Source organism: Aquarana catesbeiana, linkage group LG06, assembly GCF_042186555.1.
Source record: "Aquarana catesbeiana isolate 2022-GZ linkage group LG06, ASM4218655v1, whole genome shotgun sequence".
NCBI lineage: Eukaryota > Metazoa > Chordata > Amphibia > Anura > Ranidae > Aquarana > Aquarana catesbeiana.
In genome coordinates this window covers 387,692,581-387,764,669 of record NC_133329.1, presented here as the reverse complement: position 1 = coordinate 387,764,669, position 72,089 = coordinate 387,692,581, and the positions used below count along the sequence as shown (strand labels likewise).

The window sequence follows — 72,089 nt, the reverse complement described above, 5'->3', positions numbered from 1 at the left end:
CGACCGGATTTTCCGGCATACTTGGTCCGATCGTGTGTGGGCTCCAGCTGATTTTTTTTCCTCAAAAGTTTGACGGACTTAGATTTGAAACATGTTTCAAATCTATCCGACGGACTCGAGTCTGGTCGAAAAGTCCGCTCGTCTGTATGCTAGTCCGACGGACAAAAACAGACGCTAGGGCAGCTATTGGCTACTGGCTATGAACTTCCTTGTTTTAGTCCGGTCGTACGTCATCACGTACGAATCCGTAGGACTTTGGTTGATCGTGTGTAGGCAAGTCCGTTCATTCCTAAAGTCCGTCGTAAAGTCCGTCGAAAAGTCCGCCGGGCAAAGTATGTCGTAAAGTCCGGGCGTGTGTACGCGGCATAAGAAGTTGCCGCATTTCTTCCTCCCCTTGGGTCAGCCGCATACACAAGATGGCGCTGACGGCGGACCTCCAGCCTCCACCAGCGGCTCCTCGCGCTCTGCACAGAGTTCTCCACAGACCGGAGCTTCTAAGGCTTCACAACCACAATGAAAGACATGCTGGTGTCACTGAGAGCCTCCCTTCATGCTGACTTAATGGAGTGTGTTACAAACTTCAAGTCAGAAGTACAAGAACTAGGAGGGAGAGTGGATCATATTGAAAAAAAAAAAATGGGAGAATTTGCCAACTCCCACAATACTCTCATAGATGCACACAAGGAGCAGGAAGATGCGATGGAACAGCTTAAAGCCAAAAATAAAATTGCAGATACTGAAGACCGCTCCAGGCAGAATGTAAAACTCAGAGGTGTCCCTGAATCCATTTTAAAACACTCAACTGAACCAATATGCTTCCAACTTAATCTGGGCCATGTTACCATCCATTCCTAACTCGGAAATAATTATAATCGGGATTCACCGCCTACCCAAACCCTCATACCTCCCTGACACCATACCTAGAGAGGTCATCATGAGGGTACACTTTTACCACGTAAAAGATCAGCTTATGTCCAATTTTAGTAAATCCTCCCAACTGCCTGAGCAATTCACCCACCTCCAACTATATGCAGACCTCTCCTAACACGCACTTCAAAAATGGAGAAAGTCGCTCTTGTCAATCACCAAAGCATTACGTAACTACATCACATATCGTTGGGGCTACCCTATGAAGCTTACCATCATCCACAATGATGCCACCTCAGTAGTCACAAACCTAGATGAGGGACTTGCACTACTCCTTTCATGGGACATCCCTCCCAGAGCAAGAACCAGCTCATCGCTCGTCCCCCACTGGGATGAACACTCAAAATGACTGGCACAACGTGCAAGCCAAAAAGCCTCAAGTCATGATTGCCTCTAGTTCTACATTACATGATGAACACTTTACTTCATTCCCTCCCCGGTTGGATGGAACCTACTTTCCACGTTATTCCCTCCACAAGTATTGTGCGGTATTGCTGCAATCAGATTGCTGCTGGAATCGCTCATTCTTTTTACTGAATGTTCTTGATTCTTCTTTTTAAGTTTTTTTGTTTCTACTTTATTTCCCCTCACCTCTGTTGGGAACCAGGTCTGCCAGCACTTACGAATTTCCTCGAACTACACGCCTAAGGTTTCATTTAATGACTCCTGCGTTCATCCACGTACAGTCGTCCTACCTTGGTGAGCTCTCACCAGTCTTGCACCAACCAAAGGTAATAAAGCTACAACCTATTCCAATGGTATTTAAATAACCTCTCAATGTACAGGGTCTCAACCACCCTGCTAAACGAGCATCCCTGTGGAACGAATCTCTCAATTTGGGATTTGATATGTGTCCAGGAAACACATTTTCAAGCTTCAGCCCCACCTCATTTTAGCCACAAGCAGTTTCCACATATCTTTGCTGCTTCTGCACCACAAAAAAAAAGGAAAGGGGTCCTTATTGCGGTCAAAAACACAGTGGCCTTCACTTTACATGAATTCATCTGCTACCCCGAAGGTCCTGACACTCTTGTGAGATATCAATAACGGACCTTTCACTGTAGTGAACGCCTATGCCCCTAACTCACACCAAATTCGCTTTATCCATAAATGCTTTTGCAAAATCTCAAAGATCAAAACGTGGCTCTCTGGTGGTATTCGGAAACTTTAATAATTTCACCGCGGATCCCCATATAGACCTACCCTCCAAACAAAAAAAAGACTCCCTTCGGCTCTACAACCAATATTCCACAAGTAAGAGGTATATGACACATGGAGGTGCCAACATGTTGAAGCAATGGACTACACTTCATTCTCCTTCCCATATTTCGTACTTTAGAATTGATATGATACTAGTTGACAGAGTTTTGTTGCAGGCTGTGTCCTTCTCCACTATACATGATATAACATGGTCAGACTATGCCCCTTTTACAATATCAGTGTGGTGGAGGAACACACACTGAACCATGCTTATATCTTGAGAGTCAACTCTCAGCTATTCAATTCATCTCATAATGTCCGTCTCATCAATCAACATCTCCAAGAATACTTCCAGATGAACTCTCACTCAGTTTTGGACCCTTATACTGTATGGTGTGCCCAGAAGGCCTTTATAAGAGGTATATTTATACAAATGTCTTCACATATGAAGAGGCAGAGGCAATGCAGCTTGACAAGCTACTGAACAATATCAGGACCTTAGTCTGTCAATAAAACAAACCCATCCCAATCTCTGTCCACAAACCTATCTACAAATCTAAAATTCACTCAGAGCGAAGACTTCTGCTAATTGAGCAACATGACAAATACCTTAGAGCCCTTAAATTTACACATTAGTCCTCAGGCAATAAGGTCGGGCAGACTCCTAGCGAATCGTTTTAAAGCAAAAAGAATCCAATCTAAAATGGAGTTCCTATTAGATCCACAGAACAAGACCAAAAAATAATTGACCCAAAGAAAATTGCTGATGCCATTGCCTCCTATTATGGCTCTCTCCATAACCTAAAAGAAGACCCCAACACCCCCCAACCACAGAACCACAAGATTGGCTCGTTCCTAGCTACCCTCCAGTTACCTACTCTCACCGATGCTCAACTACAAATGCTCAGCGCACCTATAACTCCACAAGAAATTATTAAGGCCACTAAATCCCTCCCAATAACGAAATCCCCCAGTCCTGATGGTTTGTCAAATGACTATTCTAAACAATTTACGGGAACCCTTATTCCATCTCTCTCTTCGGTGTTCGCTGCTGCGGTGACCTCAGACTCTTTCCCTTCTGACATGCTACAAGCCTATATTGTAACAATACCGAAACCAGTGAAAGAACCTACTTCTCTAGCCAATTATAGGCCAGTATCGTTGTTGAAAACCGATGTTAAATTGTACGCAAAAATCCTGGCTCAAAGGCTAACCCTTATCTTACCAACTCTGATCAAGCCAGATCAAACAGGCTTCATCCCTGGATGCTAGGCCTCTGACACAACCAGAAGAGTGTTGGGTATAATTCAGCATGCTGGGTCTGGTCGGGTGCCTTTCTCTGCTCCTATCTTTGGATGCGGAGAAGGCATTCGACCGTATTCACTGTCAGTACATGCATAAGACAATTAGAAAGTTTGGGTTTGTGGGACCCATCTTGTCCACTATTTCAGCACTGTACTCAGCACCTTCTGCAAGCATTTACACCTCCAACATGCTTTCCAAACTCTTCCTGATCACGAATGGTACAAGGCAAGGCTGCCCCTTATCCCTCTCCATCTTCAATTTACTAATTGAACCACTTGCTGAAGCCATCAGAACTTCCCCAAAAATCTCTGGGTTCAAATTACAGCAAAGGTCCCATACTATAAACCCATTTGCTGACGATTTCATTTTTAACCAATCCAGAAACCTCCCTTGCAGCGACTCATGACATTCTCAGAACCTTTAGTGAAATTTCCTATTACAAAGTAAATTTTACCAAATCATTGCTACTAGACCTAGTGATAGACACTGCTTTACAATCTAAACTCCAAACTTCCATCCCATACACCTGGAGCATGGAAGGTATACCCTATTTAGGTATTCGATTGGTATCCAATGTCGCACAGCTAGCTGATGTTAATTACCTTCCTCTCATCAACAAGCTAACAAAAGCTGCCCACTGTATGGCCAAGTGTGACCTATCATGGAAAATGATAATACTCCCCCAAATATATATTTTCATAACTCTCGCCATACTCGTTAAAAAGACACATATGCAGGCACTCAACACGATTCTCAGGAAGTCTGTATGGAAGGAGGACATGAGACCTAGCAGCCCACACGCTCTACTCCTCAAGCATAAATATGCAGGGGGCATGGGCATGACTGACCTCCACGATTACTGGGTAGCAACCCATCTTTCCCATATACAAAGTTGGTTCTCCCCCTCAACAGACAAACTGTGGATAGATATCGAAAAAAACTACCAGCCCTGTGCCATCACTTAATCATTTACTTATAGCTGACATCTGGAAACCTTGGCCAATTAAACACCTTCCTCTTCCCACCCAAGCCTCTCTAATAGTGTGGAGAGCCTTCTCCTCCAAGCTCACAGACAGTGCCAATACCTATCCCGCTAAAGGTACTGGAAATGATTATCCCCCAACTTTCCCGCATCAGGTGAGAAAAACAGGGAATCTCAACCCTGTCACATATGCTCAATCACCAAACCCTTTGAACAGCTCCAAGTTTCACATCTCACCCACGGACCAATACCTACAAAATATCCCACTTTTTGAAATCCCTCACCTCCCCTCAAATACTGCTGCATAAACATAGTTGGCAATACTTCCAAAAAGCATTGCCCTCTATCAAAGGTACCCCCTTATTTTATAATCTACTGCAAAAAAACCTTGTAATCCATAAATCCACCCTATACTTGAAATAGGAATCAGACCTTGGGGAGATTTTCACCACTCACCAATGGAAATCAGCCTTTAAAGCCATATATCAGGCATCAAAATGTACCGATCAGTGGGAATTATCCCAAAAAATAGCCTTAAGATGATACCTTACCCCATACAGAATTTCCAAGTTCCAACCATCACGCTGTGCTGGAGAGGATGCGGTACAGTGGATCAGCTTAAAAACATATTTTCTGGCCGTGCAAACATCTAACCAGCTTTTGGAACAAAGTATTCTGCACTATCTCAGAAATAACCAGGATTATCACCCCACCCTCTCCAGCCCTAGCAATTCTTAACCTGGGTATAGAGCTTTTTCCCCTGACTGCAGAGGAATCATTACCCACATTCTGCTGGCCGCAAAGATGTTTATCACTAGAAAATGGAGATTCAACTTATCACCAAACATTTCTGAGGTGATCGACACAACTATGCATTTGAAAGCCTACTAGCACATAAACATGGGAACAAATACCTCTTTGACCACAGCTGGAATCTCTGGAATTTATGGGTTGGAAATCACCAATGTATATGTACATTATTGATATTTTCCTTGGTACTAGCCACCAACATACAGACCTGCTCGTCAAACCTGGCCAGATCACGTTTGGGATACCGACAACCCACCCTACAGTTTTATCATCTTTGTTTATTGTTCAACCCAGTTTTGTTTTTGATTGATTACTAAATTACCAAGACAAAGTCTACTCTACTTTACCCCACCGTCAATATCTATTTTGTTTACTTCATTCTGCTCACCCAACTTTCTATAGTTTGAAAGCTACATATATAGAATGACTACTTATGTTCAGTTTACCCACATGGGTATCATTTGTTCCACAACTTGTTATATTGTATGACATTTTATTTATGCCTCTTTAATAAAAAATAATGAAACAAAACAAAAAAACAAAAAAAACAAAAAACAAAAAAAAAGCAAAAAAGGAGGTCTTCATTTTGAAATTGATGGCAGACAACGCATCTCAAAAGTTGGGACAGGGCAACAAAATTGTTAATTGGCAACAGGTCTGTAACATGACTGGGTATTAAAAGAGCATCTTAGAGAGTCAATGTGTCTCAGAACTAAATGATGGGCAGGGATTCACCTGTGAAAAGTGGCATCAATGTAAAATTGCAAAGACGTTCAATACATTATCATCTACAGTACAGATCATCAAAAGATTCAGAGAATCTGCAGAAATCTATATGCGGAAGGGACAAGGCCGAAATACAATATTGGATGCCTGTGATCTTCGGGTCCTCAGACGTGCATTAAAAACATGATTCTGTGACGGACATCACTTTATGAGCTCAGAAATTACTGTCTGTAAACAGTGTACTGTGCCATCCAAACATGCAAGGTAAAGCTCAATCATGCAAAGAAGCCATATCTGAACATGATACAGAAACACTGCCGTCTTCTCTGAGTCAAAGCTCATTTAAAATGGTCTGTTGCAAAGTGGAAAACTGATCTGTGGTCAGATGAATCGAAATGTCCCATTCTTTTTGGCAAAACATGGGTGCCGCGTCCTCCAGACTAAAGAGAAGAGGGACCTTCTGGCTAGTTAATGCTCCGTTCGAAAGCCTGCATCTCTGATGGTATGGGGGTGCATTAGTGCGTATGGAATGGGCAGCTTGTACAGTACATCTGAAAAGGCACCAATCGATTCTAAAAGATGTATCCAGGTTTTATAGCAGCAGATGCTCCCATCCAGACAATATTTTTTTCAGGGAAGGCCTAACATATTTCAGCATACTCATTATACTCTGGTACTTATTATTCTTATATATACACTATTTTCAGGCACACTCACGAGTTTTCCACAGTTTATTTTTGAGCACTTACTTTTACTTGTGTTTTAACATCAGACACCACAAAATCACACTTTTGTTCTCCCTTTTTTTCTCCCTCCTCTCACTTTGTCATCTACTGGAATCCCTCTGTTATTTTATTTTCCCTACAGTCTCCATGTCCCTACCATCTCTGGCTCAGGCCCCCTACTTATGTATAGACATTTTACGCTATCATTCACTAATTGACTTTGTTACTTTAGATGGCTGACAAACATATTTATATTTACAGCCTATATCTCTCATGGACTAGTGAGATCTCTAGGGATACATCACCATACCGATGCCGTGCCTGTCCCCCGTGTTGCCCCTGGCGGGGTCCTGTCCAACTTCGCCCCCTCAGCTCCCTGGTGAGGCACCTGCTGCCGCCTTCTGTGAGAGCCGCACACCTGTTGCCATGGTTAAGCTCAGTGGTGAGTATGGGGTCCTGTTTATTATGACCCCTCTTGCCCTGTGCCCTTATAATCAATACTATGCTAAATTGTCAAATTTATACTCTTTCATCTTAGGTACATTTTTCACATGCATCCACCCCTGAAGAGCGAGCTGGGTCTTGTGAAACTCGTCGGGTACTAAAGATGCCCGTGTATCATGACTGTTACTACATTTATGTACCAATATTTTATGTTTATGTATCCCTTTTCAGTTGGCAATTGTTGGCGTTATGGATGCATGTTAAATATTTCTACTTTAGTAAAACATATACTTTAATTACTACTGTTGTGTTCATTGGCGGAAACGTTACCCACTTCATTTAAAGTCCCAGGGCGAATGCTTTGTTGTACTATATATTACAGGGATGGAGGTGTGTCACTGGGGACACCGGACCTTTTACTTTTTCTAGCATATTTCAGCAGGACAATGCTAAACCACATACTGCATCTATGACAACAGCATGGCTTCCTAGTAGAAGAGTCTGGGTACTTGACTGGTCTGCCTACAGTCCAGACCTTTCACCAATTGAAAATATTTGGCATGTCTTGAAATGAAAAATATGACAAAGACGACCCAGGACTGTTGAGAAGTTAGAATGGGACAACATTCCTCTCCCAAAACTCCAGCAACTGGTCTCCTCAGTTCCCAGATGTTTAAAGAGTGTTGTCCAAAGTAGAGGTGATCCCACACCGTGCTAAACATGGCCCTGTCCCAACATTTTCTGAGACATGTTGCTGCCATCAAAATTTCAAATTTACCTTTTTTTTTTCTCTTAAAATAGTCCATTTCCTTAGTTTAAACATTTTTTAGGGTTTCTATTGTGAATAAAAATATGGGGTTATGAGATTTTCAAATCATTGCATTCTGTTTTTATGTAGTTTGCACAGCATCCCACCTTTTTTGGAATTGGGGTTGTATTTTTTTTAACCTTTTCATCTGGGTATAGATCTAGGATTTGTCCCGAGCATTTTTAAATTCACTTAATGTTGATCGATTCACTACCTCTGCTTGAAGTCTCTCCCCAGTAAACTATTCTTTCAATAAAAAAACAAAAAACAAAAAAAAACCCCAAAAAAAAGTTTTAAATCTGTCTCCGGTTAGTTTACGGTCATGTCCCTAGCTCACTCCGTATTGAAAATACTGCCTGCCGGACCCTTATTTACACCACCATGTCAGCACAAGGGCACAATAGTTTGCCCTTTTTTCACCACAACACTGCGTTAAGGTAGGTTGCAGTGCAGCAGACATGCTGATTTTTTTCCTGCAATGCACAGTAGCTCATCTGAAGTCACCATCGGTAGGCCAACAGAAATGAATGAAATATCACTTGAGAGATTTCAATAAAGTTAGGGGAAAAAAAAAAAAAGTAAACATTGCCTTTCATTGAAACAATGCAAGATGCTGCCTCTCACTGCCGCTGCACACCGGCCTGCATGCTAAAACAGACAGCATACAGCCGTGTACTAATTTTAGAGCATCTTGGAAGGAGTCTGGGTTTAAAGATGCTATTGAGACGCAATTAAGCCCAAGTTATTAGCAGTGCCAGTTCAGATGGCTTGTGTTTACATGGATAATACTGCATGTCCCACTACTTTAAGGAACATTAGATTTTGAGTCTCTGATGAGCACATATTATGTAACATGGAGCGTGGTCAGATTATGGAAATACCCCAGGTCAGTATTTTATGCAACAGATTTGTTACATTTCAACAGGTGGTGGTTTGCTATGCGTTTAATTTTGTTCTGGGAATTTGAAAGGATCATCTTTTTGCCAATAAAAAAAAAAATCTTGGCCTCCTTTCACATCTCCTCCTTCCTTGTATGGATTAATTTATTCTCAAACTTAAAGTGTTGCTAAACCCTCAACAGTAAAATCAGTCTGTATATGCAGTAGAGCATGCTTGTTATACTCACTGCAGAACCTAAGGGGTTGACCCTCCGCATTGTGTAAAAAGGCTATTTGAACATGTCTTCTTTGATCCTCTCCTTCCATTGTCCCCAATCCATATCCTGATAGCACAGAGCCTTAGGGGCACTCTGCACATGCCCAGTTTGGTGTGTATTGCTAGAAAGTTTTTTTTTTTTGGAAGGGAGCATGTGATCAGCACAGGGCCAATCAGCACTGTCCAGAGGGTTAGGGGTCATCCAGCCTCAAAGGACAGTCAGAGGAGAATTAAAACTCCTCCCACAAGCTTTAACCAGACACTCATTAGACTGCTATATACGGCTGATGAGAAAAGGTATTTAGCAGTTTATATTTAGTAAAATAATTGCATTTCCATGTTCTGAGTACTGTGGGAGATCAGATATAGTGAATGCAGGGTCCTGGGTTTAGTAAAACTTTACATTTAGGGTCTATCATCCTCCTGCTGCTTGGCCTCTATTCCCTCCTAGGCACAAGTAAAGGTGTCGTATAAGCTGTAGTATATAGCATGTAGCATAAGTCCATACAAGAGTCCTTTCTTCTCTAGCTCTGTGTGAGAAGACAGTCCCTGGTGTCAGGGCAGCCTTGTAGAGGGAGTTGAAGCACACGCCAAACATGTGAACAGAAAACAAGAAATAGGCGCCTCTGAGTAAAACTGTCTGTTTTTAATAGACAAAACGTATTAAAAGACTCACATTGTAGTATCTTTAAACAGGCACAGTGCATGTCCAATGAAAACGCACAATCTCCATCTTTAGTTGTCAGCAGTGAACTCTTACTGTTGATCCGTGGGCGGCCTTCAGGAGTCTCTTGGCCTTCAGGCGGTATCCAGAACGAGGTCTGGAACACAGCTGATGGATCACAGGGGGGGGGCTGGAACGAACGCAGCGTATGGCGTCACAGAAGTTACAGCAGCGCGTTTCAGGGCGTGCGCACAGGGGAGATGGCTTGGAAGTCTGGATCATAGAACAAATCCCTAAAAATCTCTCAGAGGCCAAGAGACTTCACAGGCTATGTGAGCGCAAGACTTATTGGATTTATTCGCTACATACGCTAAATCCCGGAGGAATTAGAAATATCCAGTATGTTATAAAATTATGTTTAATTAAACCTCCAATTTTCCTTAGGTGATGTTCTATATGTTGATTACATACAAAATACACATAAAACTACAGGGGTGGTGGGCTAGTCAAGCCTATAGTAAGTAATCCTTATTGCATAAAATTGCTAGTCTTTGATATGACCCATTTTTCTGACCTTCTCCTTTTCCTTTCCCTCTCCCCCCTCCTTTCCCTACCCCCTCCCCCCTTTTCCTAATTTTTTCCATTTTTCTCCTATTAAGTTTAATTCTAACACTGCATCACAATTTATTTATTTACAGAATTTTAATCTATGACCAAATATGAGAACTGTATATGTCATCAATGGATGGATATGTATGTACATATATATATATATATATGTGCATATATCTTTTTAATGATTCTTACATAACAATACATACCATTGTTCATATAATTATAACCTCTTAATATTAAGTAATTTCCATCATATTTTAGTAAAAACATTATGAATTTGTCCGATGCATGCAGGCACATTTTGCCGGCTTGTATGGATAAACACAATAATATGGATGTATAGATATATATCAACATATACTAGCTAGGTATCATTGTTCATAAAAATAACCTTCTTTTAATATTCATTTACATCTTTCCAATTTTTTATCTATGCTATGCTCGCAGACATGTCTTGTCAGCATGCATATAACAATAATTTGTTTAGCCTACTATTGAGTTATATGGTTATGAAAGTTTGTTTATTTTGTTCCTAAAGTTTTTATATATTATTTTTGTAGTGCTGATCCATTTCCAGTGTTGTATATTATTGTTCAAGTATTTAGAGAGATATGTATGTATATATCACCTCCTCTCTTACTTCATTCAATTGGATTAAAATTTGCAAGCTTCCACTTGCATGTTTGGACTGCAGTTACTTTTTTTTTTTCTCCACACTGGGTGGCAGTACCACAAAGGCACAAAAAGGCTGTTCGCAGCCTATTCTCGTTAGCTTGACAAAGGAGCGCACACTGCTAACAACTCCCTAGTGCGCACGCTCTGAAACAAGTCGCTGTAAAGTCCGTGACGCCATCCTGCCATGCGCTGCGTTCCAGCCCTCTTCCACGATCCATCAGCTGCGATCCAGACCTCGTTCTGGATACCGCCTGAAGAGACTCCTGCAGGCCGCTCATGGATCAACAGGAAGAGTTCACTGCTGACAGCTGAGATGGAGATCGTACGGTTTCACTGTTCCTGTTTAAAGATAGTACAATGTGGAGTCTTTTAATACGTTTTGTCTATTAAACAGTTTTACTCAGAGGCGCCTATTTCTTGTTTTCTCTTGCAATTTATGATATCCCTGTTTGTATGGAAACCTACTGTATTCAACTATACAGTTATATTCCTCCTACTGTAAGCTTAGGTTTGAGAAAAAAAAAACAAAAAAAACACACAAGTCGTCCATCTAGTTCAACCAAAAAAAAAAAAAAAAAAAAAAATAATATTACAATCCCATATACACAATCCTTCACCCACAGTTGATCCAGAGAAAGGCAAAAAAAACCCCAGCAAAGCATGATCCCAATTTGCTACAGCAAGGGAAACAATTCCTTTCTGATCCTGCGAGAGGCAATCGGATTTTCCCTGGATCAACTTTACCTATAAACGTCAGTACCCAGTTTTGTAATGTACATTTAAGAATGAATCTAGGCCTCTTTTTTAAAGCAATCTACTGATCTGGCCAGAACCACCTCTGGGGGGAGTCTATTCCACACTTTCACAGCTCTTACTGTGAAGAAACCTTTACGTTTTAGAGAAAAAAAGATTTTATCTCCAAATAAGTAGAGTGCCCCCTTATCCTCTGTGATGGTGAAATTAATCTTCTCAGAAAAAAAAAAAAAAAAAAAAAAAAATAAATTAATAAAAATGATGAAAAAGTAAAACACAGTACACCCTCCCACCTTGGTCCCCACATTCGTGGGTGATGAGCAATCAGTGCCCATCCAACCTGTGGAGGAGTCGGGGAATGTGAGATTACCTCTCTTCTTACCCTTCTTTTTGAAGGGCTTCCTGAACAGATTGGAGCAATTCTGACTGGTTAGCTCCAGCACACGGATCGAAGGCCTCGTTCACATGGGAGTAATCCCATGCGAGGGCCATGTTTGCTCGCACAGGGATGTGCAGGTGTTCCATGCATCCCCCATGCAGGCAGTCCTATTCATGTCAAGTGTGACGTAGCAGCTGAATGCACACAATTGTTACTTCCAATCTGCCATGTGGGTGTGCAGGCCTGGACACTCACTGTCTGCGTTCAGGGCTGCGCCTGTGTGGATTTTAGATTGGAAGCAACAACTATGTCACATGAATTGGACGGGATGCATGGAACACCTACGCAACCCCGTGCAGGCAAACATGCCCCTCACTTGGGACGCACGGGTAAAAAACAAAAACCCAAACAGGATTGCAACACCTTTTCTTTTTCTTGTATGCTAGTGTATGAGGTGTGTCTAAAAGGTTTGGTGAATGGTCTAATATCTCAACGGCAACATGAGCCAGGTGTGCATGCACGCGCATGCACATGGTTATCCAGAGACACGTCGAGAAGCGTCACCTAGCGTGAAGTATGCGTGACTGAGGGTAAACCCACAGTCAAACATAGTCCGTGTGAGAGGAAGGGTCGCAGTGCAAAGGAGAAATGAGTGGACATCAAGTTCTGCTACAAATTGGGAAAACCGGTGATGGAGACGCATGAAGTGTTGCTGCAAGTGTACGGGTTGGAAGTCATGAGCAGAAAATGTAGTAACAGTGCTTTCACAACGGGAAGGAAATGACTCCCGATGAGCCACGTTATGGTCAGCCGTTGACTAGCAGAACCCCAGACATGATCAAGCAAGTGCGGCAAATGATGGCACGAGATTGGTGACTGACTCTACGATTGATGGATAAATTAGGCATTAGCAAGGACACGGTGCGCACCATCGTCTGCAAAGATTCTGGTAAGCGGAAGATCTGTTCCACACAAGCTGACAGATGAACAGAAAACAAAACAGATGAAAACCTCTGGAGATGTCATTACCATGTGTGACCAGGATCCATCCTGTGCAATCCTGTGTGTGCCAATTTCATCCATCGTACTCCCCTGATTGCACATGCGGACTTGTTTTCCCACTTGAGTCATGAAAGGTGTATATTTTGCGGACATGGCAGCGTTCCAAGAATGTGACAGTGGTTCTGCAATCGATTCCTTAAGTGGCCTTTGCTGACAGTTTCCAGAAGCTTTATGAATGTTTCCAAAAGCGTGTTGTGAAGGATTGCGATTATTTTGAAGGCCAATAAAGAAAATTTGTTTGTATCTTCAGTTTTGTTTTCTGATACCATTCACCAAACATTTTAGACATACCTCGTATAGATGTTATAAAGGACACACTGCACATATGGCCCAACAGCAAGGGCGTTGGGAGGGGGTGGCTAGACGTGGCTGAACCCCCGAATGTGCCCCCGAAAAGCCCTGAGCCTCAGGCATGCAGCTCACAACTGAAAGCCCTGAGCGGCGAGCGGCGGGACCGGTCTGATCCCGAGTGCCGCCGAGTGCCATAGCAGGTCCCGCCTTCTGGAGCCTACAACGCCTATGATGGACGTCCCCATGGTCCAATGCTGGGACCGCGGGACGTGTGACGTCCATCGTAGGGGCTCCAGAAGGCGGGAATTACAACGCGGCCACCGCGCCACATCCCCGCTCTGCGCTCGGGCGGGCCGATCTCCTCTCCTCCTCCTCTGACTGCCTGGCTGCTGTGACACCGCACACCACAGCTGAGGTAGGTCAGACAGTGTAGGTAGGTCACTACCGTCAGTGTATGTAGGTCAGGGCCCAGCAAAAAAAAAAAAAATAAAGGCCTGCGTCACGTGTACACCCCCCCCCCCCCCGTTTCCGGCCTTGGAGCCCCTGGTCTTTTTTGCCACCTAGCAACGCCCCTGCCCAACAGAAGATAAATTTGGTTTTTGAGTCCAGGTAAAGCTAGAGAAAAGGCAGTGAAAGTATTTTTTTTTTTGCTGCAGCCATTTACCTAGTTTAAATTTAAAATCCAAATCAGTAATGATTCCTTTCTTTACATGTTCAGGTAAAGGTCCGATTGCCGCCATCCTAATCCGATGCACTTACCTGAAACAAGCGTGCCTGCCAAGGAAGTCTGAACTAATGTCCTGCATATGGGTTTGTGGTCAGAGTCAGAAGGTAAAGACTCCAGGGATCAGGACGACCATCACATGCATGCAATCTCTGAAGGAAGAATTACTTGCCATAACATCTACCATGCCTTTCCTGCCTGGGCAACATCAGAGAATAATCCCCCTTCTTTGGTCTTTTACGAAGTTAAAGGAACACAAATGAATATTACAAACATTTTATTATTAATATATATTATTTTGGCAAAAAACAAAAACAAAAAAACTCACTCGTAACAGCAGAACAGACAAACAGCCGCATTCTAGTTAGACACTCTGTGCTAAGGCTCCCTGATGCCATCTTGTGCAGATGATTAAAGTGTATCTATAGTTTTGGATAGAGTAGGTAAGGATTCGATCCCTGTTTTTTTTTTTTTTTTAGGTTGTCCATGTCACTTTGGGGAGATGTCTCCACACTTCCAGGAACACAACAGGAAGTGAAAAGACATTGCTCCAAAGTGAGAGAAGACCCTTTTTGCCAGCAAAACAGGTGTCCCCACTGGAAAATTTCCCTCCTGCTTCTGTGGCAATCATAAAAAAATTTGGATTTTCCCCATCAACCTGACTGGTCACCAGTCAAACAGAAAGCTAAAATTTTCCCAGCAGAGCCACGAACAGTAATAAACCCAGAATTCTAACCCTTTTCTGCTTCATCCAGGACAAAGAAAAAAAAATTAAAAAAAGGCTAAGGATACACTATAAGGATTCTCTGTCAGAAAGCAAAACTGCTGCAAACCTTTCTGTCACAGCCATATGCTAGGTGGTTCTGGCAAAGCTCCGACACTTATAGGGTAGGGTCTGGCCCAACATATTCCTATTGGCTCATCATTGCATTGGGCAGTCTACCTGGCCAAAGGGAGCGTGCAGTAGACCAGAAGCACCATTACAAAAGTGGCGAAGTGCTGCCTGTCAGTGCGACTTGGCATAAAGCAATGACAGAAGGGTTTGGGAGGCACATATGTCCCCTTCTAGGTGTCTATTTTATGACCGCAGTGGTCTTCCAAACCCTCTTGTCACAGCCAAATACCAAGCGTCCTGCAGGCTTAGCATTTCTGTAGACTTTCATAGGAATAAAAATCCCACTTGAAACAAACAAAAGCCCACATACCCTTAGGAAGAGACAAAGCTTTGACTGCATTTGGATGTGACAAATGGAATTTAGAATTAGGGGGCTGCTGTAGATTTCTGTACCTCTAGAAGCCTACACATCGTACTGTACCTGCAATTTTATTTATTTTACCCCATTACAGAATCTTTTGGGTCCCCGCAGATTGTGGAGTAGAACACTATGTAGGGGCGTGCGTAACTCACTTCTGAGGTACTCAGTGCAATTACACAGGAGCAGAATTATTCAGGACTCTTCCTCTACATTGAAGTTCCAGGCACTTTTAATCTAAGCATGGAACAGTGTAGAAAAATAATTGTGTAATATTGGAGGGGTGCAGCTTCCTTCTCTCAGTATTGCATTTCTGTATGGAGATACAGCAGTAAACCGGCACTTGATCTTGCTCCTCTTTCTTGAACCCATGATCCACTGAGGTAGACTGTGTAGGTCAGAGGAGACGGGGCTGATGGCAGAGACCCTCATCACATGACCAAGGTGGACTCCTGCAAATTAGACAGCGACTGGCATAACCGTGTTCTCTCTGGGAGCTCTGGCTGATGATGGTAAGATGAGGTCTTTAAAGATACTGGCCTTTCCTCTGGAGAGATGTGTAATGAACTGTAGCAAGGAAACAAGAAGTATATAAAATTAAAAAAAAAAAAAAAATGTACTCCTAAATGAAAAATTTGCCATGTAGATCTAATATATAACTAAACATTTAAAGTGTTTAAAAGGCAGAATTTTTTTTTTTCTCTTAAAGTAACAGTGCAGGCCAAATCCTCTTCTTGGGTCCCCCTGCAGGTCCCTCTCCCCTGCCGAGTGCCCTCCTATCAAGTTGCCTGCTGTGGGAGCACTTGTGCATGCTCGGTCCTGAGCCCCGCTCTGTGTGCTCCCTCCTCACTGGCTGTGATTGACAGCAATAGCTCCTGCTGTATCTTAGCCAATGAGGAGGGAGAGTTCCGGGAAAGCCACTACTCTCCTGCATATCGCTGGATTGAGTTATCGAGCTTAAGTATTAGGGGGGCTGAGCAGGGAGCTGCACAATGAAGGTAAGGTTATCTTGTAAACAAACCATGCAGGGAGAGTATGCTTATATTACAAATTTTGCAACTACATATACTATGTGGCCAACACCTGAACATCACACCCATATATGAGATTGTTGGACATCCCATTGCAAAATCCTGGGCATTCCATTCCAGAACCACACACACAATATGATTTTCTTGTCCATCGATGGATGAGGGAGAAAATAGAAGTTTTGTAATCGCCTTAAAATACTTTTCTTGGAGCCCATTGAGGGACACAGGAAGTGTATTAAAGCTTCTGGTTGTACTGCCACCTACGGGAGGATTGGACATAGGCAAACAAAAAAACTGTAGGCCATCCCAGCTTATAACACCTCCAACTGATAGCATGCCTCAGTTTTGTAGCAAAACAGTACCAAGAACATGATCATAAACACAGGGGGATGGGGCCTGTGTCCTTCAAGGAACTCCAGGAGGGGTGGGACAGGTGTCGCTCAATGGACTGCAAGAAAAGAGTTTCCTTTCCATCTTGTTTATTGAGGGAAACAAAATAACGTAAGCCTATGGGATGTCCAAAAGCAGTCCAACTAAAGGGTGGGCAAAACAGTAAACAATTGCCAACAGGCACAATGTAAACCAGAAGTGGGGGCTGCCTGCAGCTTTAAAGTGGTAGTAAACCGCTGACAATTTTTTACTTTTTTTTACCTGCAAGGCAAAGTTACAATGTGCTAGTATGCATCGCAAACTAGCACATTATGTGAAGCTTCTCTTAGCTGAGCTGTCACCGCTGATATGGCTGCCATCTTCATCTGGTCTGCCTTGCGGGTTCGCGGACTTTGGCTGTGTGAGAGGCTAGAGCCGCGATGACGTCACTCATGCGCATGTAAACCGCCGTTTACGGCACATGAGTTTAAAGGAGCGGCTCGGGTGGCCGTTCCTTCAGAGCACATGTGCCTGTGAGGTCACCAGCTGCATGTACAGTAAATATCTCCTAAATGGTTCCCGGTTAAGGTAGGCAGAGGAAAGCAAAGACAACTTCTCTATGCAGCCCTACTCTTTTGTTGTTAGCTAGAGTAAGGAATACAATGAAAAGCTTAAGCTAAAGAAACATGAGAGATATATTGAATGTGATCCAATGTGGTGCAGTTTAAAGTAAGGGGAATTCAATAAGTTGCAGAGATCTGAACTCTGGTATATGAAGGATGTGTGATACATCCATCAACTGCATGAATTATACTATTAAAATATTTCAGACACTTTGGGAGGAATGTGGTCTAATACAAACCAGATTCTTCCAACACCTACAGCTCAGACGTGCCTTGACAACTCAGGCACGCATGCACTGTTTGTTATTACCCTACATAGCACTGTTGGCATATTTTACTCTCACCTAGTCCAAAAAAGGACTTTTGCCTCAATTATATACTATGTTAAGCTGCGCAATACAGGAACGGTCCAGGCAGCCTGCTAGGAAAAGTAAGACTATATCCTCTTTCAGACGAACAATGGGAACAAGCTCTGTCTGCAAGTCCAATAGTCTCCCTTTCTCCCAAACCAAGGCAGGTCTCACATGGGTCGTACGATCAGGTCCACCTTGACCAGAGAGAAACTAGTATGTCAACACAGAGGATGCCCTCATATTCCTGAAGTTGTGTCATGGTTGAATGTTGGAAACTGCCACTGTTAAAGTGGTTCTAAAGGCTCAAGGTTTTTTTTTTTTTTTTTTTTTTTTTAACTTTGTGTATTCTATGCATGAAGGTAAAACACCTGTGTGTGGCAGCCCCCCCCCCCCCCCGCCTCTATTTACCGGAGCCCCATCTTGATTCAGCGATGTGCACGAGAGCAGCAGCTCTCCCGGGTCTCTTCCTCCTCATTGGCTGCCGCTACTGTCAATCACAGCCAGTAAAACCAATGAGGAGAGCGCAGGGCAAAAACAACCCTCTGTGTGTGTGAATGGACACACAGAGCAGCGGCTCGGGTGCCCCTATAGCAAGACGCTTTCCATTTGGGCAATCGGCAGGAGGGAGGGGCCAGATGCGCCAGAGAGGGACCCGAAAAGAGGAGGATTGGGGCTGCTCTGTGCAAAGCCACTACACAGAGCAGGTAAGTATAACATGTTTGTTATTTTAATAAAAAAAAAAAAAATCTGCCTTTAATATTACTTTAATTGCAAATCACATTTCTATACACAAGACACACTAATGTATATTTTGCATTGGATACTTGTTTTTGTTTACTTAGGCATACAGTTATTGACCGGATTTTTATACTCCTAGCAAATGAAGCATGTCCTTTCACTATACTTGCCTCCTGGCAGAGGCAAATTATCTTTATTCTGTAGAGCACTGATGGTTTTAATGTTGCACAATGTGAATGAGAAAGCACTATATTTTTTTTTTAATGTACATGAGATGTTTCTGTTCATGCTATAAATAAAAAAAAAAAAAAAATCAACCGTGTTAAACTGTTCTAATAAGGTTGTTTTTGTAACAAAAAAAACAAAAAACGAAAAATAAAAAAAATTCTCATCAGGGAAAAAAAAAATAAGTTAATTTGCTTATGCAAGGCACACAGGCATTTCACTACACAACTAGAGAAGTATAGATGGACTCACCTGGGTGCTGAAAAGTCCCCTCTGTGAAAGCCATTCAGATGGACCACGCTGTGACCAGGAGATTTCTGTAATGGCATTTAAGCAATTAGACCATAATGGAGGCAGATATACAAAGCTATATCTAAAGGTTCCTCCTCCCTATGCTTCCAACTATCCTCAATCCTAAACATTAAACCTATTGTATGTTACTGCCGGCAGGCTCAGGAATCATTTATAAAAGCACCATAAAAACTATTCCAAAGAATAGAAAGTTACGACTTTAAACTTGAAAAGTACACTTCAATAATGTCCCATAATTCCATGTGGAATCATAGGATTTGAAAAGTTTCCATCCATAAAAATTATGAAGTGCCAAGAGTAAGCGAGCCAGTGCATTTGCTAAAGGCAAAACAAAGTGTCATTAAAAACCAGACTATGAAAAAAAAAAAAAAAAAAAAAAAAAAAAAAAACGTACACGCGATATAATAGAGCGTGCCACTAAAAGCATTTGTTTTGTGTAGAGAGTGAACTATACCAGGTTGATCCTGCCTTCAGCTGTCCCTGTCATCTTCTCTGTCCCCACTACAGGCTTAGATTCTGTGTAGCGGTGGTTCCCAACCCTGTCCTCAAGTACCCCAACAGACCATGTTTTGGGAATTTCTCTTAGATAAAATAGCTGTTTAAAATACCAAGCCATTGACTCTGATTTAAAGCACCTGTGCAAGATAAAGGAAAACCTGCAAACACGGGCTGTTCGAGGTACTTGAGGACAGGGTTCTGGATAATTATTGCAACAACCTAGTGCAGTACTGCTGGAATACAGATTTGTAAACGGTCCAACCAGTAAATAATATGTACCACATGTGCAAAAACCACACTATTAAAAACAACAATCTGATGTGATATCAAAAATCATGTATGAAAAACAAAACAAAAAACACTTATAATGTCTTCTAATAAAGTAAGTGCTGATGCACTCAAAAAAGTCCATATATTATACATAAAATATAAAGTGACAGGTGCTCTTCAAAAAAACTATATTCAGTGCTTCTTAAAAAGGTGCCCTATAAGAAATGCACTCACCGGAACCATTCACCCCACAAGGAGGTATTACGCCTTCACAGTATTTGCCACCGTGTAGCACACAGGAAAAACCTTTGGTCCTATTTCAGCTGGTTGCTTCCGTGTTTGCGGTGTAAGGCATAAAATAGTCTCCGAGCAGTTGGCCCTTTATTGAGTTCTGAAGGCAGCATGAGGTACATATTAATTACTGGTTGGACTGTTTACAAATCTGTTTTCCAGCAGTACTGCACTAGGTTGTTGCAATAATTATCCAGATTACTTGTATAATAGGTTTGCACATTTATTTGGTTTGGTTTTTGTACTTGAGGACAGGGTTGAGAACCACTGCTGTAGACTAGCTGGTGTCCCCTATGGAGGATGCTCCAATTTCAGTTCCCTTCTAAGCTCTTAATTTCCTCCTTTTTCTCATCTGTGCAGCCCACATGACTAGAGTGTCAAACATATGGGCGTCTACACAGGGGTAAGTGACACTCCTCTCCCTCCATGTCCTCTCCCTCCATGTCCTCTTACTCCTAAACACTATGGGGGTGGGATATAATATGCTGATTGACTACATTCACCGAGAAACTCGCAAAAATACTTAGTTTTAATATAAGTCAGTTTTAAATATATGCAACATAATTGCTATGGCTCTATGCACCCTAGCGTTTTTTTAAGCTCCTAGAAGCCTTTAGCATTTTTTTATTCTGCTCCTAGAAGCTAAATAGTGTTATCCTTTGTGTCCATGCACAATACTTTAGGCTATTGGAGTTTTTTTAACCACTTCCCGCCCGCCCTATAGCGAATTGACGTCCGGGAAGTGGTTCTGTTATCCTGACTGGACGTCATATGACGTCCAGCAGGATAACATGCCGCAGCGCGCACCCGGGGGCGCGCATCGCGGCGATCGGTGGAGCGGTGTGTCAGTCTGACACACCGCTACACTGATCTTGGTGAAAAGCCTCCGCCGGAGGCTCTTTACCACGTGATCAGCCGTGTCCAATCACGGCTGATCACGTTGTCAATAGGAAGAGCCGTTGATCGGCTCTTCCTCACTCGCGTCTGACAGACGCGATTAGAGGAGAGCCAATCGGCGGCTCTCCTGGCAGGGGGGGTCTGCGCTGATTGTTTATCAGCGCAGCCCCCCCTCAGATCACCACACTGGACCACCAGGGATCGCCACTAGGACCACCAGGGAAGGGGCAACATGTGGATGGCCAGGTATGTACCCCATGGCCATCCACATGTGCCCAGTGTGCCAAATCTGTGCCAATCAGTGCCCACAAATGGGCACTGATTGGCACCATTATGTTGCAGTGATGCCCAGCAATGCCACCCTTAGGGGCATCACTGCAAACAAGCAGTGCCATCAGTGCCACCCATCAGTGTCCATTCATGCCACCTGTCAGTGCCCATCCGTGCCCATCTATCAGTGCCCATCCATGCCCATCTGTGCCAACTATCAGTGCCACCCATAAGTAACCATCAATGCCACCTATGAGTGCCCATCAATGCCACCTATGAGTGCCCATCAGTGCCGCCTAAAAGTGCCCATCTGTGCCGCATACCAGTGCCACCTATCAGTGCCCATCAGTGCCGCCCATCAGTGCCGCCTATCAGTGCCGCCTATCAGTGCCCGTCAGTGCCACCTCATTGGTGCCACCTCATCGGTGCCCATCAGTGCCGCCGTATCAGTGCCCGTCATTGAAGAAGAAAACTTACTTATTTACAAAAAAGTTTTAACAGAAACAAAGAAAAACTTGTTTTTTTTCAAAATTTTCGGTCTTTTTTTATTTGTTGCGCAAAAAATAAAAACCGCAGAGGTGATCAAATACCACCAAAAGAAAGCTCTATTTGTGGGAACAAAATGATAAAAAATTTGTTTGGGTACAGTGTAACATGACCGCGCAATTGTCATTCAAATTGCGACAGCGCTGAAAGCTGAAAATTGGTCTGGGCGGGAAGGTGTCTAAGTGCCTGGTATTGAAGTGGTTAAACTTCAGTGTCTAGGAGCAGAGAAAAAATAGTTTTTGTAGAGTTTCTTGGAGAGTTTTTTTTCTGCAGAAACACTCCTAAACGCTACGAATAGCTCTTGAGCTGTTTTCTCTCCTTTCACTGCAATAACGCTGACGCTCCTAAAATGCTGCTAAAATGTTATTACAAAAAGCTTTTACCAGCGTTCAAGCTTTAAAAAAAACCGTTAGTGTGCATGGAGCCTAATACCTGTAAAAGTAAAAAATAAATAAAGTGCTCTGGATGCAGATATCATCTTAACAAAATAAAAATACACATTAGATGTTCAATAAAGATTTATTGGGAGCTGTAGAACACTTATTTGATATTTATAATTTAATTTGAATTGCTCTTCTTAAAAACTTTTTTTAGTCATGTGACCGCCACAGCACCAATCAGGTCTGGCCAGACTCGCACAGTAGAGAGCATACATTAGCAGAGTAATAGAAGCCCCTCCCCTGCATGTGCCAAAGAACAGGGGAAGATCATGTGACCAGACAACAGTGCTGCAGGAAGAAGGTACATAGAAAAAAATAAATAAATAAAAAAACAGTGGCATGATATTTGCCATGAATTTATTTAGATTGTATATAACACTTTTGTTTTGTATCACTTTAAAATTCTCATTAGCTAGCTGAAAAAACCCTGCAAATTTTTACTAATGCAAACACAAAATTTCTTGCACTGTGCAACTTTAGTCAGAAAATTAAGTCCCAAAAGATGATTTCGGGCTGGCCCCTTTCACACTTGTGCGACTTGTCCCGCGACTGCAAAGTTGCATGACAAGTCGTACCCCATGATTTCCAATGATATCTGCGCGTCTTCAAGTCGCAGTGACTTCAAAAGTAGTCCCTGTACTACTTAAGTCCGACTTTGATGCGACTTGATGTCCACAGACCTCAAGATTACACAGGCATTGCTTCAAGTTGCGTCAAAAATTGCGGTAAAAATCACGCAAAATTGCACGACTTTTAAAGTCGTGCAAGCGTGAAAGGAGCCTTAGCAGGTATAGCAATATAAAACATTACAAATAAGTGCTTATACTGTACAATTCAGTAATACATTTTCTCACCCTGCTCTGCACATGCTCAGTTGCTCTTTATGCTGAATTTTAAGAGGCCTTAAAAGCAGAATTAAACCCTCCTATCCTATACAGCCATGGAAGCTGCTTCTGTTTGATCTGCAACTGCTATTGTGCTGTACATGTGATCAGTTATGACACCAGCCATTGGATGGTTTGACAGTTTGGCTGAGGACACAAGCAAAATGTGACAGCTAGCATTCTGGGCATTCCAGGAACGTAACTTTTTTTGAAAATGTTAAATCGAAGGGTTTAGTTCTACGTTATGATTTACTGTCGCTCAGGGGCTTTAGCAAAATGGCAGCCTCCGGCAAGAAGAAAACCGGAGCAATGCTGGAGGCAATTTACAGCACAAACTCATTTTTGTAGAATGATGATTAATGTGGAATCGTTCCTTGCTTTTTGTATCAAGTTGTTATGGGTAAAGTTTTGCTTTAAGGGACATTCTCAAAGTGCTAAAGATTAATTTAAAGTTCACAGTTATAACATGGTTTGTTTCCATACAATCGACTCCCATTGCCAGAACAGATCTGTGCAGGGTTGGTGTAGTTTCAGGTGGAGTCATCTCTCCAACCACCAAATTTAAACTTCGGGGCCAGTTCTGAGCCTGACTGATGTCTCTGGGGATGGAGCACCATTCTTAATATCTACAAATTCAATACATCAGGTCTAAAATGACATCCAGTAACCACAATAGAAGGACTCACCGATGGGGAGTGTGGAAGTAGAACAGAACCCGTGTGATAATTCATCATGCAAAGACTTCTCAGCAGGTCACGTCCTGAGTAAAAATAAAGTAATGTTACCAACCAGAGTAAAAGGATGAGAATATTAAAGGCCCAACAATGTCTCTCCTCAATGTCTCCCTATGGAAACATTACTCCTGATCCCATTTCCTCTACTGTTTAATACACAGAAGTGGAGCGCTGACGTGCTTACATCACGCTTCCTTTTGTGGGTAGCTACGATTGTACAGCACCCAGTTGCAATGCACCCCCAGCCACTGATAGGCAACTAAGCCTATCTCTACATAGCACAGCACTGTCCACCACATGCCCAACAGATCTGCCTTCCTATAAAATCATGGAAACAGTAGTTTGTATTCCCCCTTAGGAAACATGTTTGATGTGAAGTGTGACACCTGCCTAGAACCTACCCTGGGGCCCGGACACAGTAAACTTTACTGAACGAGCAGACGATTTCATGAAGAAAAACCTGAATTATTGAAAGGCTAGAATTGTAAAAGTGTAAAAACTTTATATTAGGCATAGGAAAAAGGGGACTAAGGGCCCAAAGCGGACAGGATCATGGAGTCCAGCTTTAACCACTTACAGACCGGAAAAGATTTACCCCCTTAATGACCAGGCCATTTTTTGGAACTGCATCGCTTTAACTGACAAATGCATGGTCGTGCGACGCTGTACCCAAACAAAATGGATGTCCTTTTTTCCCCCCAATAGAGCTTTCTTTTGGTGGTATTTGATCACCTCTGCGATTTTTATTTTTTGCGCTATAAACAAAAAAAGAGCGACAATTTTGAAATAAAAAAAAAAAAAAAAAAAACCCACACACATTTTTTTTACTTTTTGCTATAATAAATATCCCCCCCCAAAAAAAGTAAAACTAAAATTTCTTCAACAGTTTAAGCCAATATGTAATCTTCTACATTTTTTGGTAAAATAAATAAAATAATAAAAAAAAAAAAAACGCAATAAGCGTATATCGATTGGTTTGGGCAAAAGTTATAGCGTCTATAAAATAGGGGATATATTTATAGCATTTTTATTATTTATTTTTTTAACTAGTAATAGCGGTGATATGTGATTTTTAGCAGGACTGCGACATTGAGGCAGACAGATCGGACACTTTTTTTGGACCATGGACATTTATACAGCGGTCAGAGCTAAAAATAGCCACCGATTAGTGTATAAATGTCACTGTCAGAAAAGGGGTTAACGCTAGGGGGTGATCAAGGGGTTAAGTGTGTTCCCTAGGAGTTGTCTAGGGGCTGGGCTGACTGGAGGAGAGAGATCGCTAATCACCAAGAACAGCAGATCTCTCTCTAACTCCTCTGTCAGAACGGGGAACTGTCTGTTTACATTGACAGATCCCCATTCTAGCTCTCGTACCCACGATCGCGGTTGGCCACTGGACATCGCAGCCAGGTCCACCACCATACAGCAGGCGGGCGGGTGCCTGCTACAGCTCCCTGGGGAGGAGCCGACGTACACCTATGGCGATTTGCGGGAACGCACCAACCTGCCGTCGTAAAACGACAGTGGCTGGTCGGCAAGTGGTAATGAGTAACTCCAGTTTTGATGCGAAAAAAAGCATTCCCCTCTGGGTAATCTATGTACATTGCAAGGATTTTACCAAGCTTTGTGGAAGAAAACAGCTGTTTGTCTCTCTGTGTCCATGTGCTAAGTGAATGGAAGTGAGTTTATAATGATCAAATCAGCTGCTGCACCTGCAGGGCTCTAATGAGGAAAGTGGCAGGGTCTGCATCCCTTTAGATGTGATTTCCCTTTGAGAGTATCTCACCAAAAAGGATTTTTTTTTGCAGGGTATGCCCAAAATCTGACTTGTATCTTAGTGCAGACTTCTGGAAAAATCAGAGAGCCAAATCACAAAAACAGGAAAAGACATTTCTGGGGGGCGTTCAATACACCACCTGTTTACAGAACGCCTCCAGGTCGCCATATTGCATTTTACAGAAAATTTCAGCACCGCAGATTGAAAAGAAAAATGTTGTTTTAATAACAAGACGACTTGGGTAGCAATTATATCAGCCACATCTTTTTTTATTTAAAGAAAGGAAAAATCCTACGAGCCACACTGAACCTAGTGCCAAGTGTAAGCACTACTCAGCTGCATGCGTGAAACATGTCTCGTATTACGTGTAGATAGTGAAACAAGTGAAGGATAACGCTGCGCTCAAGTGTGCTAAATGTGCCCCTAATCTAACACAAAAGGTGTTGTGCGTGTACAGACACATAAAATGCAAAAACATCTTTTTTTATTTGCCATTTTTTTCCCCCAGCAAAAAAGTGAAGTTACCCTTTAACTACAGGTTTATTTAGCAAAGGTTAATTGCAATAGTGTATACATCAATTGGTTGTAAAGCGTTAGATTTAAAAAAACAAAACAAACAAAACAAAAATACACATGAAACTATACTTACCTGCTCTGTGCAATGGTTTTGCACAGAGCAGCCCCGATGCTCTTCTGGGGTCCCCCGCAGGCCCCTCTTCATCAAATGCCCCCACAGAAAGCTCTGTGGGGGCACTTGTGCGGGTGCGCTCCCAAGTCCGGCTGCTGTGTCCACTGACAAACAGCAGGACTCAGCCCCACCCCTGGATTTGATTGACAGCAGCGGGAGCCGCTATCAATCTGCCCAATGAGGAGAGCAACAGCAGCTGGAGCGGTTGCACTCATTGAGCACATTGCTGGATCGGATTGGGCTCAAGTAAGAAAAAGGGGGGTCTTGGTGGGGAGCTGTAGCACAGGAGGTTTTTTACCTTAATGCATACAATGAATAAACCTTATGGCTTTACAACCTCTTTCACTTGCACTCACAATAGAAAATTGCCTAAACCAGTCTGCTTCCTTTTAGTACAAACGTGTACACTGATGTTTGTCAGATTGCACACACCTTTATACTACAGACTGCTTGGACCAAAGTGCTGTAACAAGCTTCATCGTCTTAACATTCACAATTTATACAAGACACCCCATTGCTGCAATTAATGAACAGCCACTCACCCCTCTCTCGATCGTTGTAGAACTTTTGTTCCCACTGGTTTGTGAGAATATTGAAATAACGCTGTTGCTCGAAAAAGCGCAAATATCGAGAAGAGATGGGGGAGGGGAAGACACGTTCAAACTGGCCACAACGAGAAAGCTCATCCTCGGTCTCTACCAGAATCCGCAAATCTTCTGGGGTCAGCTGCTCCAGTACCGTGGCGTACAGATCCTACAAGATATGCACAAGCTGTTTATAACATATGGGGGTTATTTACTAAAGGCAAATCCACTGTGCACTACAAAGTGCACTTTGCACTGAAAGTACACTTTGAAGTGCAGTCGCTGTAGATCTGAGGGGGACATGCAGGGAAAATAAAAAACAGCATTATAGCTTGCACATGATTGGATAATAAAATCAGCAGAGCTTCCCCTCATTTCAGATCTTCCCCTCAGATTTACAGCGAATGCACTTCTAAGTGCACTTTTAGGGCAATTTCAAGTGCAGTTTGCACTTGTAGTGCAAAGTGGATTTGCCTTTCATAAATAACCCCCCATGTGTAATACGTAAAAGGAAGGAAAAAAAAACAAAAACATAAGAGCATAGAGTATTAAAGTCGTTAATAGAGCCTCATATCCCCAGATGAAGCAGTTACAGAGAAACGTGTTGGGATGGGCCGCACGCGTGAAGCTATAATTACCTTGTGGGGTCAGAGCAGCTGGTAAGGAGCTCATTGAATCGTTTGTGGTGCTTCCTTTTGGGAGCACATTTTCTTCGGTAGTGCACGTTATTCCTTCACGGCAAAGAAAGAGGAACTATTGACGTTTAGAAAACAGGTTTATTTTAACAGTGAGAGGCAGAACAAAAATATCCAGAAAAGTTATAAATTGATTTGCATTTTAATGAGTGAATAAATATTTGATCCCCTATTAATTAGCAAGTTTTCTGGCTCCCAGGTGTCTTCTATACAGGTAATGAGCTGAGATTAGGAGCGCTCTTAAAGGGAGTGCTCCTAAACTCAGCTTGTTTCCCGTATAAAAGACACCCGTCCATAGAAGGAATCAAATTCCAATCTCTCCACTATGGCCAAGAACAAAGAGTTGTCTAAAAATATCAGGGACAAGATTGTAGACCTACAAGGCTGGAATGGGCTACAAGACCACGGCCAAGCGCCTTGGTGAGAGGGTGACAACAGTTGGTGCGATTATTCGCAAATGGAAGAAACACAAAATAACTGTCAATCTCCCTCGGTCTGGGGCTCCATGCAAGATCTCACCTCGTGGAGTTTTAATGAACATGAGAACGGTGAGGAATCAGCCCAGAACTACACAGGAGAATCTTGTCAATGATCTCAAGGCAGCTGGGACCATAGTCACCAAGAAAACCATTGGTAACACACTACACCATGAAGGACTGAAATATTGCAAGGTCCCACTGCTCAAGAAAGCACATGTACAGGCCCGTCTGAAGTTTGCTAATGAACATTTGAATGAGTCAGATGAGAACTGGGTGAAAGCAGAGGAAGAGGAAGAAGAGCAAGAGAGAGGAAAAGGGAGGAGGAGGAAGGAAGGAAGGAGGAATGTTGTCTATGACCCCAGGAACACCATCAAACATTGAGGTGGAAACATTATGCTTTGGGAGTGTTTTTCTGCTAAGGGGACAGGACAACTTCACCACAACAAAGGGACGATGGACGGGGCCACGTACCATCAAATCTTGGGTGAGGACCACCTTCCCTCAGCCAGGGCATTGAAAATGGATCGTAGATGGGTCTTCCAGCATGACAATGACCCAAAACACAAGGTCAAGGCAACAAGGGAGTGACTCAAGAAGAAGCACATTAAGGTCCTGGCCTAGCCAGTCTCCAGACCTTAATCCCATAGAAAATATGTGGAGGGAGCTGAAGGTTCAAGTTACCAAACATCAGCCTAGAAACCTTAATGACTTTGAGAGGCTCTGCAAAGAGGAGGAGTGGGACAAAATCCCTCCTGAGATGTGTGCAAACCTGGTTGCCAACTACAAGAAACGTCTGACCTCTCCGATTGCCAACAAGGGTTTTGCCACCAAGTACTAAGTCATATTTTGCGAATGGGTCAAATACTTTTTTCACTCATTAAAATGCAAATTAATTTAGAACTTTTTTTGAAATGCAATTTTGTTGTTATTCTCTCACTGTTCAAATAAACCTACCATTAAAATTATAGACTGATCATTTCTTTGTCAGTGGGCAAATGTACAAAATCAGCAGGGGGTCAAATACTTTTTTCCTTCACTGTATAACTAAAGTCAAAACATTTTTAGTCTTTGAGAAACTGGAGAGGGATTCTGTCAGCTTTTATTGCTGTCCGTATCCCCATTATGGAGACTAACCCTCTCTATTTCTCTTGTTTACGGTTATTGAATGTGAAAGTAAAAAAAAAAAAACAAAAAAACAAAAACAAAAACACAAAAACAAAAAAACAAAAAAACAAACAAATTTTGGGTTGAAACCAAACCAGGAATACAGAGGAAATCTTCCAATGGGGGAACCATTTCTGGTAACATCCCAGAATTCCAACACTTTGGAGGGACTTCTTCAGTTCCTGTTTTGGCTATAAGATAAGAAGTTAAGGGAAATCTCAAAAAAAAATGGGGCACAGATGGCAGAAAAAAAAAATAAAAAAATTGAAATCATTGTTATATCTGCTTTAGCCCAGGACTCGCACGATTTTATACCTGTGCGTCAGTCCAACTTTAGGGGGCGATTTCAGAGACATTTGTGTGGGTTGCTGCACAGATGTCTATGCAAACTGCACCCCGAAGTCGCCAAAAGTAGTACAGAAACTACTTTTGGGAATCGGTGCGGCGCCGCAAAGCCAGCGTCGCACCGATTCGGACGGTGCCATTACCGGCAATAGCTGCTGATTTGGCATGCGATTTGACATATCAAATCGCATGCCAAATCACTCCAATGTGAATCAAGGCTTATAAGTGCAAGAAACCCCTGTTGATCTAGTCATAAATTTAAAGCTATCCTGTTCACCTTTTCTGTGTTATCTTAAAGTGGATGTAAACCCAATGTCATCCTTTCTAAACTACTGCCATAGGGGTTATCTATAAGGATATACATGCCTCCTGCATGTATCTTTACCTGTCAAATGTCTCCCCTCTGTCTGTTATGAGACCTGAAAAACTGCACATTCTGTGGGTGGGTCTGTTGTCTGGAGCTCGGTGGGTGGAGTTGTGATGTCAGTAGACTCTCCGCCCACCTCTACACTCCCCTTGTCAATATGCATTTTCTCCTGTGCATTTCTTACACTGAACTTCTGCTATGATCTCTAACATCCAGTGAAAAGACAGGAAAGTAACCACATGACTTCAGCATACCAAAGAAAGGAGTGAGGGAGGGAATTAAAAAATAAAAGCATGTCTTAGGCTAGTGCATGAGATATGTAAATCACCTGTCACTCACAGCAAGGGGGGGGGGATTTGACAAAGTTTTATCTCACTGAACAATAAAAGAGGATTGCTCAGAGATGGATTAACTCTTTGTGGCAAGACTGGGCTCAAATGATGGGAAATCGTATACTCTACATTATGACATAAAAAAAAAAAAAAAAAAAAATTTTGAGTTTACATCCACTTTAAAGAGTTTACTTAGCCCTCCCAGATCTCATCTTCAAACTACAAGTCAATAAATTCCCATGTTTTGAAGATTAAGACAGTGGGATAGAACGAGTAGTTTAGCAAAAAGAAAAGTGGGCAGGACTGACCTCACCTAGTCCACAAAAATTCAGCATTTTGTCAGTCCACAATAGAAAATTAGGAGCGGAGTGCATTTCTTGCAGGTCAACTGGTATATTTTTGTACTTGTAGGGTCTTAAATGGAAAAACACAAGCACACGCCCATTTTTATTTTAAATGTGCCCTTACATACACTTTAATGACAGCATAACTCCAAACAACCAGTCTGCCAGCTAAGTTAATATCCAAACCTGACCCACCTTGTCTGGCAACTTCTGGCTAAGGTAATGTGCCCGCTTCAGCTTTTCTTCATTCAGAATTTCCATGGAGCGCCCGCGGTCCTTCTCACTGACAAGACAAAGGGAGAGACATCAGCTTCAAGCTTTCATTTTTAAAACTCAATGGAACAAGCTGAGGTTAGAAGCCGCTTGGTTTCTGTGTACAGCTGTACTACTTGCCTACAGGGTACTTTCTCCCCCACCCTGCCTAGGCCAATTTTCAGCTTTCAGCACTATAACACTTTGAATAACATTTGCGGTCATGCTACACTGTACTCATATGACATGTTTAAAAAAAAAAAAAAAAAAAAAAAAAAAAAAAAAAAAAACAACACACAGTATAGTACAGGGGGGCCAGGAAAAAGCTGGAGGACACAGTACTGGGATCTGTAATGGTTTTCCTCATGCAGGGAGTAGCTCGGGGAAGTTATAGATCGTACCTTGAGCGCTTATTCGCCAACCCGCTCTCTTCTCTGGTCCCTCCCAAGTGATGTCACACAGGCACTTGGGATAGGTGCAGGACAGTGATGTCAGTTTTCCTCTGCATTCTGTAGCCTATCAGCTATGAGGGGGATGTGATCTAACACTGACCTGCTTGTGATAAATGGGTAGAGCGTGGCAGAACCCCTGGGAACCTCTCACAGAACCCGGGTTGAGAAACACTGCTCTAGATTAAGTAATTAAAAAAGGAAAATATAAAGCAATGGGTCCTTGGTGCAACTCCTGGAGACACTAATGCCTCGTTTCCACCGAGCGGATCAGTTCGGTACTCTATTTTGGGTGTTTCCATTATGAAAGCGGCCCATACAACCAAACCGCTCCATTCATGGTCCTGCTTCAGATGTGGGGCCATAGAAAATGTAACGGTTCGGTTAGGGCGGAGCTACGATACATTCCACTGATTGGCGAATGTGTGACACCATGCTAGGCATTTTTTCTAAACCCACGCATGGCCCGTCGGTCCGACTTGCAGTGGAAACGCTCGCCTGAATAGGCCGGACCATTCTAGGCCTTCCAAACTGTACCGACCCAGGCCGATCCGCCTGGTGGAAACGAGGCATAAGGTAAGACATGGGAAGTGATACATAGACCAGGGCTATAGCCCTTTGAGGGTGGAGCAACTTTATAACTGGCCAACTTCTTATAGGCAGGGCATGTACCCAGAGTCTTACGTTCACCAGCGACGAATACGAGAAAAAGAAGATACATTGCTTACATAAGCCATTCCTTATGGACTGGTTTTCTGCTGCCTTACCTGGTGGGAGAGCCGCCAGAGCCAACGTTACTGGTGTCCTCTTTATTGGGAAGGAGGAATCCGGCCAGATTGAGGAGATCTTTGATCATCTGACCTTTAATGTTGACATCCAGAGGTGAATTAGAGTGCAGACTGAGGACGACAAGAGAAGAAAGTGTGAATCTTCTAATTTTTTTATACAGTTTAACAAAAGACACACACAAACCAAATCACAGTTGAATCTACAAATGGCAAACTCCAGCCAAACATCCAGTGGGATTAAGGTTTCAAATCTTATGTAAAGCCTTCCCAGCAAAGTGGAGGTGTGATGGTCAGGTGCTCACTAACCTTTGGGCATATTGTGAGCAATGAAAGAGCATGGAGAAGAGCTCTCAAATGTAACGATTAAATACGTCTGCAGCTTGAAGAGAGAGGAAGTCTCTACAAAGTCAGAATTCCTCTCCTAGACAGTCATCACCAGAATGGGTGTCTCCAATGAAAGATTTACCATCACCCTTTGTTCTGGTGCCAACTGTAAAATTGTGGAATTCTCATCACTTTCTGTCTCAATGACAACGGTCACCAAGATAAATAAAGAAGGTGACTATGTGGTTGGGACCTAGTCAAAAAAAAAAAAAACTGCTATCGGTCTACTTGCAAGTTACATTATTTGCTTGGGCATGGTTTAACTATCCTATGGGTCATGGGATGATAGCAGCCTAATCCGTAAATTGTAGCTATATAGCTGGATAAAAGTATTCCATTTACAGATAAATTCCAGGTATAGCCAATGTATACATAGTTACATTGGTCCAGCTTAGACCAATATACAGTATCTCACAAAAGTGAATAAATTTTTGTAAATATTTTATTCTATCTTTTCATGTGACAACACTGAAGAAATGAAGCTTTGCTACAATGTAAAGTAGTGAGTTTACAGCTTATACAACAGTAAATGTGCTTTCCCCTCAAAGATAACTCACACAGCCATTAATGTCTAAACCGCTCGCAACAAAATTAAGTACACCTCTAAGTGAAAATATCCAAATTGGGCCCAATTAGCTAAGATCATACAGCGGTTTAACAGGACAGGTTCCACTCAGAACAGGCCTCACCATGGTCGACCAAAGAAGTTGAGTGCACGTGCTCAGCGTCATATCCAGAGGTTGTCTTTGGGAAATAGACGTATGAGTGCTGCCAGCATTGCTGCAGAGGCTGAAGGGGTGGGGGGGGTCAGCCTGTCAGTGCTCAGACCATATGTCGCACACTGCATCAAATTGATCTGCATGGCTGTCATCCCAGAAGGAAGCCTCTTCTAAAGATGATGCACAAGAAAGCCCACAAACCGTTTGCTGAAGACAAGCAGACTAAGGACATGGATTACTGGAACCATATGTCCTGTGGTCTGATGAGAACAAGATAAACTTATTTGGTTAAAATGGTGTCAAGTGTGTGTGGCGGCAACCAGGTGAGGAGTACAAAGACAAGTGTGTCTTGCCTACAGTCAAGCATGGTGGTGGAAGTGTCATGGTCTGGGGCTGCATGAGTGCTGCCGGCACTGGGGAGCTACAGATCATTGAGGGAACCATGAATGCCAACATGTACTGTGATATACTAAAGCAGAGCATCATCCCCTCCCTTCGGAGACTGGGCCACAGGGCAGTATTCCAACGTAACGACCCCAAACACACCTCCAAGACGACCACTGCCTTGCTAAAGAAGCTGAGGGTAAAGGTTATTGACTGGCCAAGTATGTCTTCAGACCTAAACCCTATTGAGCATCTGTGGGGCATCCTCAAATGGAAGGTGGAGGAGCGCAAGGTCTCCAACATCCACCAGTTCTGTGATGTCATCATGGAGGAGTGGAAGAGGACTCCAGTGGCAACCTGTGAAGATCTGGTGATCTCCATGGCCAAGAGGGTTAAGGCAGTGCTGGAAAATAATGGTGGCCACACAAAATATTGACACATTGGGCCCAATTTGGACCTTTTCACTTGAGTGTGTACTTACTTTTGTTGCCAGCAGTTTAGACATGAATGGCTGTGTGTTGAGTTATTTTGAGGGGGCAGCAAATTTACACTGTTATACAAGCTGTACACTCACTGCTTTATATTGTAGCAAAGTGTCATTTCTTCAGTGTTGTCACATGAAAAGATATAAATAAAATATTTACAAGAAAGTGAGGGGTGTACTCACTTGTGAGATACTGTAACTGTATATACCCATACCTGGCTGATGTCCCTGGAAGCTGGAAATCACTGAAGTAGACACCACTACTCCAGGGATCATCACTTGCTTCTGGATCCCACACCGAGCAGCTGCCCTCCTGCATTGTGAACCCAGGAGGTCAGCTGACTGGCACGGGTGCCATTAACTTTTTTGCATTCAGTGAATGAGTGTAAAGAATTCTCTGATTGGATGAGGTGTAGGGTGTGATGTCGCCACCCCATCCAATCAGGGAAGGCTTTGCATTCATTCAGAAAATGCAATGCATCTGAATAGCCCCTGTGCAGAGTATCTGACCTAGAGTTGAGAATGCAGCTTGCCAGCCGCTAAGCACAGAACCAGGAAGCAAGTGGAGATCACTGGACCAGTGGTGTACATGATTTTCAGCTTCGAGGGGCATCAGCCAGGTATGGTATATACATTGGTCCAAGCTGGACCAATGTAATAATGTATAAAATATCAATACCTGAAATTCATCTTAAATGGAATATTTTATCCAGCTAACTGGAAGCTACCCTCGCCCATAGGATAAACTATGCCCAGCAAATAATGTGGCTTGCAAGTAGGTCAATAGCAGTTGCTTTAACCAAAGGATACTTTTTTCCTTCTTTTTAGTTTAAACCCCAGCTAGGTAGAGTCACCTTCTCCATTTGTCCTGGTGACCATTGTCATTGAGACAGATAGTGATGAGAATTCCAAAATTTTACAGGTACCAGAACAAAAAGTGATGGTAAATCTTTCACTAGGAACAACTGTTCTGGCGATGACTGTCTAGAAGAGTAATTCTGACTTTGTAGAGACTTCATATCTCTTCAAGCTGCATCCCTGGTACAGGAAGTAAATTGATATCTCGCCAAAGGGGATACGGAAAGCCAAACTTTTTTTTTTTTTAATAAATAAAAGTGCTTTTAATCTTTCCCTACTCTATCCAATATTTACAAACAAGATTTTGGCTATAGTTACACTTTGCCCATTCCGAATTCTAATTCCGTGCAATGGTTAATGAAGACCTAGAAAAATAGTGACTAAATATTATATGAAGAAGACTGTACATATCTTCGTGAAGGCACAAGTATAAATAAAGTAGATGTAAACCCTCACCATATACCCAGTGAAGTGAACCGCCTCAGATGATACACAGAGATAAAAAAACAAATCCTTCTACATAAAAGTTTTACTTGTATACCTGCCGTCTTCAGCTTTCTACACTCTTTAGAAAGTGAAGATCCTGTTGGAAATATTGTTTCCTGATCCAGCAGTGGGAGGGAGTCTGGGCATACACTGTGTGTAAGATGATTGGAGGGAAGGCACACACCCCCACTCCACATAGGCAGAGGAACTAAAAAGTTGCTGAGCTGTAGTCTGAATAGACAAGCTCTCTGCTAATCTCCCTCTAAGCTCCCACCCCAACAAATTTTCAGCTGCTTCTATCTCCTGTGTCAGAGAACTTGTCAGAAGTTATGTTGATAACAGAGGAACAGAGCAGCAGAAAGAGACTGACTTTGGAGGGAGATAAGTAAACACTACAGATATATGTGCCCAAGTCAAATCTTACAACCACTTAAAAAAAATAACCCTATTGAAGGAGGAATGTTTTTGGCTCCCAAAATGCATTGGCCGTATTATGTGATCAACTAAAACAAATACATTTATCTAATATTAATTTTTTTTTTGTTTTGGGGCTCCTTTCTATATTTCTGTGGCTTGAGTCACTTCCAGGTAACCCAACCATGTTGTAGGACAGTGACCCAACCAAAGCTAGCAAGCTTATTTGAAAGTTTCCTTTTGCTTGAACTCATTAATAATGTTTTTTAAAGTCCCAGCGCCCTTCTAATATGCCTTTCTAAAGGCCATGTCACAGATGCCTTCCTATACAGAGTTAGTCTATTTACCCATACAGCATTGCTGGCATGGCTGTCATAGCTCAGTAAGCCTATAGATGATATCTGGGACCAGGGGTGAAGACTATAGGATATTTTTATTACTGAACAGTTCCATGTACTGACAAGACAGCCGGGCCAAGAAAGATAACTCAATATAGGTTCAGTAGAGATACTGAGACTTCAGAGGACAAAAAGGGTCAATAATACAAGATAACAATGCTGGGCATGGGAGACATAAGGTTCTAGCAGGTGTGTGGTTAAAGAAAAACCAATTGACACTGCATCCTATCAATCATCCAGACATTTGTTAACACTGTGTGAACGTGTAAAGACACAGTGCTGTACTTCAATAGGAAGAACTTCTCACAAGATAAATTAATGTCAATGCACAGGAATGTTCCCAGCAATTAGTAGGTATTTGACGTTGGATATTTTAGATCATGAACATATGTCATAGCAGTAAGATTATGCACCCTGAACAAAATGGAAATTCAATTAAGTGCAATTTTGTTTAATGTTTTAGTGCTATAAAATGAAGAAGTGGAAGGGTACAGCCAATTATGCATGGCTTCTCCTGTTTGCAGCGATGAGGTTCTCTGTATGAATCCCGGTCAGGATATTCTCCGCATGAATTTTTTATGTTTCCTCTCGTATTTGTGTGGGTTTCCACAAAGACAGGTTGGCAAGTTAATTATTCCTGTCCAAATTGGATCATTGTGTGTGGGTTAGAGACCTATTTCACACTGCCGCGACTTGAGTCACGAGATTTTGCCAAGATTTAAGGGAATGCCTGTGTAAACTTGAGGTCTATGGACCTCATCTTGCATCAAAGTCAGACCAAAGTAGTACAGGGACTACTTTGAAGTCGCACAGATATGAAATGTACTCATTGGAAATCATGGGGTACAACTGTGAAAGGGGCCTTAAGGGTACATACTGATGTAACTGTACAGTATACAAAGCACTACATACATTGCTGGTGCTAAAAAAAATAAAATAAAAAAAATGCCTGTATTAAATGAATCAATTAATAAATAGAACAGAGGTCTGCATTTGTAACCTCTCAGTTTTAAATTATATGGCAGAGTTGACACTATTGAGTTGATTTACTAAAACTGGAGAGTACAAATTCTGGTGCAGCTGTGCAGGGTAGCCAGCCAGCTTCTAACCTCAGCGTGTTCAATTAAGGCCCGGTTCACACTGGTGCGACATGTGCTCTGACTTTGACAGCACAAGTCGCATGACAAGTCACGACCCTTTAAGTGCAATGGAACCGTTCTAATACGAGCGACTTAAATCACTCAAACTTAAAAAAAGGTTTCTGCACTACTTATGGTGCGACTCTGGCATGCCTTGCATTGACTTCTGTTAAAGAAGTCATATGAAAGTTGTGCCGTAGTCAGGCTGGGATGTCGGCTTTAACATCGCATGGAAGTGTGAACTGGGCCCAGAGGATAAGTTCACCTTTGGGGACATGTTAGTATGTTCCACCCACTTTGTAGCTCACTGCTACAGCCGCTGCCTGCTCTGCTACCTGTAGTGGACAGCAAGTGGGGGATCTTCTCCCCCCTGCTTGCTGTCACAATTTTTTTTTTCCTTTTAAAGAGTTCTGTGAATAGAAAACTACAAGTCCCAACAGCCTTTTTGGCTGTCTGCTTGTAGTTTCAATAGACCACCATGGCTGTTGAGCACACTGGTAGTTCATTCTCTCTTCCAGTCAGTGTGCATCTGTCTGTGTCTGTCTAAGAGGTACAAGCAGACAGATACAGAGACAAGTCTGCAGGGGTCCTGCATGGCACCTGTGCTTTGCTGATTGCAAATGCAATGCAATACAGGCTTCAAGTAAAAAAAAAATAAAATAAAATAAATGCACTATTTTTTATCTGCAAAAAGGTGTGCGTTTATTCATCTTTTAAAAGGTGAATGTATCCTTACAGCTTTTGACAAAAAATTGGTTTCTATGCAGAGCAGCAAAGCTAAAAACAGCTCAGGCAGGCTGAGGAGGCAGCCTACAGAAATGGGGACAGAACCCTGTACAACTAGACTAGAAATGTGCTAACAAAAGAGCTCAAAGGAGCAAAGAGGAGCTGTCCTGACAAACTAATTTTTGCCAATAACCCAGCATCAGTTTCAAGAGGCCAACAAAGCCTCTTCCCTCGCACATCTTCAACCATTCCCCTTGGCAAAGCAGGGGACACCCCTTCGTAGTTCTCAGACATTGCGGAAGGGAGGTGAGGTTTTCGTAAATCATAATCTTGCCACAGGGTTCCATTTAAAGTAATTGAACCAATTTAATGAAATTTGGACCAAAGCTGAATGGGGATAGGAGACTAAATTGGTAAAGAACCCCCTTATACTGATTTTAGAACAGCTTGGGATGAATCCAGTCTGATCATTACTCACCAGATGAGAGATCACCCCGTCCAAAAGCCAGGACTTTAGCAAGGATTTTTTTTTTTTTTTTTTTTTAACCTTGATTGAAGAGATGGGGCAGTAGGACCGGCACATGGTGGGTCCTTATGGGGTTTCCCATCACATGCATAGGAGGTAATACTCCTGCCTATAGGGCCACTTCAAAACACATTAAATACAAGCAACAGCTGAAACATGCTATACCACTGAGATGGAACACTGTACAGTAGATTTATATAGAGCAGTGGTTCTCAACTCCTGTCCTCAGGACCCACTAACAGGCTAGGTTTGCAAGATAACTGAAATAAATCACAGGTGATCTCATTTGCTGCTCAGTGATTGCAGTATTCTTAGTCTGCATCTCCCCAAGGTAATACTTAAAATCTGGCCTGTTAGTGGGTCCTGAGGACAGGAGTTGAGAACCACTGATATAGAGAGTAGGTGGAGGTAAAAGCAACCAAAATCTCAGTTGGGCTCAAAAGCGTGGCCCAAGTGGTCCAAAACCAGGGGAAAAGAAATAGGGGCATCTTCGGGCCAAGCTAAGTAGTCCAGTAACTTACTTGCCCTATTTTCAAACGCAAACGTTTTGTGGGAAGTATATAGTTGTTTCTTTCTTGGTGTGTTGAGTAAAAGCAATGTTTTACACATTTCTTGTAGCTGCCCAAAGCATATAGGTATACTAATGCCGTGTACACACGACCGGACTTTGACAGCAAAGGACCAACGGAACGAATCCGCCAGACAATTCGATCGTGTGTGGGCTTCATCGGACCTTTAAAAAAAAAAAAAAAAAGACGGACTTTAGAAATAGAACAGGTTTCAAATCTTTCCAACGGACTCGAGTCCGGTCGAAAAATCCGTTCGTCGGTATGCTAGTCCAACAGACAAACAACGACGCTAGGGCAGCTACGGGCTATGAACTTCCGTATTCTAATCCGGTCGTACGTCATCACGTTCGAATCAGTCGGACTTTGGTGTGATTGTGTGTAGGCAAGTCCGTTTCGTTGGAACTCCGTGGAAAAGTCCTTCGGAGTTCAGTATGTCGAAATTCTGGTCGTGTGTACACGGCATTAGATGGACAAGAGGCATACTCCTGCTCTGCCAACAGCATCTCTTGTTCTGTGGGTGCTGCAAGTGCTTTCATATTTTTCCTAAGGATTCCAGTTTTGACATAAAGGAGCCATGTGCAGTAGCCCTACATGCCTCCCAAACATTAATGGAGGTGATGTGGTCTCTGCATCTCCAATGATCAGAGATCTTTTTGGCGTGTTCTCCATTCATCGCCAAATCACAGAGCCAATATGAATTTGGTGCCTGAGATGGAAGGAGTTGCAACTTAATAGACAGGGGAGCAGGGTTTGAAAAGGCCTCTGGGCAGGTCAGTAATACTTGACACCAGAGGCAGAAAGGACAAGGTAGTAAAGGCCATATCTATTTTGGACACGCAGTTATGAGAATGTGACATGAAAAACTGCTGCCATTCAGATGCTTCCCCCCCCCACACATTCACCAACTCATACCTATGTATCCAATTTGTAAATCCACCCTGAGGCCTACTTGAACCACCCAAGTGGTCCATTGCTGTGTCGGGAACAGCATTAAAAGTTCCCCACAAATAGAAAAGGTCCACCTGCCAAATGCAAAGGGTTGTTCTATTTAGGAAGTCCATAACAAGAGGAGGAGGGCATATATATTGACCAGAGCCTCAATGTTCCTACTTAGCAACAATTGGATTTGTAATGAAGGATGGTTTGCCTTCCATAATCAGACAAAGTTTAGCTGGGATCATCTAGGGGAAGCCCCTGGGAGGTGGCTGTCTGGGAGAAGTATGATGGGCGCTTTCAATCACAAATACAGAAGATACATTTAGATTAGGCAAGTGTCATGCAGTCATTTCACAAGAGAAACCCACGCAATGTAGATTGTGACAAGACCTATTTTTCAAGGTTGTCCAATGTAAACGAAATGTCAGATAACTCTTTAGTGGAGTCCCCAGAGGAGGCAGTCAGAGGAGATCAAGTATCTTTCAGTGTACCAATTCGCTCTTCTACAGCCACTGTACATTCTCTTAAAAGGTTAAAGCCTTGTTTAAGAAGGTATGGTCCCCATCTGTGTTGTCAGAGGTGCCAAACCTTTTAAAGAGCGAGTGCCACTTTAGCGACTTGGTAACTGGTCGCAGGCCACAATGAGTGGAGCAGGTAGATGACAGGTCCATGTCCACTCTGCATATGCAGGGCAGACACAGTCCATGCTATTTTATGGGCCCTATGATCTGATCTGCCCAGACGGAAGGGGACGGATCTCCTTCTGTTCTTTTTTTAGTGGATCGGATTGGAGGGAAAACGGGTGTAAACGGACACAAGGTTACACCTGCCGCTCTATACAAGTGAATGGTGGGCCCGAATGGGTCCGCCTGTCTGTTTTTCAGGCATGTGAAAGGGGCTTAAGGCAGCTTTCACACAGATGCACTGTGGTGTACACACACCGTGGCTGCAGCGCAGTGCGCCTGTGGCTTTTCTGCGCTTTGCCATCGACTTCATTGGTTCAGTGCAGGTAAACCGCAGGTGCACTTCCGTTTGAACCAGTTTGAAAGCAGCCTAGTAACCACTGCAGAAGAGATGTGCTCAGCTCATATATACCATGTGATTTTCGAATATAAAAACTGACCTTTAATAATCTTTTATTCAGGAATGTCCCTTGCTACAGGTATCGCTGGCTGTCGCTGTCCCAGTGCAATGGGTATCACTCAGCCTGTGGTAGGAGCTGGCGATATACAGGGAACATCACCTTATGCCTCCCCAGGCTTGCTTCCTCTGACGCCGGCTCCATTCAGAACACGGATGCTCTGGGATAGTGGGTTGGGATTCTGCTCTGGGCTTGCCGACCCACAATCCCAGAGCAGGAGGTCACGGGCCAGTGGTTGGGCACCTCTGCTTTAGAGAATCTGTGTCCATTATCTGGATAAGTGTAGGCTCTGACTGTATTTGCCTCGCTTACCTCTATCTGGTGCTAATGTTCAGTGGAGTCCACAAGCTGTTCAGGGTGTACAGGAGAGAGTTCTCCAACTATGAATCTGCAGACAAGAAAGTGCCTTGGGTCCCTTGCAACTCTGGCTGGAATACAGCTGCCCGTGGGCTGTCACCACCTTGCCGCACATTTACAGCCAAGGACTACTTCACCCGGCCAATTTTGAGATGCACCTAAATTTCGGCGCCCGAAAATGATGTTATCTGCATTTTGGCACTAGAGAAAAAGGTGCCGATAATGGTGCTGAGAGCGCACGCAATTTTGCTGCTATTTTACTGTGCTTATGGTGTTTTTCATAGGTCATGTGACTCAAAAACGCCATAAAAAAAAAAAAAAAAGTAACACGGATGCATTATTGATGATGATGATGCATTCCTGCTGCATTTTTTGTTGTTTTTTTTTTTTTTTTTTTAAATGCAGCATGAAAGATTTAACACCACAACAGAAGCACAACGGACCAGTGTGAAGCCATACATAGAATTTAAAAGGATGCATTTTTCTTGCGCTAAAGGTGCCGATCATGGCTGACATTCATATTCATGATATTAAAAGTTGAATAGAATACAGTTCTGTATAAAAAAAAAAAAAATGATATATGTGTGCGTTTTTTTTTTAAACTGTCATTTTTTGGTTTTGGCCAAGTGCATCCTGAATTGTCAGCCCCAAAATTTCCATTCGGTGCACCTCTAATTTTTTACCATGGCACCACCTCTTGAGGTAGTCCATGGTCAGAGGGTGCTGTGCAGCTGAAAAACAGTGAGCTAACACTGCAGGATGGGCTGAAGAATGTAGTGGAGTCAGCAGGGCTATGGACCTGGAATCTTGTGGTATGCCATCAGGCCACTCCCCCTTCTTTATAATGTCACTTTCACTAGAAAGGGCTTCTACGCTCTCATAAAAATGAATTACAGAAAAGCCTGTCAATGTTTGGGGCTTCCTGTGTGCAGCTCAACATTACCTGGGTGAGATGTTCACTTCTAGGACCCAAGGCTTCAGATTCTCATCTAGCATAATGTCAAAGCCAAAGAGCTCATGACAGCTGCGTGGGTTCTGGGCATACATCTTCACCAGGCTGTTCACATACGGCTCAGACCTAAGATAAAAGAAAACATTTTTTTTTATACATATTATCAATCAGTAAATAGAACACCATTGTAAAATTTCCCCCTGGAGTTATGTTATAGAATTAGATAAACTATTATTTTATTTTTTTAAATGACACTTTTTTGTTATTTAGGACCCAACTAAAAACTTTTAAAATTACCTTAAATGTGCATCCAAACAGAAAAGTTAGTTGAAAGTTTGAGGTTTATTTAAATTTTTTTTTCCTTTTAAAAAAAAAAAAAAAAAAAAAAAACACAAGGAGTACAGTAAAACATCCTGTCCCCTACCAGTATGGTGCAGAGGAGAACCGTGGCTGGTTTTTAACAAAGAACTAAGATTTTCTGCAGCTTTTGTTTTAATGCACAAAGTTTATTCAGCTGATTTAAAAGAGAACCATGTTTTTTTTTTTCATTTAATAATCATACTTACCCTAGGTGGCTGCAGCATCTCTCCAATGCTGCATCTGTCCCCCGGCGCCTCTAAGACCGAGAACCGAGCGATCTAACACCAATGTTCGCTCGGTTCTCAAAGCTCAGTCACCGCTCTCTGCTCAGTGTCAGTCAGCAGCGCTCTGACCAACCCCCCCCTCACTGGAGCCATGGAGGGGGAGGGGAGCAGCCAGCTCAGGCTCTTAGTGGCTCACTGAGAGGCTGAGTCAGGTGCCGGTCCAGGCATGTGGGCAGATCCCGACTCCATTGTCGCGATCTTGCCCGGGCCTGGACCGCCTCTGTGACATCAGCCGACAGCCAACACGAGGTTTGGCTGTACTTCTCCTTTAAGACACAAAGCATTTGTGTCTTAAAGGCTCCTTTAAGACACAAAGCATGAAAGCATTTCAATCAAGAAGGGCAGCACTCCATTCACACCAATGCATTAGAATGCAAGTGCTGCACAGCAGGGCAGCATATGACTAAAAACCCATATTACTTTATAAACAAGACACCTAAAGTGCATCCAGAAAGTATTCACAGCGCTTCAATTTTTTTACATTTTGTTATGTTATAGCCTTATTCCAAAATGGATTAAATACATTATTTTCCTCAAAATTCTACAAACAATACCCCATAATGACAACGTGAGAGAAGTTTGTTTGAAATCTTTGCAAATTTATTTTAAAAAATCCCATGTACTTAAGCATTCACAGCCTTTGTCATGACACTCAAAATTGAGCTCAGGTGCATCCTGTTTCCACTCATCATCCTTGAGATGTTTCCACAACTTGATTGGTGTCCACTCGTGGTAAATTCAGTTGATTGAACATGATTTGGAAAGGCACACACCTGTCTATATAAGGTCCCACAGTTAACAGGGCATGTCAGAGCACAAACCAATCTATGAAGTCCAAGGAATTGTCTGTAGACCTCAGACAGGATTGTATCGAGGCACAAATCTGTGGAAGGGTACAGAAAAATGTCTGCAGCATTTAGCACAGTGGCCTCCATCATCCGTAAATAGAAGAAGTTTGGACCCACCACGACTCTTCCTAGAGGGACCGCCCGGCCTAACTGATCGGGGGAGAGGGCCTTAGTCAGGGAGGTGACCAAGAACCAGTTGGTCACTCTGACAGAGCTCCAGCATTTTTGTGGAGAGAGGAGAACCTTCCAGAAGAACCACCATCTCTGGAGCACTCCACCAATCAGGCATGTATGGTATAGTGGCCAGACGGAAGCCACTTCTCAGTAAGAAGGAACATGACAGCCCGCCTCGAGTTTGCCAAAAGGCACCTGAAGGACTCTCAGACCATGAGAAACAAACTTCTCTGGTCTGATGAAACAAAAGATTAAGGAAGAAACCAGGCAACACTCATCACCTGGCCAACACCATCCCTACAGTGAAGCATGGTGGTGGCAGCATCATGCTGTGGGGATGTTTTTCAGCAGCAGGAACTGGGAGGCTAGTCAGGATCGACGGAAAGATAAATGCAGCCAATGTACAGAGACATCCTTGATGAAAACCTACTCCAGAGCGCTCTGGACCTCAGACTGGGGCGAAGGTTCATCTTCCAACAGAACAACGACACAGCCAAGATAAAAGGAGTGGCTACAGGATAACTCTGAATATCCTTGAGTGGCCCAGCCAGAGAACAGACTTGAACCCAATTGAACATCTCTGGAGAGATCTGAAATTGGCTGTGCACCGACGCTCCTCATTCAATCTGATGGAGCTTGAGAGGTCCTGCAAAAAAAGAATGGGAGACACTGCCCAAAAATAGGTGTGTCAAGCTTGAAGCATCATGCTCAGAAAGACTTGAGGCTGTAATTGGTGGTAAAGGTGCTTCAACAAAGTATTGAGCAAAGGCTGTGAATACTTATATACTTATGTAGAGTACATAGCTTTTTTTCATTTTAATAAATTTGCAAAGATTTCAAACAAACTTCTTTCACGTTGTCATTATGGGGTATTGTTTGTAGAATTTTGAGGAAAATAATTAATTTAATCCATTTGGGAAAAAGGTTGTAATATAACAAAATGTGGAAAAAGTGAAGCGCTGTGAATACTTTCCTGGATGCACTGTATATTGATGTGGAGAACAAATGAGGAGAGTCCCAAGAGAACATCGTAGGGAGCCCCCCCCAAGTTTGTTCAATTAAACCAACCTCTGTCATCCTTTTACCATACAAGAACCCTTGAAATAGTTCAGGTCTATGGGAACAACTGCTTAAAAACTGTTTACTGAAGGTTAGTGGGAAAAATGCCCTTCACATTGGTGGTAATTAGGAAGCAATCCCCTTCTAGTGATGGTCAGATTTTCACCTTCACAGGTAAATAAAAGGATTACTCAGCCAATTAGCGCTGGCTCTGGAACTATGAAGGCACAATTAAAATAGGAGGTTAAACAGCCACAGTTCAAGGTACCCCTTGGACAGTGATGGCGAACCTTGGCACCCCAGATGTTTTGGACCTACCTTTCCCATGATGCTCATGCACTTTGCAGTGTAGTTGAGCATCATGGGAAATGTAGTTCCAAAACATCTGGGGTGCCAAGGTTTGCCATTACTGCCCTAGGATTACACAGAACCCTGAATGAGAGCAGCAGGATATCAAGAATAAATTTCTACTGAATTGGCACCAACTTTGCACACACAAAAAAATAGTAGTCAGGGGTGCTCAACCTGTGGCCCGTGGAGCACTCCGATGTGGCCCGTAACCTCAAACCAGGGAAGCGCATGCCCAGGGTCGGCAACCCATTGATCGCGATCTGGGCTTGCCGACCTGCCAAGAGTGAACTACTATTAGGCCGTTTTCACACTGACACACAGGTGCAGCGTAGTGCACCTGCGGCTTTCCTATGGCTTAGCTGCACTGAGCCAGACTATTACATCTTGTGGGTTTGGTGAGCTTTCAGAAAGTGCACTATACCCACAAGATATAATAAAAAGGCCTATGGCAAAGCATGGCTTAATCGCAGAAAAACCACAGGTACAATGCGTTGCATCCGTGGCACAGGTAAACCGTGCAACGCATCAGTGTGAAAAAAGCCTTACAGGGAGCTCAGGACAAAAAGGTGCTTAATTACATTTGTGCTTTGGGGGGGGGGGAGGTAAAACCTCATAGCTGAGGCGTGTTTTTACCGCACTCTCCCGCCAGCCCCACCCTCTGGTGTAGTGCCAGGGGTCGCAATGGTGACCCGCCCCTTACTCCAGGCGGCCTGTACAGCCTCCCTGTCACAATCTGTTTTCCACTTGGACAGGAGGGGCAGAATATAGAGGAATGGATCCTCTCCATTTTCCTTCTACAAACGCAGAAAGCTGGCTTTTCCTCCCTTAAATCCTGCCGGCATTCAGCGGCTGCAGGAGGAAAATATTCATTATGCTATTGAAAATAAAAAACTCGAAATTCGGAACCATTTCATTGTGGCCTGCGACCGGTTACCAAATCACTAAGTGACTCTCCCTCTTCAAAAGATTGAGCGCCCTTATAGTAAGAGAAGTTGGCCCAAGAACTCCAAACTCACGCAATTATTGTCTTTATCACCATTTCTTTGATCTTCTCCCAGATTTTCTCACTGCAGAATCCCTTCTGGTTGAGGTAGGTCCACAATGCCTTGAGTGCCCTGCACAAAGAAAGGGGTTTTTATATCTGCTTTATCATAGTTCGATAATACTGGAAAAAAAAAAAAAAAAAAACGCAACAAAAGCGAGCTGCATTTGAGTTAATCCAAAATTAATACAACCACCAATCCTATTCCAGCTCCCATACTCCTTCTGCAGGTTAGAAAATAAGCAAAACAATCATACACTTCTATGGCTGACACCAGTGTCTGAGACCGTGTTCTTTGGAACCCCAGGGCTTCTCTAGGAGGTGTCTAGGGGGCTCCTGGTGCACTGAGCAATTTCCACCTCTCAGAAAATTGACCACTGACACCAGTTACCTTTTTAAGGAGGGCAAAATTCTAATTGATCGCCAAAGTGTGGAGCATTTTTCCCCACTGACCACTAGTGTAATGGGGCTCTTCTTCCAATGACCACCAACGTAAGGCAGCCTTTCTCCAATGACCACCAATGAAAAAGGGGTGTTTTTCCACCGACCAAAAATGTAAGTGGATCTGACTCTCCGACAACCACTGCAAGAAGGTGGTCCTCCCACTGACCACCAATGGAAGGGTACACTTCTCCCACTGACCAATGGGATGGTCCAATTTCCACTCGCCACCACTGTAAAGGGACACTTTTCCACTGACCAGCAATGTAAGCGGGCATCGCTTCTCCCAGGCTTCCCCTGCTCAGTGGCGGCTTCCCCTGCTCTCCAAGGGCATCTTGGTGGCTTCCGTTTCCTCCCTCCTCCTTGGCGGCCTATTGGGACTCCTCTTTTTGGCCAGTCAGAAGACAGGTGTCAGACGCTGTTGTAACACCTGGGTGGGCTCGAAGCGTAATGCTCTGCGCCAAGAGCCCACTCTATTTTGAAGCCTCCGGCTCTAATCAGGTGCACAAAAAAAAAAAAAAAAAAAAAAAAAAAAAAAAAAAAAAAAAAAAAAAAAAAGCAAAAAAACAAAAAACAAAAACAACAAAAAAAAACACCCTCCGCCGCTGTAATTCATGCGCCCGGCGTCCTGAAAGGAGCCGGATACATGAATAGGGGGTGGCGGGCGTGGATAGAGGCGGGGGCACTCGGGCGTCCCTAATGGATGGGCCGCCACTGGTGAGGGACACTACAGTTTTCATCGGCGATTTTTAGGGTTAATTATAATCCATAATTGAATCAGTTACTGAAATAATTTTTTGTATGAAACAGCCCTAGGTGTCAAATACAGGAAGCATGCCAAATTTCTTAAGTCTTTTATATATCCTTATACATACAGCTTACCGTTCATGGTAAAGTACTGTGAGGTGTAGATATAATTATTAGCAGGGAGTCCCCGGGACATTAGGGTTACTTCAAGGGCTGCTATGTGGTAAAAAGGGTGGAAAAAGTTGAACGACCATGTTTTTTTCCTTTGTTTTTTTTATGAATTAAATAAAAATATTTAATAACGGATATATCAGCATGGCTGTTGCACCACTTCCTTAAACTAAGGTTCTCTCTAACAAAGCGCAGAGTTCGTGCATTGTACTTAGAGAGTGTTCCTTATTAGTGAAACAAAAACAGATCTCATAAAAACGGATAAAGAAAATTAGTTGCCATCATTCCTGTACCCCCAAGGCAAGGTGGACAAGCGAGGGGTGGGTGGAGAATCTTTGTTAATTTGAGATGCCATTTTACATGCTCTAATATGTTGTGGTTTCTACTACAAATCACATCATGCCATTTGACTTTGGAGGAGGAGCCATTTGACTTTGAAACGCATCGGATACCTATATGTGATCTCTGCATTTATAACAAAAAAATAAGCATATACAGTGGGGACAAAAGTATTCAGACCCCCTTAAACTTTTCACTCTGTTATATTGCAGCCATTTACTAAAATCATTTAAGTTCATTTTTTCCTCATTAATGTACACACAGCACCCCATATTGACAAAACACACAGAATTGTTGACATTTTTGCAGATATATTAAAAAAGCAAAAAACAAATATCACATGGTCCTAAGTATTCAGACCCTTTGCTGTGACACTCATATATTTAACTCAGGTGCTGTCCATTTCTTCTGATTATCCTTGAGATGGTTCTACACCTTCACTGGAGTCCAGCTATGTTCGATTATACTGATTGAACTTGATTAGGAAAGCCTCACACCTGTCTATATAAGACCTTACAGCTCACAGTGCATGTCAGAGCAAATGAGAATCATGAGGTCAAAAAGGAACTGCCTGAAGAGCTCAGAGACAGAATTGTGGCAAGGCACAGATCTGGCCAAGGTTACAAAAAAATTTCTGCTGCACTTAAGGTCCCTAAGAGCACAGTGGCCTCCATAATCCTTAAATGGAAGACGTTTGGGACGACCAGAACCCTTCCTAGAACTGGCCGTCCGGCCAAACTGAGCTATCGGGGGAGAAGAGCCTTGGTGAGAGAGGTAAAGAAGAACCCAAAGATCACTGTGGCTGAGCTCCAGAGATGCAGTCAGGAGAAAGTTGTAGAACGTCAACCATCACTGTAGCCCTCCACCAGTCGGGGCTTTATGGCAGAGTGGCCCAACGGAAGGCTCAGTGCAAGACACATAAAAGCCTGCATGGAGTTTACTAAAAAACACCTGAAGGACTCCAAGATGAAAAATAAGATTCTCTGGTCTGATGAGACCAAGATAGAACTTTTTGGCCTTAATTCTGAGCGGTATGTATGGAGAAAATCAGGCACTACTCATCACCTGTCCAATACAGTCCCAACAGTGAAGCATGGTGGTGGCAGCATCACTGGTTGCAATTGAGGGAAAGATGAATGCAGCCAAGTGCAGGGATATCCTGGACGAAAACCTTCTCCGGAGTGCTCAGGACCTCAGACTGGGCCGAAGGTTTACCTTCCAACAAGACAATGACCCTAAGCACACAGCTAAAATAATGGAGTGGCTTCACAACAACTCCGTGACTGTTCTTGAATGGCCCAGCCAGAGCCCTGACTTAAACCCAATTGAGCATCTCTGGAGAGGCCTAAAAATGGCCGTCCACCAACATTTACATCCAACCTGACAGAACTGGAGAGGATCTGCAAGGAGGAATGGCAGAAGATCCCCAAATCCAGGTGTGAAAAACTTGTTACATCTTTCCCAAAAAGACTCATGGCTAGGGGTGCAACAGATCGTCACCGATCCGTGATCTGAACGGTTCAACCTGTTCGGATCGGCACACATGTAAGGGGGTCTGTATACTTTCCGTCCCTACTGTACATACTGTATTTTGTGATTTTGTATCTACTTTATGTGAACTTTTATGTTACTTGTACATCACATTTTATGGAATTAAAATAAAAACGTATAAACTACTTTTTTTGAGTGTTTAAAGTCCCACTCAATGGGGGAATTTAACCCCTGATAGTATCAATCTTCGGTAGGTCTCTACCCTGTCAACATTTTGTGATTTATGCAGATAGCAGAGGAAGGAGGCAGCAGACAGAAATTACAATTAGTGCTCTGGTTTGAGACAAGTACACAATAAATAGGGACATGCTTTGTTCATATTTTATTTCTGAGGTTTACATTCACTTTAAGACATTGTCATTTCACCCATTCAGGGCAGCGAAACATATCTGCCCAAATATCCCCAGGCATTTTTCCTAAGCTGGGCATACATTAGTACAGGGCTCAAAATTTCAAGTCCTGAGCTACTATCTAGGCCTTAAGGAGTTACTTGTCAGCAGTTGCCCCACCCAATCCCTACCCTGCCCCTAATTCCACCCTCGTAAATTATCTCATGAAATGACACGGTTAAACGTTTTATGCAGAAGTTACAAAAATAAACAACTTTAACAATATTAACATAAAAGCATATTTAAGTGATCTGTGATAAATAAAATGATAAAATATTATTGGCACTGTACACATTAGTGTCTTGTTAATTAAATATTTTAATGCTATATTAAATATAGCATTCAAAAAAATTAAAACCAATGAATGACATTTTCAATTATTTAGGATAGAAAGACTTACAGCAAAGCACAGAACTGGACAGTTAACTTTTCCTATTAACAAGCTGGTGTTTTGCTGCCAGTTGGTCCGAGCAACCAATCACCAGCTTGGTAATGGGAAAAGTAAACTTTGACAGCTCCCGTCCTCCTCCTCCTCCCTGCCCCCTCTAGTTTTTTTGCCAACTCAGGCTGTATGCCAGGCCCTGCTATAAGAATGACAGGGGGTGAAGGCAGGGAGGAGAATTGGCTCCCATTTAACCCGGCATGCAAGGGGCAACTGCCCCCCTCTCCGATGCGGCCCCACACTTGCCCTCAGCTCATTTCCACTCGCCCAATGCAAGCAGGCGAGTGGATATTTTGAGGGCTGCATTAGTAGATCTGCAAATCACCGCTAGAAATTTGATCACTCGAGAATAAAATTTCCATCCCCGCTGCTTATAATTTTCTTGTCACAGCGGGCAAAAAAACAACGTGGATTTGACCTCACTAATAATTAGACAATCATACAAAAATTCCTAACAGATCATTTTCAACCGAAATTCTACTAGTGTATGGCCAGCTTTTGAAGCGGAGACAGGGGAGAACTCTAAGGAAATGAACATTTGCTCTTAGGTTGGACTGAAAGGCTCCTGAATTCCACTTTCATTTGTTCACCCCCAAAACTCACATGACATAAATGACCCTGGCTCAACATACCATTTATGTCCTTGGCAAGCTGTCTCATCTGTGTTGGCCTTGTAGTCTACATTTTTCTTATTGACGCTGTAGTTAGTTAAGTGCATGAACTTGTTGCTCAGACTTTTTAAGGAAGAGGAATACCTGGGAAGACAGATGGTATAAGGATGACAAATTATACAGAGAACTATGGAGATATGTCTTGGTTAGGTCATGTAATGACCTATAAAAGTTTCATAATAAAAAAATTCTGATAGAAGAATGGCACCAAGTCCCCGACTGGTTGAGTACAGCCTCAGATTCATCCAATTTATGGAAATGGAATATGACTAGCCCCGTGTAGTCGTACAATGTAACATTCACTATAAAAGTAAATATGCCTTTTACAGAAATACTTGGCTGGAAAAGAGAAAAAAAAAGTCTGTATGCAGATATGGAACTCCCTCAATAGCTGCCACTTGATCAGAAATGACAGTATGTAAAAGAAAAGAGACCTACTTGCAGCTGGCAAATCGCACCAAGCCATCGGTAAACAGGTACACTCTCAGGGGGTCATAGGACGTCACGTAAACATAGATCCTCAAGTCAAACTTGCTGCCACTAATGAGGTAGGGTTTGTGCAGGTACCTGACATACAATGAAAGCCGAATATGCAAATCAGTGATTGTCAACATACAAGGTATAGGTGACCTTAAATGTGGCACCCGATAGAGGCACATAATATAGTTATTACATGTAATGTTACATAAAAGACTGTCATAAACTGAAGATTTACTAATATAAGTGGTCAGAGTAAGAGACAGCTAGAGACTAGGCACATGTTCAATGAAACTGCTAGAACAGGGGTCTCCAAATTTTCTAAGCAAAGGGCCAGTTTACCGTCCTTTGGGCTTTTGGGGGAGGGCAGAATGTGGCCAGTGGGAGTAGAAAATATCCCGGCGTCAGTGCTCCACCATTGGTTTTAACTGGAGGATTAGTGTCCTGTTAATCAATGAGTGCAACAATAGTGCCCCATTGATGGTGTCAGTAGGGGGAATGGCGCTCTGTCATTGGGGTCAGTTGGTGGAATAGATAAAAGGCAAGCAAAGGGCAACATCTGGCCCTCGGGCCGCAGTTTGGAGACCACTGTGCTATAAATTACTATTTTTAAAGGCCCATTTGCAAATCAATGCTCCAACTACCAACCACTGGGGCCTGAGGGATGCACTTCAAACACCAAAGGACCACATGTGGTCCTTGTGCCGCAGATTGGGCACCAAGGACGTAAATAATTGAACATGGACATTCATATCAGTACAGACTGCAGATCAGTCTAATGAGCTGCTGTTGCATCATATTATTTCTGTGATCTGCTAGACAAGTACAGAAGAATCTTACTGCTGATTGTAGGCAGCATACATGACGACTCTTAAAGACCAACTCCGGGAACGAAACAAATTTATCCCGGCTGTGCGTCGAAAATGTTAATTGCTCATTTATGTCTAGGGGGGAAAAAAAAGAAATATACTTACCCAAACCTCCCTGCAGGTAGATCAGTCCCCACAGCTTCTGCAATCCCCGCGCTCTAGAATTCTTACATCAGCTAGAACAGAGCTGGGTCCATAGCCCCGCTCCGAACATGAGAATGCTGAGGGACAGTACAACATCGGATCGGTGGGGAGCGAAGGATCAGGCAAGTAAAATGTTTTCTCTGCTAGACAAAATGAGCTTTTAAGGCTTGCAGTGCTAACACAGCCCCACTGCAAGGGGTCATTTTTATTCTGCCCAGAGTTGGGCTTTAAAAGGCTTATTCAATAAGGCAGTGCAGAGAGTACTTATGGCGTGTCAGGTTGCCATGATACAAGTTAGCAGTGTGTTGCCTACCTTTGTACCAGCAGTGGCCTCTTCTTAGGAAGCTGGCTCCACTTGTGTATAACCTGGATCCCCATTCCTCTGGCTGACGCTGGCTGAGAACAAAAGATACATCAAATTGTAATACAGATCTACAGAATGTATGAACAATCCAGTGCTTATTGTCAGCCTAAGAGCTTCTGAAGTCATTAGCATCCAAGGGATTTGCAGGACACCTGTTAGGAGAGACACCTGAAGGGTGCCATTGATGGCCTAATTCTGAAAAAGGCCACCGCTGGGAAAAAAAAAAAAAAAATCGTAATAAATTCTCTCGTTAAGATAGATTGTTTATTTTTAACAAAGATTAATTTTAGTACAGATACATTACATTTGTAACAGACGTATTGATCAATGCTCGTCTGTAGTCAAGTACAAGTAGTGAAACATACTTTGATCATACACGTCATCTACTGCAGGTGGAGCTGTAGATCTGTGTTGTGCTGTAAAACATTATATTCATGAACTTCAAATTTATAAACCGTACACCTTAACATGGCATAGGTGTTCAAGCTGAACGCCGGGATATGCAAATATTATCAAAGCATATTGTTCTTTGAACTTTGGATTGTTGTGCATTTCCTCTGGATCTGTGCAGTAATCCAATTTGAAACTTTACCTATGTGCAAAAGCTTCCTGTAATAAGGACCGCTCACTGCTGCCCTCTCTCCCTGTGTAGGGTGATTGGTCTTCTTCCTGCACCTTCCCAGAGTATTCTGCAGGCAGCCTGTTAGCGGTAAAGCACCGCTAGTTTTAGCAGCGCTTTACCATCGTTTTAGTGGCGCTTTTCGGCTGCTAGATGGACGCTTTTAACCCCAGCAAGCGGCTGAAGAAAGGGTGAAAAGCGTCTGTATTGTGGCACTGCCAAAGCGCTTTGCAGGCACTAAAGCGTCTGAAAAAGCCTCAGTGTGAAAGGGGTCAAAAGCAAACATTACATTGCAGCTTACTAATTTTTAGATACGATTGCTGCATTCGTTTTCTTTTTGTAGGATTTCTTTAGGGAGCAGGGGGGGTCAAGGCCTAGCCCTGCTGTGTGTCCATAAGACACAGGAGTGAGTATGCACGAGTGCCCCCATAGCAAGCGGCTTGCTATGGTGGGCACTGGGCAGGGGACCCGAGAAGAGGAGGATCGGGGCTGCTCTGTGCAAAACCATTACACAGAGCAGGTAAGTATAACGTGTGTTATTTTAAAAAAAAAAATAAGATTTACAATCACCTTAAGGAATAGCAGAAGAGAGGGTGAAATACAAACATCACATCGGTAGAGGAGTTGAGTAAAAATTAGGCAATTTTGCAAAATTTACATCAACTTAAAGCTGAGTTCCACCCAAAAGTGGAACTTCCGCTCATTGTACTCCTCCTCCCCTCCCATACCACATTTGGCAACTTTCGGGGGGAGGGGGGACAACATAACTGTCTTTCACAGGTATGCTTTCCCAACTTCCGGGAGTCTCAGCTGCGGGTATTGACGTCACCAGCCGGGCTCCCTCCTCCACCTGTCACCGGGCCAGGAGGAGGAGCAGAGCCTCACACATGCGCAGTAGGGTTCCCGGAGTGAAGCTGAAAGGCTGCACCGACGGCTTTCCTTACTCGCAATGGAGGCGAAATGCACCCGGCAGCCAATTGAAACATCAGCTGCGGTGCCGACATCGCTGGACTCCAGGACAGGAAAGTGTCTGATTTTTTAAAAAGTCAGCAGCTGCAGTATGTGCAGCTGCTGACTTTTAATTTTTGCAGCAGTGGGCGGACCTCCGCTTTAATTCCATCCCTTGTGCTTTCACAATATCTGGCCCCATACCGGCTTAACGATCCATTTTTGCCTTGTTCCCCCCTCCTCCCAAGCTTTCTTCAACAGCTTGATATCCTGAGGAAGAACAAATGACTGCGGTAAGAAGTTGAACTCTTTGCGCCCAAAGCGAGCCTGCATCTTTGACAAATTCCTCCAAAGGCGATCCTTCCGGCCAATCTGAAAGGACCCTGGGAAATGATTCAGCTGGAGAGAAAAAAAAAAAAAAGTTTAAAAAAAAAAAATAAATAAAAGTACGGCCTAGGCTTAGGATTTCTCAACCTTTTGAAAATGGAGGAACCCCTGAAATAACTTTCAGATCTTAACAGAACTCCAGCTAATATTACAAGAGACATTAGAATGAACAGCAAATTGTAGATCTAAGAACAAACAATATGGCATATTTAGTGCATACAACACTCAGGGCTGTTCTATACAATATTTTTGATAACATTACTGAAATTACAACCCCAATTATAAAAAAAGTTGGGATGCTGTGTAAAATCTACATAAAAAAAAAAAAAGACAGAATGCAATGGTTTGCAAATCTCAAACTCATGTTTTAACTGAGAAAAAAAACCAAAAAAAAACCCCCAAACAAATGGACCATTTTACCCACTTGCCCTTCAGAAGATTTACCCCTCCCTTTACGACCAGGCCATTTTTTGCGATACTGCACTGCCAAACTTTAACTGACAATTGTGCAGTCATGCGCTGCTGTACCCAAATAAAATTTATGCCTTTATTTTCCCCACAAATAGAGCTTTCTTTTGGGAAGAAAGACAAATTTTAAAAAATAAATAAATAAAAAAAGCCCCTTTAAATTTCTGATAGAATTAATATATATATGTACTAGGGGAAGGCATGGATCACAGGATCCATGCCTTCTATACTGAAGGATCGGTAGGTGCCAGCGGACCAGCTCTCACTGTGTATAATCACAGTGGGAGCGGGGCTGCTGGTAGCGCACATGCATGCCTCAGAAGTTCCACTTTATCCAAGTTACACAGTTGGCAAGTGGTAAAGAAAAGAAAAATCAGGCAATTTTGAAATTGATGGCAGTCTCAAAAATGTTGGGACAGGGCAAAAATAAACTGGCAAATAAGTGGTACATTTTTCAACTAATTCGGTTAATCGGCAACAGGTCAGTAACATAACTGGGTATCAAAAGAGCATCTTAGAGACTCAGTGTCTCAAAAGTATAGATGGGCAGAGGTTCATTAATTTGTGAAAAGCTCCATCTAAAGCATATCAACCCATTTCAGAATAATGTTCCCCAACATAAAAAAAAAAAAAAAATAAAAATCGCGAAGACTTGAAATATATCATCTACAGTACATATAAACATCAAAAGATTCAGAGAATTTGGAAAAATCTGTGCGGAAGGGACAAGGTCAAAACACGATGATCTTTGGGCCCTCAGACAGCACTGCATCTTCTCTGGGTAAAAGCTCATTTAAAATGGTCTGTTGCAAAGTGGAAAACCGTTCTGTGTCTCAGACAAATCAAAAATGGACATTCTTTGGCAGCCATGGGCTCCACGTCCTCCAGACTAAAGAGGAGAGGGACATCCCGGCTTGTTATCAGCACTCAATTCAAAAGCCTGCATCTCTGATGGCATGGGGGCACCATGAATGCTGACAGATATATCCAGGTTTTAGAGCAGCATACGCTCCCATCCAGGTGTTGTCCCTAGCAGGACAATGCTTAACCGTATATTACATCTATGACAACAGCTTGGCTTCCTACTACAGGCATAGTATCTGTCGAATGTGACCCATTCAAGTGAACGGGGCCGCTCTGCAACCATATTAAGGGGTTAAAGGGGATTCAAGAGTTAGAAGAAGTATGGGTTTTTTTTTTTTTTTTTTTTATAATTCATGCTCCAATGCTGCATCTGCCCCCTGCTGGCTCCAACACAGAGCCCAGTGATCAAATACCGCTGATCGCTCGGTTCTCAGAGCTCTCTTAGCAGAGAGCCAGTGACTGTCAGTCACTGGTTCTCTGCTCTGCCCCCCCTGCACTCACTTGAGCGCTGGGCTGTGGAGGGGGCGGAAGTGGCCAGCTGACAGTCTAAGCTGGGTGCCGGTCCAGGGTTCTGGGCAGATCCTGACTAAATGGATGCGATCTTGAACAAGCCTTGACCGGCTTGGTGACAGCAGCTGCTAGTGTGAACGAACCCCAAGGCCTCATGTACACTGCTGCTGGTAAATGGACGTTTAGGAGCAGTTGGGCATTTTTTTCAACTGCTCCTGAACTCTCCTCTATGTTATCTTATCAGTACATGTACACAGGGTCATTTATAGTCGTTTCTAAGGCTTTTTTTGGGAACCCAAAAAAATGCTTTTAGAAGCTGTGTTTAGAGGCATTTCAAACGCTAAACGCGGTAACATGCGTTTAGCCATGTTTCATTTACAGGCATTTTTCATTTTTTGCTATTTTGAAAAAAAAAAAAAAAAAAAAAATTCAAAACGCTTCAAGACGCAAACGCGGCTAAAAGACTAAACGCGGCATGTAAACGCGGCTAAACGGCCGTTTTTAGACACCGGTTTCTAGCTGTCAAGTTAAATCGTTCAGGAGAGGTTGAACAAAGTCCCTTGTACATGAAGCCCAAAAGTTACAACCTTTACATTTTTCTTTTTTTATATCTCTTTGGTTTTAACAGCATTGTAAGAACATTACCTTCTGGTATTCTCGGATGCCTTTAAAGGCCGTAGACTTCATGTGATGGCCCCAACAACCCAACCAGTCATGGTTCTCTACAGAAAAATGATACCAAATTAAGGCTGTTATCAGAGAGTCAATAATCACTTGTAAGTAATAAGACATCGGACTTCAGGAAAATACAGAACTACCTACAGGTGTGGATAGGATTTCATAAAGAGAGACATAAGTATGGTACTCACTTTTGGTAACACGGAAGTGGGACCGGGCAACAGCTTGTTTCACTATATTTGGTGTCACAGTACTCATTTTCCACTTCAGCAGTTTTCTCTGTGCCCAAGGCAGTAGTTCCACTGGAGACACAAAGCAATAAGCAGGCTTGTAATAGTGACTTCTTCAAATATATGTAAACACCAACAATTCATTTTGGTTATTTGATCCCTTTTGGTATGTTGAATCATTTAAAAAGGGTTTTGTTATAGCTATTTGATAAGTGCAAAAACACATTTGCTGATCCTGCCAGAAATGTAGTGAGATGACAAACTTCCTGTGATTTCTGCCTGGGCTGCACTCAGCTACATTGTTCTGTTAACTACAGAACCTCCTACATGTTATGGAGAAGAGTAGTGTAGTAGTCCTGTCTGTTTTCCTGATACAGTGCAGTACAGTGAGCACTGACACATAGGAAGTGTACTACTAGCAGGATCACCAGATGAAAAACAAAAAAAGAAAAAATAATTCAAACTACATCTAATGACAGGTAACTTACAATATATTAACGTGGAACTTTACCCAAGAATTATGCCCCGTACACACGGTCGGATTTTCCGATGGAAAATGTCCGATCGGAGCGTGTTGTCGGAAATTCCGACCGTGTGTGGGCTCCATCGGACATTTTCCATCGTATTTTCCGACACACAAAGTTGGAGAGCAGGAGATAAAATTTTCCAACAACAAAATCCGTTGTCGGAAATTCCGATCGTGTGTACACAAATCCGACGGACAAAGTGCCACGCATGCTCAGAATAAATAAAGAGATGAAAGCTATTGGCCACTGCCCCGTTTATAGTCCCGATGTACGTGTTTTACGTCACCACGTTCAGAACGATCGGATTTTCTGACAACTTTGTGTGACCGTGTGTATGCAAGACAAGTTTGAGCCAACATCCGTCGGAAAAAATCCTAGGATTTTGTTGTCGGAATGTCCGAACAAAGTCCGACCGTGTGTACGCCCTATTAGACATTTATGGACATGCTGGGATTTCGTTTACTAAAACTGAAGAGTGCAAAATCTGATGCAGCTCTGCATAGAAACCAATCAGCTTCCAGGTTTTCCTGTCAAAGCTTAATTGAACAAGCTGAAGTTAGAAGCCGATTGGCTACCATCCCACAGCTGCACCAGATTTCGCACTCTCCAGTTTTAGTAAATCAACCCCACTAGGTCTTTTCTGAGGTGAAGATTCCTGTTTGTATTTACACTGCTCTGCACATGCAGCCACACTATGATTTTATCAGCCTTGGGTGGCTAATCTGACTATGTTCCTTTGTGTGTGCAAAACCCATCTACTAAAATACGCATTTACAACAGTACAAAGAATTCTCAGAGCACTATGCTTTTTTCATTTAAAGAGAATAAAGGTATCCCCCCCCCCAGATACTGTATTGCATCTCTAGGTGAAAACTCAGATGGAGCCAAATAAAGGAGAGGTATGAGTCAATACTTTGACTCATTTAGCTGAGTGTGTAAAGTTTCAGTCTTATCTACTGAGCCATGTACACAGCCTCCCCCCCCCCCTTTTTTTTTTTTAAACAGGAGATAAAAAGGTAAAACAAAAAAAAAGTGTGGAAAAAAAAAAAAAAAAAAAAAAAAAAAAAAAAAGGGAAGAACCTCAACCTGTACCAGTTTATTGGCAACATTTCATACTTGCCCAGCTACAAAAATAGTACAACAAATACAGCGGGTAAAAAAAAAAAAAAAAAAAAAAAGTATTGAACACGTCAACATTTTTCTAGGTAAATATATTTCTAAGGGTCCTTTCACACTGGGGCGGGGGCGTCGTCGGTGGTAAAGCGCCGCTATTGTAAGCGGCGCTTTACCGTCGGTATGCGGCCGCTAGCGGGGGCGGTTTTACCCCCCTGCTAGCGGCCGAGAAAGGGTTAAAACCACCGCAAAGGGCCTCTGCAGAGGCGCTTTGCCGGCGGTATAGCCGCGCCGTCCCATTGATTTCAATGGGCAGGAGCAGTATACACTCCGCTCCTTCACCGCTCCGAAGATGCTGCTGGCAGGACTTTTTTTTACCGTCCTGCCAGCGCATCGCTCCAGTGTGAAAGCCCTCGGGGCTTTCGCACTGGAATTAAAGCAGCGGCTGTTTCGGGTCAGTTTGCAGGTGCTATTATTAGCGCAATAGCGCCTGCAAACCGCCCCTGTGTGAAAGGACCCTAATGGTGCTACTGAAGAAATTTTTCTTGTCAAATTTGTTTATTGAAGTTTAACAATTTATTGACCACATGTCAGTAACAACCCATGCAATCCATACAAAGGCACCAAAACAAATAAGTTCAGAAATTAAGTTATGTGTAATAAAATGGAAAACGTATTGAAAGTGCAAACTGAAATTTAATACTTCGTACAAAATCCTTTGTTGGTAAAGACAGCTTCAAGACACCTCCTGTATGGAGAACTTTGTGGATGAATGTGCGAAAGCAATGCATGCAACTAAGTCCTGCAGGGCTGACACAGCCCACTGTCCTCTATGGGGCACTCGGATGGAAACGGACTGCATGTCCGTTTCCATCCGATCCGCTGGATGGATGGCGAACATATCGCCATGTGTCCGTTTTCAGCAGATTTGTTGGATCAGATGCCCATGTGAAAGTCCGCCGCCCCATTAAGGACAATGGGTGGTCAGATCAGGTCTGTCTGAAAAACTGACAGGCAGACCCGATCGGTCTGCTGGTGTGAAAGGTGCCTTACATTGGAGGCCGATAGGAGACTGGTCCCTTTATACTGGTGCTCATTGTGAAGAATGTAACCTTTACAGACAGCTAAAAGGATCATTGGTGCCCTTGGTTACTTATCAGAAGGGACAGATTTCACTGGTCCTACACCACTGACTATTCCAGGTGACACTGGCTCCAGAAATATCCAGGGACCATCAGGCAAAGGGCCAATTTGCCAACAGCTCATTACTCAAAGAATCTCAGGCAACCTCTGGAGGAAACTTTAAGTTTCCACGGATGCCTGGCTGAGAATGGCTGTTCTGGATTCAATACTGGAGTGAAAACACTCATTATGACAAAAAAGTGGACACAATGGGGCTGATTTACTAAAACTGAAGCGTGCAAAATCTGGTTCAGCTCTGCAGAGAGAAAGCTTCTAGTTTTATTGTCAAAGCTTAAAGGACAAGTTCACCTTTCATAACATCTTACACCCATATACTGCCCACCCAGCTGCGTCCCTCGTGCACAGTGTTCTGTGGATGGAAAAATACAAGTCCCGACGGCCTTAGCAGCTGTCAGCTTGTAGTTCTCAATGAACTACCACAGCGCTGTTAATGCTGTGGTAGTTCATTGATTCTTCCTGTTAGAATGTATCAGTTTGCTCAGACGAGGTACAAGAAAGCAGATACACTGACAGATTTACAGGAGACCTGGCATGGCATCAGCAACCTGCTGATCACAGGTGCAATACTTTACGGCTCCCAAAACAAAAAGATAAATGAAAAACTTTGCATTTATTATTTTTGTCAAAAGGTGAACTTATCCTTTAATTGAACAAGCTGATGTTATGAGCGGATTGGCTACCAGGTACAGCTACACCAGATTCGGAGTGCTCCAGTTTTGGTAAAGCTCCCCCAATGAGTGTCAGTATTTACTAACGATCAGAATGTTTTGATATGAACACACTTTTGCTGATATACATGTTACAAATTGTGTAATTTTGTTACAAAAACACCACTTGGGCAAAATTTGTATTAAAGCAGAGTTCCACCCAAAAGTGGAGCTTCCTCTGATTTGTCTCCTCTCCCCCTCCGGTGCCACATTTGGCACCTTTCGGGGGAGGGGGCAGTTACCCGTCTGACAGGTATCCTGTTCCCACTTTCGGGGGTCTGGACCCCTCTGCTCCCTCCTCCTTCCCCTGCCGCCGGACCAGTAGGAGAGAGAGGAGCGCATTAGGCGGCGGCATGAACCCAACAGCTGATGCACAGGCAATTGTCCTATTAAACGCCAGCAGCTGCAGTATGTGTAGCTGTTGGCTTTTAATTTTTGTAGCGGTGGGCAGACCTCCGATTTAAGCTGGCTACACATTATACAATTTTCTTGTTCTATTTCCTTTAGATTTACCTTAAAACTATGTAGACCAAGGGCCTACCAGATTGCATACAAATAGAAAATGTTTAGGTTTGACCTCATATTACATGGTTTTGGTAAATCTAAAGGAAAATTGTACAAGAAAATTCTATAATGTATGGTCAGCTTTAGTTTTTGCATGAATTACGAACTCAACACAGTTCTCTGTTGGGAGGCATCCCATTGTGAAAGCAACATGCGCACATCTTACCCTTCTCATCCTGAGTGCCAAAGTAAACAGTCGAAGGCATGTTCGGGAACAGGCTAGGGGTCAAGGCAGGTTTCAGAATAAGGTCTCCATTTACAGGCGTCTCATCCATATTGTCAGCACATGGTCTAAAAATAAAGATCATAATCTGAATTGTACCACTCATACATTTACAATTACTTACACGTGTGTACACACACACACACACCTGACAAGCTCAGGTAAAGTTTGTTTGCGACTGCATAAAAATACATGTTAACCCTGCCAGAAATCCAGTGTTCTTAGATCCCACAGTGCACTAAACTAAAATCTCAATGTTCCAAGTTCTGTCCTACGAATTACAGAACCCCTCCTTACTCTGTAAATGAAATATAGAGCAGGGGGGGGGGGTTAGACTAATCAAAAGAGCAGCCTAGGGTGTCGACACTGCTCCTCCACAGAGAGTATGAACTGCAAGTGTGTTACTGGCAGGATCGCCAAGTTAAAATACAAGGATAAAAAAAAGCCATAAATAAATAAAAGATAGACCTAAACTCTAATAAAATGGCTGTTTTTGTGGTGCAAGTCCCAAAAAACTATATATTACTCTTTTTTTTTTAAAGATCTCTCTCACATGTATGTATATAGATAGATAAGATAGATAGATAAGATAGATAGATAAGAATAGATAAGAATAGATAGATAGACATACATATTCTCACACACCTTTTTTGCAGGTTTAGGAAAAAAAAAAAAGTGCATTTATGAATTATGTATTTTTCCCTGTGCAGCCTGTAAGGCATTGCACCCACAATCAGCAGATGCAATACCAAGATCCTGCAGATTCAGCACACTGTTTGCCCGTACCTCATATAGGGACAGACAGTTACTGAATGCAGGAAAAATCAGTGGACTACCAGAGCACTCACCAGTGCCCTCTTAGTCCATTGAAAACTACAAGCCGTTGGCGTCAACAGCCGACAGTATTTGTAGTCCATTTATTCACAGAACTCTGAATGAAGAACGCAGCCATGTGGGTGGAGACCAGCACAGCCTCGCTGTTTTTCAGCTGCGGGAAGAGAATCTACAGCCTGCTATCACAGGGCTGGTAAAAAAAAAAAAAAAAAAAAAAAATATATCAGAAGAAGAGGAGGCAGAAGTTAAAACAGGTTATGTGTTCCCTCCTAAATTCAGGTGGAACATGTAACATGTTCCAAAAGGTGAACTTAGCCTTTAAGTGCATACAATTCATTCACAGGCAACATGTGAAGTGCTGACCTCAGTACGCAGCAATAGAGACGAAAAGTGCTGTCAATCACACCCTTGGGTGGGCAAGCTAAAGATAGCTGAAAGGGGTTGTAAAAGTAAAAATTTTTTCACCTTAATGCATTCTATGCATTAAGGTGAAAAAACTTTTGACAGTACCGCCGCCCCCAGCCCCCCCGTTTTACTTACCTGACGCCTCGAATCTTCGCTGCACGTTCTTGTCATCTTCGCTGCAGCTCAGCCTGGTCGCTGATTGGCTGCAGTGGATGGATTGAAAGCAGCGCAGCCATTGGCTCGCGCTGCTGTCAATCACATCCGATGACGCGGCGCGCCGGGGGGCAGGGCCGAGTGATACAGCGAGCGGCTATAGCCGCCGGCTGTATCACGGGAGCGCGCCCGCAAGCACTCACCACCATGCGAGGGAGCTCGCATTAAGGTGGTGAATGCTTGCGGGGAGGAGCTGAAACAGCCGCCGAGGGACCCCAGAAGACTAGGTTCGGGGCCACTCTGTGCAGAACGAGCTGCACAGTGAAGGTAAGTATGATATGTTTGTTATTTTTTTTTAAAAAAAAAATTACCTTTACAACCGCTTGAAGCTTCGATTTAGCCTGGCCTGCTTTGTACTATATAACTGTACTTATCAGTGAGGCGAAGCATGCATCAAGTATGTTGTCCTGCAATTTCATGCAGTAATGTGTATCCCCTGGTAACAAACATTATGCATGCTTAGGTGTCACCCAGCGACAGGAAGAGGTGAAAAGTCTAATTCAAGCAACGTGCTGAGTTTTGATTATAAGCAAGAGCAGAAGTGAGATTTTAAAGCAGTGCAAGTGCTGTGAAGACATAATAGTAAAAAAAAAAAAAAAAAGTTTCTATGTGAAAGAAATAAGGTTTACATACACTTTAATGCAGTCTATTAGGCTGTAATATATTAGATTTTTGGCTACACCACACAGCTTTGCCAGCAAAAATAGAAAAAGGTTAAATCAATCTTCCACAAATTCTTTGGAAACGACTAGTCACGGTAAGTCACATAGGGTAAGAGAAGCATAATGACAATATGTAAAACATTATACCTGGGTGAGTCTGACATCAGTGAAGCAGAGGACACTTGGATAACAGAAAGGTCATCAGGATCTGAATTAGAACACAGAAAATATGAGGAATCAGGGACCACTGAGAGAAGATACTGGGGCAGTCATTTCTTAACATATACCAACCTTCCTCATCCTCTTCTTCATCCTGGCTGTCATCTAGACCTTCCGGAAGCTCCTCCTCGGCACAGTCAGGTTCACAGATTGGCACCAGAAGGCTACAATGAAAAAAAACAAAAGCTCAGAATAAAGAACGTCAAACAAGTGTGAGTAGTGCATACAGCCAAATAAAAGCTGAAAGTGGTTGTAAAGCTTTGTTTTAAAAATAATAACAAACATGCCTATACTTACCTGCTCTGTGCAATGGTTTTGCACAGAGCAGCCTCGATCCTCTTCTTCTGGGGTCCCTCGCCGACGTTCCAGGCCCCACCTCCTCATCGGATGCCCCCAGGGAAAGTTGCTTTCCCTGGGTGCACCTGTCCGTGCTTACTCCTGAGTCCCACTGCTGTGTACATTGACAGACAGCGGGACTCTGCCCCGCCCCCATGTCACCGGATTTGATTGACAGCAGAGGGAGCCAATCGCTCCTGTTATCAATCTGTCCAATGAGGAGAGAAACAGTGGTGGAAGCCATTGCACATCGCTGGAACAGATGAGTTCAGGTAAGGAAAAGGGGGGTCTGGGGGGGCAGCTGCAGCAGAGAAGGTTTTTCACCTGAATGCATTCAGGTGAAAAACCTTAAGGCTTTAGAACCACTTGAACTTCAGGCAAGCTAAGCATACAGATGGGATACATGTATGGAAGCCTTTTTACCTCTCAAAAGGTTTGTATATCTGTCCATCCAGTTCTGAGATTGATACAGCTTTGCCACACAGGACAAGCCCTGCCTGGTTATGAGGGGAGACCTGACTTTAGTCTGCTGTAATTAAATAACAGTTACAGGTCTTGTCTCTTCCTCAGCCTGCAATTGGATGGTACAAGGAGAAGCAGCAGACTGATGAGCTCACCTGTGTGTCACCTCTGCTCTCTTCTATTAGCAAGCTTGTTAGGACATGAGCACTACAGTACCACCAATTGGATTCTTGTGCTGCTTCTTCTCTTAATCTAAGCTCTGCAGCAGTATGGTCATGGCAAGGTCAAACTGCTGGTTTAACACAGTCCTCAGTGGAAAATTGGCTGTGCAAGTATTTAGGACAGGGGTCTCCAAACTTTCTAAACAAAGGGCCAGTTTATGGTCCTTCAGACTATAGGGTGGCCAGACTGCGGCAATTGGGAGTAGAAAATGTCTGAGGTTTGGTGGTCAGTGAGAGAATAAAAATGATATAGGGCCTGTGGACAGCAGGAGGAATAGTGCCCCATCATTGGTGTCGGGGGGAGGAATAGTGCCCCATCATTGGTGTCGGGGGGGGGTGCCCCATCATTGGTGTCGGGGGGATAGTGCCCCATCATTGGTGTCGGGGGGGGGGGGGGGAATAGTGCCTCATATCAGTGGGTGGAACAGTGCCACAAGGGCCAGATAAAAGCAAGAAAAGGGCCGTGTTCAGCCAGCTGGCCACAGTTTGGAGACACGGATTTAGGAGATAGAAAGATGAAAATAACAATCTTACACTGGACTAAACACCCGACACCATGAAAATAAAATAGAGTACAACTTACTCTTGCTCACTTGCTGCAGAATCTGGTTGGTCACCAACGTCTTTCACACAAGCTCTATTAAGATGAATGGTTGAGATCTGAGAGGCCATTACAGTGATGTTCTCTCGCTGTGCCGTTTCCCCAGTAACAGGAGGTTGGGGTTCACTTGTTATACTAGAAGTCTCAGTAGTTTGATATGTAGTACCAACATTATTAGAGTCCATTTCTGCAGCAATCAAATTGCTGGTGTTTAGTTTGGTGCAGACGTTGGCACTGCAAAGACTACCACTGTCACTAAGGCAATGACTATCAGATATCAGGCTGCAAGGCGAGATGTTATTTGGAAGGCCTGGATGGAAGGCAGGTGGAGATTTTTCATCAAAGCTAGTTAATGCCTCTTCATTTTGGTAAACTGCTTTTGGTGTAATGTCAAAATGTCTTCCAGTTAATCGTCTTACAGCTTGCGTAAGTTGGACCCCTCTGTAAGGAACATCAGTAACGGTGTTATGTATTGGACACGTAGCATCCTCTGTTTTGGCTGCCCCTTGAATACTGGAGGAAACATTCTCTGGGCCAATACTATTGTGAGTTAATATTGGAACCCCACTACTGGGCAAAACAGTCTCACCATTATGCCAGGAAGCAGACTTTGCTCCGTGTGGAGAAGTTTTGTTCTTTCTATTGTCCCCCTGTGGAGGCAAAGGCACTTTAGCACTGGTAGGATATAAAAAAGAGTTCATAATTAGGGCCGGCCTGGAAGCATCTGAAGAAAGTTTTGGCGATAGCGTTACACTGGTAGGTCTTCGGATACCAACTTCAGTGAGCTCTCCCGCTGCACTGGGCAGAGGAAACTGATCTATCAACGAGGAGGTCATGGCACCAGCACTTCTGATAGACTTAGGAAAAGGCCTGACTGTAGAGGCGTATGACCTCTGATCTTCTGCTTTTGTTCTTAAAGATGGAGATTCAGTTCTACTGTAAGGTCTCTGGTGAATCAACGGTCTATAGAAGACCGAAGTTCTTTCAAGAGTTTCAAAGTATTTTGGCGGAGTCCTTGGAGGAGTTGGTGTTATAGACACTGCCTTCTTACTTGGCGCAGAAAAATAAGAACTGGGAACCATACAGTGAACATGTTGACGATTGTAGCCAAAAGTAGCATTCTTCTTCTCCAGTTTACAGATAGGCAAGACCTGTGTAGTCACGTGGCTCTTTTTGGGTGGTTTGGGTTTCTCCAGCTGACGAGTCAGCTTTGGAATACAGTCACATTTAAATTCTGCATCATACACCTGAGCCCCAACAGATGCCATTAAATGGCCATATCAATAGATCTTAGTCCAACAATAAATACATCTTCATCAAAGCCACATGGCTAAATATCCTGACGGACGGACACTTGGGCCTAAAAGAGGAAAAAAAAAAAAAAATTAAAATAAAGTATGAATATGGTAATTATATGGTGTATGCAAACCCCACACATGAACTTTGCATATTTAAAAAAGTAGAAGTACAGCCAAAGCTTGTTTGGCTGTACTTCTGTGGATCAGCAGTTTGTTCTGCACTCCTGTGACCAGTTTTCAGCAGACAGCAGGCTGAAGTCATGGAGCCGGTCCAGGCTGGGGCAAGATCGTGACAAAATGGTCAGGATCTGCACCTGGTTTAGCCTCTCAGCGAGCCATTGAGAGCCTGAGCTAGCCGCTCCTGCCCCCTCCACAGCCCAATGCTCAGGCGAGTGTGGGGAGGACAGAGAGCCAGTGACTGACCATCACCAACTCTGCTCACAAAGCTCAGAGAACCAAGCGATCAGCAAGCTAAGGCTCAGTTCACACCAATGCCTTTTTCATGCGTTTTGCAGAAACCCAGGACATTTTTAACATGGGTTCCTATGGAACACATTAATGCATTTTTGTGCCTGTGCGTTTTTCAAAAGGGTCAGGGATTTTTTTTTTAATGCAAAACAGTGCTTTTCATGCTTTTTTGGTTCAATAGAGAAACTGCAAAAAAGCATGTAGTAGCGCGTTCCCACGGCTATTTTACCGCAATTTGTAGTTTTTAATCTGCACAAAAATTTGCCAAAAAAAAAAAAAAATAAAATCACAAAAACAGCAAAAAGCACTGCAGAAACGCTCAAAAGCAAACTGCATAGATGGGAATGCAGCCTTAGAGCCAATGGGGGACCGATGCTGCCTCCACCTAGGTAAGTATAATTTAAAAAAAAAAAAAAACCCCTTTAACTTTATTTTTTGGTCTGTTTTAGTCCTCATGCACACGGACGTTTTTACAGCTGCTTTTTTGAGCTTTTTTTGCAGCTTAAAAAGGCCTGTCTATGTTAGTCTATGGCTTCATGCCCACCTAGGCGTTTTTGAGCTGCAAGTGGCCTGGGCGTTTTTAAGCTGTAAAAAAAAAACCCAGGACCAGTGGGTTCTGAGAGACGTTTTTCAGCTGTAAAAACGCTCTAACGCTGAAAAAACGCTCAAAAATGCTCAAAAACGTCATTCACCAACGGTTTTTAACGTTTTTGATCCATTGAAAAAAAAAAAACCCGCTAAAAACGCTAACGCGGAAAAACGCTCAAAAACGCTATTGCAAAAACGCTGAAAAAAGCTTAAAAAATTACTGCAAAGATACTGGTGTTTTCATAACGTTATTTTAAGTCTGTGTGCATGAGGGCTAAAAGAGAAGAGTAAACTAGCAATAAAATAAAAAAATCCAGAGAGATGATCATTTTCTGTGCTTTCTACCTTTTCAATTCTCATATTTCTCAAGCTAAGAGAACATATCACCAATGTTATGGAGGTGAGGAAAGGGAAAGGTGACCACACTGCTCCTCCATAGACAGGATACAGTGATCGATCGCAGTCACTAGGGTTGCACCGATACTAGCATCGGTACCGACACAGAGTATTTGCACAAGTATTGTTACTCATGCAAATGCACCGATACCTGAAACCAATATGTTCAGGCTCGGTTCTCCGGGCTGCCAGTGGGTCTCCCCTGTTGACAGCTAAAGTGTTAAAGAAGTCTGGTAAGCAGCTGGCAATGTTTATTAACAACATTGTTCAGCCTCTGAAAACACTAAAATAAAAAGAAACATTGTTTCTTTTTGTATCTTTCTGTTTCTTCATCTGTAGATCAAAGGGATGAACAAATGTTCCTCTGTTTAACCCCTTATTAACCCTTAATTTGCTCTAATCAGCCTTAATTCCCTATTGTCCTCCATTTAATGTATATTCCTGCTTTTTTTTGTTCACGTCTATTTTATAAACGATTAAAATTTTTTTTTTTTAATTTGCTTTGTTAGTGAATATTTTTGAACATATATATTAACTACTTCCCACCCGGCCACTGCACATAAAACGGCCGGGTGGTCCTTTCCTCGTTCTGATCTGAGTGGACGTTCAGAAACGTCCCTTAGAACGAGTGCTCTCAGCGCGACCACGAGGCACACTGCGGCTTGATCCTGTGATCATTCTGATCACAGGATCCAGCTGAGCAGAGATCGGGATATGGGCACTGTGATTGGTCCTCCCAATCACCTGACGGCTGTGTCCAATCACAGCCGTCACAATGTAAACAGACGTGCGTCTCTGTGACAGTTCTCCCCGCCGAGCTCAGTGCAGGGGGGCCCATCTGCAGATCTGTGACAGCTCTCTGTGTGAGGATGATTTTACACAGAGATCGGTTACAGATCACCCCACAAAGCACACCAAACACCACTGATACCCCTGTCCCTATACACATTTCAGTGTCCCAATAAAAAATCTGCCTGTCCCCTATCACTGCCAACACCAAAGTAACACTGATTTGGGTTATTTTTACCAAAGAAATGTAGCAGCATCATTTTTGGTCAAAATTTATCAAGAGAAATTGCTTATTTGCTAAATTTTATACCAGAAACTAAGAAAAATGCATTTTTTTGGGAAAATTTTTGTGGCGTAAAAAATAAAAACCCCATTGCTGATTAAATACCACCAACAAAAAAAGCTCCATTTGTGTGAAAAAAAAAAATGATAAAAATTTAAAAATTTCATTTGGGTACAGTGTTGAATGACCGCACAATTGTCAAATCAAAGTGTGACAGCGCTGAAAGCTGAAAATTGGTCTGGGAAGGAAAATCGGGTACTCCGTAAAAAAAAAAAAAAAAAAAAAAAAAAAAAAAAAAAAAAAGGAAAAACTAATGCAGCCACCACATCAAAGGACTGTTATTGGGTTTAGATACTTTGTCTTGTAAGCAATTGCTTAGAAGACACTACATTTTGGTTACTATTCAAGACATCAATAAGGCTACTTTCACACTGGGGCGTTGGCGGTAAAGCGCCGCTATTTTTAGCATCGTTTTTGCGGCCCTTTTTCGGCCGCCGGGGGGGGCACTTTTAACCCCCTAACGCTAAAAAAGGGTTAAAAGCACCTGAAAAGCGCCCCTTTGCCAGCGCTGCCTATTGATTTCAATGGGCAGGGGCGCTGTAGAAGTGGTGTATAAACCGTCTCAAAGATGCGGCTTGCAGGACTTTTTTTGGCGTCCTGCCAGCGCACCGCTCTAGTGTGAAAGCACTCGGGCTTTCACACTGGAGTGAGAGGAGAGGCTCTTTATGTAAAGACGGTTTATTTATAAGTTTTGCAGTTAAACATAGCAATCACAGTAAAGTAAATACAGGAATAGAAAAGGGGGGGGGGGGGGGACGACAACAGGGGACCAATTACACATTGCCTAAGCAAATATATTTGGGGACCTTAGCAACCCAATAAAATCAATGACGTGACTTAGTAGGCACATATACCATCCAGAGCAAATATCTCCCCCCCCATTTGGGGGAGAGAGAGAGAGAGAGAGAGAGAGAGAGAGAGAGAGAGAGAGAGAGAGAGAGAGAGAGAGAGAGAGAGAGAGAGAGAGAAGAGAGAGAGAGAGAGAGAGAGAGAGGAGAGAGAGAGAGAGAGAGAGAGAGAGATGAGAGAGAGAGGAAGAGAGAGAGAAGAGAGAGAGAGAGAGAAGAGATGAGAGAGAGAGAGAGAGAGAGAGAGAGAGACTCACCTGGAAGCTGATGGTTTCTATGCAGAGCTGCATCAGATTTTGCCATGACCAGTTTTAGTAAATCAATCCCATGAATTCCACTTCTGCCTAGGCACCCTTACATATAGTGGTAGATACTAAAGCTGGTGCACTCAGAATCTGGTGCAGCTGTGCATGGTAGCCAAAGAGCTTGATTTTCCCACTCTCCAGCGTTAGTAAATAAACCCCATTGTGTTGGCTTTAATTTACTTTTAAATGAATCAGAGGTTCTGCACAGTAGACAGTGCAATACCATCCAGGGCTTCATCATCTGCACAGTATCTGATACTCTGCAGACAAAGAGCTGTAAACCAAGTCATAGGCCAATTAGCCCAGCAACCGGTAAAGATTACATCAAGCATGGCTCAGCGCAGTATTAATTAAGCCCTTTCCTCCACTGTTCTCTTAAGATATTAATGAGGATGCATTTCCTAAAGACAGATTAAATGCCTGAAAGGCGCTAGTTTGAGAATAGGATTCAGCACTCATTATGCTTTTAAAAACCCCTCATAACCAATAGAGAAATCTGTGAGAGGCTTCCGAGTACAAAATCATTTATAAAACTGACAAAGAGACAAAGTGAGGGTACTTTCAAAGAAGGATTCTGAATATAAATTCAGAAAACACCACATCATCACAATGGTCAACTAA

The 72,089-nt window shown here is 43.0% G+C and overlaps 1 protein-coding gene across 1 annotated transcript; it reads right to left on the bottom strand.

Moving 5' to 3' along the window:
• Positions 1–14,505: 14,505 nt before the first annotated feature.
• On the bottom strand, positions 14,506–67,793 carry TTLL4 (tubulin tyrosine ligase like 4; the record flags this gene model as incomplete). The annotated part of the gene is given in 18 exon segments (XM_073634305.1): positions 14,506–16,065; positions 19,090–19,154; positions 23,932–24,005; positions 26,987–27,197; positions 30,950–31,037; positions 32,223–32,354; positions 42,708–42,842; positions 46,809–46,907; positions 51,547–51,669; positions 52,024–52,152; positions 53,389–53,471; positions 55,211–55,405; positions 57,881–57,957; positions 58,105–58,215; positions 62,424–62,548; positions 64,742–64,802; positions 64,886–64,977; positions 66,416–67,793. Coding segments are annotated over 18 exon segments (3,222 nt in total). The 3' UTR covers positions 14,506–15,929.
• Between the last annotated feature and the right edge of the window lie 4,296 nt (positions 67,794–72,089).